The sequence below is a fragment of the Dendrobates tinctorius genome, unplaced genomic scaffold (assembly GCF_039654945.1).
Source record: "Dendrobates tinctorius isolate UK_male_01 unplaced genomic scaffold, ASM3965494v1 ptg000071l, whole genome shotgun sequence".
Classification (NCBI taxonomy): Eukaryota; Metazoa; Chordata; class Amphibia; order Anura; family Dendrobatidae; genus Dendrobates; species Dendrobates tinctorius.
The window spans coordinates 23892054-23964142 of record NW_027361739.1 but is presented as its reverse complement, the minus strand read 5'-3'; the positions used below and the strand labels follow the sequence as shown (position 1 = coordinate 23964142).

Here is a 72089-nt window from a genome sequence, read left to right as displayed (position 1 = left end):
CGTGCACATGCTGCGGAATCCGCTGCGTATTAATCCGCACGGATTTTGCAAAAACCGCAGATAATCCGCAGGTCCAAAGACCTGCGGATTATCTGCGGTTTTGCCTGCGGTTTGGTCCTGCGGATTCACTATCTCCACAATGGTGGAGATAGGAATCCGCAGCGGTTTCCGCAGAAAGAATTGACATGCAATTCTTTCTGCGGATTCAAAACCGCAGCAAATCCGCGCGTTTTTTTCCGCAGCGTCGGCACAGCGTTTTTTTTTCCCATTCAAATGAATGATACTGTACACCGCAGCTAAAACTGCTGCGTGTCCGCAGCGGCCAAAACCGCTGCGGAAACGCAGCGGAATCCGCAGCGTGTGCACACAGCCTAAAAGTGCAGCATGATTGGAGTTTGTATGTTAACCTGCATAATTTGAAAAAGAAAAATTCCAACATGGGATTTGAAATCATGAAACACCCCACTCTCAAGACAGCAGCCTTTCCACTGTAACACAAGGCCAAGTGATACTGTGCTTTTATTTTCTTTGCCTATGAAATCTATGTACACTCTCAATGATTTGAAAAATCATTTTGGCTTTCATATTGACATATGATATGTGACTTTCTCTACTCAAAGTGAAACATCTCTCTGAAGAGTGAAGAATGTGACATATATATATATATATATATATATATATAAAAAAACTTCACAGGACTCAAACTCACATTTTCAATTCCATAAACCAGAAATTTAACCACTCAGACATCAACTCAGTTGGCAGTGAATGGATCCTTTGTCTTCCCTTATGAAATGAACCACTCAAGTACTGTATCTGAAAAGCATTTTGATGTTTGATTTTTGATAGTAGTCAAGTGTCAGGTATCAGGTATCAAATATCAGATATCAGGTATCAGGTATCAGGTATCAGGTATCAGGTATCAGATATCAGGTATCAGGTATCAGGTGTCAGGTGTCAGGTGTCAGGTGTCAGGTGTCAGATATCAGATATCAGGTATCAGGTATCAGGTATCAGGTATCAGAGTCAGGTATCAGATAGTTGGCAGTGAATGGATCCTTTGTCTTCCCTTATGAAATGAACCACTCAAGTACTGTATCTGAAAAGCATTTTGATGTTTGATTTTTGATAGTAGTCAAGTGTCAGGTATCAGGTATCAAATATCAGATATCAGATATCAGGTATCAGGTATCAGGTATCAGATATCAGGTATCAGGTATCAGGTGTCAGGTATCAGGTGTCAAGTGTCAAGTGTCAGGTGTCAGATATCAGATATCAGATATCAGGTGTCAGGTGTCAGGTGTCAGGTGTTAGGTATCAGGTATCAGATATCAGGTATCAGAGTCAGGTATCAGATAGTTGGCAGTGAATGGATCCTTTGTCTTCCCTTATGAAATGAACCACTCAAGTACTGTATCTGAAAAGCATTTTGATGTTTGATTTTTGATAGTAGTCAAGTGTCAGGTATCAGGCATCAGATATCAGATATCAGGTATCAGGTATCAGATATCAGATATCAGGTATCAGATATCAGGTATCAGATATCAGGTATCAGATATCAGATATCAGGTATCAGATATCAGGTATCAGATATCAGGTATTTGGTATCAGGTATCTGATATCAGGTATCTGATATCAGGTATCAGATATCAGGTATCAGGTATCAGATATCAGGTATCAGATATCAGATATCAGGTATCAGGTATCAGGTATCAGGTATCAGGTATCAGATATCAGATATCAGATATCAGGTATCAGGTATCAGGTATCAAATATCAGATATCAGGTATCAGGTATCAAATATCAGATATCAGGTATCAGGTATCAGATATCAGGTATCATGTATCAGATATCAGGTCAGATATCAGGTATCAGGTATCAGAGTCAGGTATCAGGGTCAGGTATCAGATATCAGGTATCAGGTATCAGAGTCAGGTATCAGGGTCAGATATCAGGTATCAGATATCAGGTATCAGGTATCAGATATCAGGTATCAGATATCAGATATCAGGTATCAGGTATCAGGTATCAGGTATCAGATATCAGATATCAGATATCAGGTATCAGGTATCAAATATCAGATATCAGGTATCAGGTATCAAATATCAGATATCAGGTATCAGGTATCAGATATCAGGTATCATGTATCAGATATCAGGTCAGATATCAGGTATCAGGTATCAGAGTCAGGTATCAGGGTCAGGTATCAGATATCAGGTATCAGGTATCAGAGTCAGGTATCAGGGTCAGATATCAGGTATCAGGTATCAGATATCAGGTATCAGATATCAGGTATCAAGTATCAGAATCAGGTATCATATATCAGGTATAAGGTATCAGATATCAGGTATCAGATATCAAATATCAGGTATCAGGGTCAGGTATCAGGTGTCAGGTATCAGGTATCAGATATCAGATATCAGATATCAGGTATCAGATATCAGGTATCAGGTATCAGAGTCAGGTATCATGGTCAGGTATCATATATCAGATATCAGGTATAAGGTATCAGGTATCAGATATCAGATATCAGGTATCAGGGTCAGGTATCAGATATCAGGTATCAGATATCAGGTATCAGATATCAGGTATCAGGTATCAGAATCAGGTATCAGGGTCAGGTATCTGATATCAGATATCAGGTATCAGGTATCAGATATCAGGTATCAGATATCAGGTATCAGGTATCAGATATCAGGTATCAGATATCAGATATCAGGTATCAGGTATCAGATATCAGGTATCAAGTATCAGAATCAGGTATCAGATATCAGGTATCAGGTATCAGAGTCAGGTATAAGGTATCAGATATCAGGTATAAGGTATCAGATATCAGGTATAAGGTATCAGATATCAGATATCAGGTATCAGATATCAAATATCAGGTATCAGGGTCAGGTATCAGGTATCAGAGTCAGGTATCATGGTCAGGTATCATATATCAGATATCAGGTATAAGGTATCAGGTATCAGATATCAGATATCAGGTATCAGGGTCAGGTATCAGATATCAGGTATCAGATATCAGGTATCAGATATCAGGTATCAGGTATCAGAATCAGGTATCAGGGTCAGGTATCTGATATCAGATATCAGGTATCAGGTATCAGATATCAGGTATCAGATATCAGGTATCAGGTATCAGATATCAGGTATCAGATATCAGGTATCAGATATCAGATATCAGGTATCAGGTATCAGATATCAGGTATCAAGTATCAGAATCAGGTATCAGATATCAGGTATCAGGTATCAGAGTCAGGTATAAGGTATCAGATATCAGGTATAAGGTATCAGATATCAGGTATAAGGTATCAGATATCAGATATCAGGTATCATATATCAAATATCAGGTATCAGGGTCAGGTATCAGGTATCAGGTGTCAGGTATCAGGTATCAGATATCAGGTATCAGATATCAGGTATCAGGTATCAGGTATCAGGTATCAAATATCAGGCATCGGGTATCAGGTATCAGGGTCAGGTATCAGAATCAAGTATCAGGGTCAGGTATCAGGTAGTTATCAGGTATCAGGTATCAGATGTCAGGTATCAGATATCAGATATCAGGTATCAGATATCAGGTGTCAGGTATCAGATATCAGGTATCAGAGTCAGGTATCAGATAGTTGGCAGTGAATGGATCCTTTGTCTTCCCTTATGAAATGAACCACTCAAGTACTGTATCTGAAAAGCATTTTGATGTTTGATTTTTGATAGTAGTCAAGTGTCAGGTATCAGGTATCAGGTATCAAATATCAGATATCAGGTATCAGGTATCAGATATCAGGTATCATGTATCAGATATCAGGTCAGATATCAGGTATCAGGTATCAGAGTCAGGTATCAGGGTCAGGTATCAGATATCAGGTATCAGGTATCAGGTATCAGATATCAGGTATCAGATATCAGATATCAGATATCAGGTATCAGAGTCAGGTATCAGGGTCAGGTATCTGATATCAGATATCAGGTATCAGGTATCAGATATCAGGTATCAGGTATCAGATATCATGTATCAAGTATCAGAATCAGGTATCAGATATCAGGTATCAGGTATCAGAGTCAGGTATAAGGTATCAGATATCAGGTATAAGGTATCAGATATCAGATATCAGGTATCAGATATCAAATATCAGGGTCAGGTATCAGGTATCAGGTATCAAATATCAGGCATCAGGTATCAGGTATCAGAGTCAGGTATCAGGGTCAGGTATCAGGGTCAGGTATCAGAATCAAGTATCAGGGTCAGGTATCAGGTATCAGATATCAGGTATCAGATATCAGGTATCAGGTATCAGATGTCAGGTATCAGGGTCAGGTATCAGAGTCAGGTATCAGGGTCAGGTATCAGATAGTTATCAGGTATCAGATGTCAGGTATCAGAATCAGGTATCAGACAGAGTATTTCTGATGTTTGATTTTGATATATGATCATGTCCTAAAATGGACACTGTACACAGGGAAATCATTGGGAAAGGGGACTCCGCTCATCGACACCGACATTTACTGAGAGCCCAGACACCATTAATAGCCTCGCTCCTGCCGCCATCCTCCTTAAGCAGCGACTCTGCCTCCTCTGACCCCGCTCCATCTCAGCCACCCCCAGGTAAGCTACTGTTAAAACGAACTATAAGATGCTGCACCATTTTATTTAAAAGAAAAGTTTTTATATTTTCCACCCCGAAACTTGGTGTACGTCTTGTGGTCCGGTGCATCTTATAATCTCCAAAATACGGTACTTCATTTCCTGTAACAATTTCAAGGGTGACAACACTTTCGGCCTTAATTGTATTTATTTATTTGGCTAAACAAGCATAAAAAGCTGTAGAATACACTTGACATGAAAGGCACTAAAGGGTACAAGTTTAAAATATGTAGGGGGTTGTGAAATTAGATATCTGCAGGATAGCTATTCTATCTATTCTATCTATAGCTTCATATATGATTGCTTTATTATTTTTGACATCTAGCTTTTAAGTTTACATATGGTATGTAAAAGATGATGCTGAAAAGACATTGCATACAGATTGCATACGAATCTGAGCTGAGAAAATGAAAGCTACAATCTGAAACGGCAATAATGGGATATGCAAAAATTCTAATGAAATGCCAGTATTCAGTACAGGTGTAGGAATAGCCATAACAAATATTTAAAGCTAGTCTAAGTGCAAGTGCAGATACTGTAAATCTACATAGAAAATAGAAACAAACCAGCCAGTAAAGTACAATACATCCTAGTATAAGAATGGAATGCAATGTAAAAACTAGGGATGAGCAATTTTTTTAAATAAAAATATGCCGACTTCGCTGAGTTTTCCTCCAAAATTTCATTAGTAACAAATAAACTGGAAAGCCATTAGAGCTTACACTCTACAGTGGGGAGAGAGAGAGAGGACCCCGCTGACCATAAGAGCTTACACTCTACAGGAGAGAAAGAACCCCACTAACCATAAAAGCTTACATTCTACAGGCAAGAGAGGACCCCGATGATTATGAGACCTTATGCTGTACAGTAGAGAGGATCCTGATAACCATAAAAGCTCATTTACACATTTGAGTAAAGAGAAGACCCCGCTGACCATAAGAGCTTACACTCTACAGGAGAGAGAGGACCCTGCTGACTATATGAGCTTACACTCTACAGGAGAAAAAGGACTGGGCTGATCATAAGAATTGCACTATACAGAAAAGAGAGGACCCTGCTGACCATAAGAGCTTTCACTCTAGATGAGAGAGAGGACCCTAATGACCTTAAGAGCTTACACTCTACAGGAGAGAGAGGACCCTGCTGACCATTACACTCTACAGGAGAGACAGGACCCCGCTGACCATAAGGGCTTACACTCTACAGGAGAGAGAGGACCCTGAAAATTGGTCGCCATGACGCTGGGACACAGGAACTCTTACGGAATTGCTATTTTCTGAGGGTTTTCAGGAGTTTTCTCCAGGGGACTTGAAGATCTACAGTACAGGGAACCTCCAGGACATTTTGAAGATTTGGCAAGTACACTCTAATGTTGGCATCTATGTCTACCATGCCTCCTTTATTCGTAAGTCTCAATGCAGGTCTAGCCTCAGGCATATATGGGGTTTGGGGCTAAAAATGTCATAGGGGACCACATAATGTCTCTTAAAAGCCCAGGGAGCCTAGATTTGACTAATATTCACGGAAACTTAAGTATTTGCTATTTTCTGGGAGTTTTCAGGAGCTTTCTTCAAAGACCTTGAAGACCTACATAGAACCGCCTGGACATTTTAAAGATGTAGCAGGTATGCGCAGGTAAGAAACACAAGTTCAGCTACACCAGCGTTTGCCAAGGTTTCTGTTACACACACACACACACACACACACATACACACACACACACATATACACACACACACACACACACACACACACACACATCTTGAGATCCCAATAATATTGTTGTTTGAACACAGCAATGTGCCATTTAAGGCAGAACAATGTTTAAAAAAGGCAGCGGGAGGCAATGTACTACTCGTCTGTCTTCCATACCCCCCATATAGTGTAATTCTAAGCTCAGCAATAGCTAGATCAATTTTCGTATATCAGCAAAATCTATAGCCGATGCTGTTCTCTCTCACTCTCCAGTTTGCTGTGTCACCGTGATTATAAAAGAGACGAAAATGGCAATGATTTCTCAAACAACAATTAAAACAGCCGTAATCTCTGCAAGGCGCCTTGTTTAACTCACATGGAGGAAGCAGTAATGAATGACGATGCCAGTGCCTCGCTCTCCTGTGGAAAGTTTATATTTTTGCTTCTGTTTCAATAACTCCCTGTATGCCCTCCATCTGACAATGAGATTACTATAATAATACTTGGAAACTTCATTATAAAATTTGTATTAAGCTGAGTTTACCCAGGGATGTTGAGTGCGGTTGAGTAATGCGCCTACTATTGCATAAAAAATGTACTAAACTAGAGCGCACGGAGATGAGCAGTTTTTGTCGCATTGCTGGAATGATTTCTAATAAAAAGCTGAAAGCTATTACTGTATATTGAATGCTGCAAAATCGCACGGTCTGCTACCGCACAGCAGTGCCATACCTTCTTATACAGCAACCCTTTAATCCCTTCACTCCGAAGCCTGTTTTCACCTTCCTAACCAGGCCATTTTTTTACAATTCTGACCACTGTCGCTTTATGAGGTTATACTGTAGCTCTGGAAGTTCTGGAACGCTGCAATGGATCCCAATGATTCTGGGAATGTTTTCTCATGACATATTGTACTTCATGATAGTGGTAACATTTATTCGATATGACTTGCGTTTATTTGTAAAGAAAAAAAAAAGATTGGAAATTTTGTGAAAATTTGGCAATTTTCTAACTCTGAATTCTTATGCCCTTAAATCAGAGAGTGGTGTCACACAAAATAGTTAATAAATAACATTTCCCACATGTCTACTTTACATCAGCACAATTTTGGAAACATATGTTTTTTGTTAAGAAGTTATAAGAGTTAAAATTTGACTAGCAATTTCTCATTTTTACAACAAAATATGCAAAACCTTTTTTTAGGGACAACATCATATTTGAAGTAACCACCCAGGGCAGGTGGTCATTCAGGGGGTCAATCTGGATGTCTTTCCCCTTTGTAGACCCTAAATCTGTGGGTGTACTCTAGATACTCTTGCACAGCTTGTACAGTTTAATTTTGCACCTGGCCTTCTTAATGGGCAGTTATTGTCAGAATTTTAGCCTCCCAGAACCAGAGATCCATCTATAGCAATGTCCCTCTGGGGCGTGTATGCCTAAGTAAATTTTCTGCTGAAGTGTTCAACTACTGGCCGAATTTTGTATAGATGATCAAAGATGGGATCATCTCAGGGGGGAACGTGCGTATTATCATTATAATGCTAAAATATTTGGATCGCTTCAGCTCGTGTCCTTGTCATGGCCATGTGGAATACTGGTGTTCGCTAGAGAAAATCAGTACTCTAGTATTGCCGAATCTCTGGTTTTCTGACTAGGTCCGTATGCAGCACAATTCCCCAAAATGTCATCATCTCTGTTTCATTACAGGGGTCCATTTGGCGTTTGATGACGTGGGATTTTGTGTTAAAAATTGATGGGCAAACAAGTTTGCCTGCGTCACCATAACATTTATTATTTCCTCACCAGAGGCGTAGCTACGGTTTTGGTTCAGGGGGTGGAGGCGAAACTTCTGAGTGGGCCCCTAACCAGGTAACCTTGATTACAACTCAGTAATGTGCCCTAATAGTGGATGTAGGAGATGACTGTGATGTTACCGAAAATAATCTCTATAAAAAGACCAATAAGGATATTACCACCATATGATGAGTGGTAATTACCAGTCCTACAAAACATATAAGTGATTACTGCACAGTTATAGTTGGTGATTTACCACTGACGTTCTTTCTGATGGAATTGTTCTTTTTTCACGTCTTTTCCATCTGTCCCAGACGGACATGACTTCTTCAAGCCAAGACTCGGCTGAAGAGATTACAAGAAAGACACATTTAACTTCTCATTTTCCAGCCCCATAACCATCTATCCCCAACCTGCACAAACTCCTTATCCTACTGATACCCCAATACTGAGTCGCTGCTGCCGTATGTGTCCCTATTACTGCACCTGCTGTTTGGTACTGTGTGCCCTTTAAATTCTAAAACAACCCTCTAGAATATAGTAATGCCAGGTGCAAGTGCCCTAGAAAGCAATGCCCATATTGTGTCCCCTAATAATGCCCTCTGTGTGTCCCTTTGACAGTCACGGTAACCTGAGTTCCCCTATAACATTAAGTGCCCACTATTTAATATTTTCCCGAGTCTCCCCCCATGTACATCTCCCTTATACACAGTATGATGCTCTCTTATACACAGTATAATGCCCCCTCACTGTATATATGCTGACCCCTTAGTATCCCCCAAACTGTTTGATGGCTCCAACACTGTATGATGGCCCCTTTACTGTAATATCCACTGTATGATGGCCCCTAGATAGCCTCCATATAGTATAATGCACCAGATAGTTCTCAATATAGTATAATGCAGCCCCCATAGGCAGACTCTCTATAGTATAATGCATCCCCCCATAGGCAGACTCTACAGTATAATGCAGACCCACATAGCCAAACTATAGTATAATGCAGCCCCCCATAAGCAGACTGTAATGTAAGGCAGCTCCCATAGGTAGACTGTAATATAATGCAGCCCCCAATAGGCAGACTGTAATATAACACAGCCCTCCCATAGGCAGACTGTAATATAATGAAGCCCCCATAGCCAGACTGTAATATAATGCAGCCTCTCATAGGCAGACTCTAATATAAGGCAGCCCCTCATAGGCAGACTGTAATATAATGCACCCCCAGGCAGACTCTAATATAAAGCAGTCCCCCATAGGCAGACTGTAATATAATGCACCCCCAGGCAGACTCTATTATAATGGAGCCCCCATAGGTAAACTGTAATGTAAGGCAGCACCCCCTCATAGCCAGAATGTAATGTAAGGCAGCACCCCCCATAGGCAGAATGTAATGTAAGGCACCCCCATAGGCAGGCAGTAAGGTATGCACCCCCTATAGGCAGACTGTAATATAATGCACCCTCATAAAAATAAATACTGTATATACTCGTGTATAAGCCGATCTGTGTATAAGCTGACCCCCCTAATTTTGCCACAAAAAACTGGGAAAACTTACTGACTCGCGTATAAGCCTAGGGTGGAAAATCCAGCAGCTACTGGTAAATTTCAAAAATAAAAATAGATACCAATAAAAGTAAAATTAATTGAGACATCACTAGGTTAAATCTTTTTGAATATCCATATTGAATCAAGAGCCCCATGTAATGCTCCATACAGTTCATGATGGGCCCCATAAGATGCTCCATACAAAATACATCCCATATAATGCTGCTCAAAGGTTAATAATGCCAACATAAGAGATGCTCCACAGAATAATATTCCCCATATAATGCTCCATAAAGGTTATGGCTCCATAAGATGCTCCATAGATTATGCCCCATAAGATGCTCCATAGATTATGCCCCCATAAGATGCTCCATAGATTATGCCCCCATAAGATGCTCCATAGATTATGCCCCCATAAAATGCTCCATAGTTTATGCCCCCATAAGATGCTCCATAGATTATGCCCCCATAAGATGCTCCATATATTATGCCCCCATAAAATGCTCCATAGATTATGCCCCCATAAAATGCTCCATAGATTATGCCCCAATAAGATACCCCATAGATTATGCCCCATATGATGCTTCATAGATTATGCCCTCAAATGCTGCCCCATAGAATATGCCCCATATGCTGCTCCATAGACTATGCCCCCATATGTTGCTCCATAGAATATGCCCCCATATGCTGCTCCACAGAATATGCCCCCATATGCTGCTCCATAGACTATACCCCCATTTGCTGCCCCCATATGCTGCTCCATAGAATATGCCCCTATATGCTGCCCCATAGACTATGCCCCCATATGCTGCCCCATAGAATATGCCCCATATGCTGCTCCATAGACTATGCCCTCATATGCTGCCCCATATAATATGCCCCCACATGCTGCCCCATAAAAAATGCCCCCATATGCTGCCCCATATAATATGCCCCATATGCTGCTCCATAGAATATGCCCTCATATGTTGCTCCATAGACTATGCCCCCCATATGCTTACCCCATATGCTGCTCCATAGAATTTGCCCCATATGCTGTTTCATAGAATATACCCCCATATTCTACCACATAGAAAATGCCCCCATATGCTGCTCCACAGAATATGCCCCCATATGCTGCTCCATAGAATATGCCCCATATGCTTCTCCATAGACTATGCCCCCATATGCTGCTCCATAGACTATGCCCCCATATGCTGCCCCCATATGCTGCTCCACAGAATATGCCCCCATATGCTGCTCCATAGACTATGCCCCCATATGCAGCCCCCATATGCTGCTCCATAGAATATGCCCCCATATGCTGCTCCATAGACTATGCCCCCATATGCAGCCCCCATATGCTGCTCCATAGAATATGCCCCCATATGCTGCTCCATAGAATATACTCCCATATGCTGCCCCCATAGGCTGCTCATAGAAAATGCCCACATATGCTGCTCCATAGACTATGCCCCCATATGCTGCCCCATAAAATATGCCCCCATATGCTGCCCCATAAAATATGCCCCATATGCTGCCCCATATAATATGCCCCCATATGCTGCTCCATAGCCTATGCCCCCATATGCTTACCCAATATGCTGCTCCATAGAATATGCCCCCATATGCTGCCCCATATGATGCTCCATATATTATGCCCCCATATGCTGCTGCAAAAAAATGCTATACTCACCTCTCCTGCTCAGGACCCGGCACCTGAGATATTCATCTGTCCCCCGGTCCATCGCTGCTCACCCCTGTCTGCCACGTCATCTGTCAGTGACGTTCAGGCAGCAGAGGGCATGGCACGCACTAACCATGTCACCGCGCCCTCTGCTGGCTAAACGTCACAGACAGAGGATGCAGCAGAGAGCGGTGAGCAGCGATGGACCGGGGGACAGGTGAATATTGCTCTACTTACCCCCTTCTGGTGCGGTCTCTACAGCCCCATTTCTCCACGGTCTTCCTTCCTGCCTTCAGCTGTCACGTGATACCGTTCATTACATTCATGAATATGCGCATATTCATGAGTTTAATGAGCAGTACCACGTGACCGCTGAAAGCAGGAAGGAAGCGGGGGGGGCTGCAGAAACTGCGCCGGGGGGTAAGTATGATCTGTGACACCCGCTCCCCCTTTGACCCCCAGGTATATGACTCATCTATAAGCCGAGAGGGGGACTTTCAGCCCAAAAAATGGGCTGAAAATCTCGGCTTATGCACGAGTATATACGGTAAATACTCACCTATCTTCCTGGCTCCTGTGCTGCTCTGAGCTCCCACTCATCTCCTGACAGCGGGCGCCAGGTAGTGACATCATCACGCCAGTGTAAGGGAGGGCCAGGACTTTAACCGTGACCTGTATTCCAGTGGCAGCTGTGCTCAGCCCTTCTCCTACATGAAACAATACTATGCTCCTCGACATACCTGCATCTCCAGATTCATCTTCACCTGGGCACTTCCCAGGCCATAACGGTCCCTCTTCTAGGCGACCCCCATCAATGGAGACACATTCCACGACAACTTTAACACTTTCTTTACTTAGGATTTGCACGTTACATCCACAGTTGGTAAATCATAACATTTGCTTGCTTCCTGATCTTTCCCTTGTTTGCTGTCACTTCTGTGTAGTACACGCCCGGACCGGTCTGTACTAGACTGCTTCCCAGTTCCTTCCTGGCCTGACCTCACTACAATGATATTTCCTTCAGCCTGTTTTGCCCCAGACATGAATTCATCGATCACTACGTTTGGTGGCCCCTGGTGAAGCATCCGGCCGGTCTGTACCGATCTTGTCAAAGTTCCAACTCCTTTCATCTCCCTAGTCCCGCCAACTTCTGCCCTAAGAGCATTGGCCCAGGTGGTAAGGCGCCACATCTTCCTTTTCCTGTTCTGACCCACTGCTAAGACCTGCAGTGGCTGTGGGTAACATGGGCAATAATGACTTAACGTTATGTGACTGCCAAGCTGTCCTGGCTTATAGCCCATGTAAACTCTTGGGCGAACCTGGCCCCGTCTGACTAAACCAACCTTCAGCACTAACCTTAACTCTCAGCAGCCCTTCCTACAATTAACCCTCTATGAACATCCTATCAGGCCCCACTAGTATACCCCCATCTAGTGGCCCGCAGCATAATTACAACTACCCAGTCTATGGAGGAACTATGTACTAAGAGTGCCCTCCTCTAATGTCCCAAGAAGGATGCACTAACTTTCCCTGACTTGTACATACACAAATGACACATAAAATACATGCAATATTATCATACAGGAACATGAGGCAAAATATATACAGTTGTCTAAATAATGGTAACACATTCAAGTGGCAATACCATAAGCAATGAGTGGTAATACATAATTACAAATGTAGCAGTACCGCAGTACATTAAAGGGAATCTGTCACCCCATTTTTCGAGTTCCTTCTAAGAACTGGAAGACAATCTGGGGGGAAGGGAGGCATGAGAGACATCATATCTTACCCTCTTACACCCGCTGTCAGTGTCTGCATAGACGCTGAGAGGGGGATGATGGGAGAAGTAGCGCTCGCTTCTTCTTTCATCAATGTAGTCACTACTGGCACCGGGCCCCCCCGCCAGCTCAGGGGCCCATAGCGGCCGGCGGCAGTGCAGGGAGATCGATTCTCCCTGCTCTGCCGCAGAATGTAACTGTATGGGTGCGCTGTGCATGCTGATACAGTTACAGTAGCGTAGCTCTGGGTGGGCCCCCTCACAGCGGGGGGGCCCTGGGTGACCGCCCCACTGCCCCCTGGTAGCTACGCTACTGTTCCTCACTGAAAAAGATGTTGAGGAAGTCAATTTAAGTGAGGCCAGTGGTGTCAGGCTGATAATTTTCGAGGGGTGCAATCCATATGGGAATGATTGCTGCACGGGTTGCCTGGGTCCTAGGGCTCCTTGCTGGGGGTCCTTCCTCACTAGATGAGGAGGAGGAAAAGGAGGATTAGATGAATGTGGGATCTTCCTCACTGGCTGAATCCGTGTCGGAGGCAAGGAAAATGTATGCTCCTCTGGTGAATAACGGCTTCTTGACGAATGGGCCATTTTTTATTTTATTTTTCAAAAGCCCCTGGGATGTTTGTGTAGGTGGTGCTTTTACATGTGTAATGTGTAAGGCTTGTGTATAGGGTACTATTTACGGTATAAAATGTAGAGAGAAAAAGAAACACTTTGAAGAAAAAAATGAAAAGAAAAATCTGATGTAAAATAAAAAGTTTTAGATGCTCACTATACTAATGCCCTCCCTATAAATTTACCCAGCACTAACTATTCTTTTTTTTGTTGCAAAAGAGAAACGGACGTCACTAACACTGTGACGTACGCTCCCCTAATGCACTTCCTAAAAATTTACTCGACTCAAATAATTCTTTTTTTTTTTTTACAAAAGAAAAACTGACATCAGTAACATTGCAACATACGCTCCCCTAATGCACTAGAAATTACCCAGCAATAACAATTTTTTTATACAAAAGAAAGACTCTGCCACCCTACCTATACAGATACTGAGTATGATTTCTTCTCTCTAAAACAAAATCGGATGTCACCAAACACTATAATGTCGCTACCTATGAAACTACACTGTACTAGCTACTATTTTTTTTCCTAAAAAAAAATAATCGAACGTGATTTACACTGCAATGTCAACTACACTAACTTAAAAAAAAGTCCCTTGGCGCAGTCTCTGATCAACAGTGATACTGATCAGAGCACTGCGGCCACAGAAAGAGCACGAATGCTCAGCACAGGATGCCACACACATAAAAAAGCAGAAAAAAATGCCATAAAAATTCACTTGGGAAGGGAGAAGGGATGGGGGAGGGACAGGAACAGGGATGGGGGACTGGAACAGGGATTTGGGATTTGCTGCTGCTGTGATCACAGAACGGTCACACAGCGCAGGAGACAGATCACAGGAAGATCTCAGCACAGGAGGATGCAGCACCAGGAGGCAGGATATCGCAGGGTGGATTGCACTGGACACCATTGAATCTTTATCCCAGGTTTCACAACCACTCTGCACGTCAACTGTGAGGTAAACGTGGCGCACGGAGTGGGGATCGCTATTTTAGATTAACCCCTTTGGCGCTGATTGGCCAGAAACTATTGTTCAGCCAATCAGTGTCAAAGGGTTAATCAGGTGAGGTGACGTTGCGATCACCCCACCCATTGTGATGGCTGTGATTGGTGCTGTGTCACACAGCACCGATCCCAACATGTCTTTTTATTTTTCCAACCTTATCGACACATTGCTGTGATTAGCTGGTTAGGCCGACATGCAGCGATGGCTTTCTGTTAGAGACAGCAGCCATCTTAATTATGTCACTGCGGAAATAGGGGCGCCGTATATATACAATTCATGTTAACAAAGTTGAGTGTGGATGAGCCGCAAAAGCACTAATGGCACTTTCCCATGTATGTTACTGTGCCTCAATAAGTTGTGCTCCAAACCTCATGGTCTGATTTCATGAATTATACAATTTAAATCATGCAATCTCCATCAGTTCCACTTGGTACTGTATTAAGATATCGTTCTTTTCATACCATGATTAAGGCTTCTAGCTGAAATGCGATGGTTATGTATTGTGGACTTGTAACAAAGTGCCACAGGGTGGTAGTCGCAGGGGAGTCCACTACAGCAAAGTCAGTCCACACCCCGACCCCTTGCACATAATGTCAGTTCTAATCCCAGCCTGGGTCACAGTGGGTTACCTCAGTCCTGCAGCTGTTCTCCACCATGGGACGACGTCCTCCGGAAGAACCACGCTTCACACTGTATAGGGTCCAACAGTGGCAACTTGTATTTTAATAATAATAAAGATGTAGAAATAAACAGGTGATGGATGATTCCTATTCTGTCCCTAGACACAGCAACGGCTGCAGCAGTAAAGTCAATGACTCTCAGTAAGCTCTGTGGAGCCAAAGTCTCTGGTGGGGCACATATCCAGTCCTTTTGCCCAACAGTCCTGGCAGTTTATGTCCTCCCCAGCCAGGGGTCGGTTTCGTCCCAGACGGGGACACACATCCCTCAGACTAGCGATCTCGCTAGTGAGATTGCTGCTGAGTAACAAGTTTTGTGACGCAACAGCGATCTCACCAGCGAGATCGCTGTGTTTGACACTTACCAGCGACCGGCCCCCCTGCCGGAGATCACTGATCGTCCTGGAAAGGCCAGGACATTTTTTTGATCGCTGGTCTCCCGCTGGCCAGCACGCATCGCTGCGTGTGGCAGGCGGGAGACCAGCGATCAGCGAGCTGCCGCTGGTAACTAAGGTAAACATCGGGTTAGAAACCCGATGTGTACCTTAGTTTCTAGCGCGCTGGTGCAGGGAGCTGGTAACCAAGGTACACATCGGGTTTCTAAGTGCTGCGCGCCGCTTAGAAACCCGATGTGTACCTTGGTTACCAGCTCCCTGCACCAGCGTGCTGGTAACTAAGGTACACAGCGGGTAACTAAGCGACGTGCGTCGCTTGATACCCGCGAGTCGCTGATGATGATCGCTGGTGAAGTTGCCTGTTTGGCAGCTCACCAGCGATCATGTAGTGACACACCAGCGATCCTGTAAGGTCATATCGTTGTCGGGATCGCTGGTGCGTCGCTATGTGTGACGGGGCCCTTAGGCAGTTATGCCTGGGCTCTGAACCAGGAAGCAGGAGCTTTCTGCTTCCAAGAGCCGCAAGTCCAGCCCACAGACTAACCCTTTGCTGTCCCTAATCTACGAACAGACAGCAGTTAACATAATGAACACATGACAATACACATGGACATTTTACAGTAAGACATTAACATATAGGTACACCATCCGGGTACAGGATAAAATGCATGGGGCCAACACATAGGAGAGAGGGGAAGCAATGGGGTTCTCCACCACCTCCTTACAGACTTTCATGGTGATGAGAGTGTTTTTTCCTTTTTTACTACTTTAAAAAAGAAGCTTTTTTTTTGCAAAAAATAAAGGTAACCAGCTCACCTGCTTTCTTGGCTAGTAGTGGTGCATGGAAGCTCGGATATTTCGTGAAACCACATGTGGAGTAAATGAATAATGAAATCGTTTCCAGCTTCCAAATATACAAAAATGTATTCAAGGCATAAGAACAAGGATAAACGGACATGCCCCATCATAGCGGAAAGACACAGCAACGCGTATCGAACAATATGTTCTTTTTTAACCTGCAGCTTGAAAAAGAACATATTGTTCGATACGCGTTGCTGTGTCTTTCCGCTATGATGGGGCATGTCCGTTTATCCTTGCTCTTATGCCTTGAATACATTTTTGTATATTTGGAAGCTGGAAACTTTTTCATTATTGAAGCTTTTTTTTTCACTTCAAAAAATGTTCCTGTGCTGAGATAATCTTATAAATGTGCCCCTGCTGTGTCCTGTATAATGGTTTTGTCTGACCATGCAGGAATACGAAAGTCTGTAGTTGCTCTAGTTCAGGGTTCCCCAACTCCAGTCCTCAAGGCCCACCAACAGATCATGTTTTCAGGATTTCCTTTGTATTGCACAGGTGAAGCAATTATCACCTGAGCAATACTAAGGAAATCCTGAAAACATGATCTGTTGGTGGGCCTTGAGGACTGGAGTTGGGGAACCCTGGTCTAGTTGACTGCAGACTCTTGAATTTTCACAGTGTGCTCCCTGCATGCTGTCAGGATTCTCTAGTGCTGGCAGTGATAGCAGGAGGTTTTGAAACTACAAGTATGTCAAGGGATGATGTAATCAGAAAATGACACATTACTTAAATCTAGTTTTTGTGTAAAATGTATTTTTTAAAAAATGTCTTTTTTCAATTTTTATCAAAAAATAAAAATTAGAAATTTTGCAATTTTAACATTTGCTACTATATTTATTTTTAGATTTTAACTTTTTGTTGTTTCAGGAAACACTACCTGTAGATAAGCCACAATGAACAGACTCTGATTGTTTATATCTTTTATAATGAAGCATCTAATAAGCGTGTGCAAAAGTCATTGTGAGAGGAGGGGAACCAGGGTCAGCTGTGACCAGGCTCGGACTTGCCCACAGGGAAGCAGATGAATCTTCTGGTGGGCTATTGTGCAGGAGAGCACCCTATATGAGAAGTAATTAGCACAATGCACTTGATTCACTATGTACAGAGAGAGACAGCATTTTCATATTCATTTACCAAACTACCTAGTTTACTTATCTATAAAAACATAGGTAAATTTGTGAATGGTTAATGTAATATTTGCATGTAGCAGAACAGTTGGCCCTCATAGTCAATGTTACAGCTGGATCTTTGATATCTCAGTCTGACATCGGCTGTGACATCACCTATTGTGATTGGTGGATCCTGTGTCATCAGCTGTATATAGAGGTTTCACCTGTCATTGTAATGCCTCTCTGCTATGTATAGTACAAGCAATCATATGATCGCAACTTAACATTCTCTAAAGGGAATAACAAATACAGTGAACAAAATTTTTTTAAAAATATGAAAAAAATATAAAACTTCAAATCACCATTTGCACCATTAAAAATATAGCTACTAAAAAATAGATGTTTAGTATCGCTGTGTTCATAAAAGTCTGATCTATCAAAATGTAAAATCAATCTGATCTTTAAACGGCGTAATGAGAAAAAAAATTGAAAAGCCAGAATTATATTTTTTGGCCGCACCAACAATGCAATAAATAAAATGCATTAAGAGGTACTGAAAATATTGTATCTACCCCCAAAATGGTATCAGTGAAAATATCAGCTCAGGGACCAAAAATAATGCATTGCACAGCCCCATATCCTGAAAAATGTAAATGTTATGGTTCTTGAAGAATGTTGACACAAGCACAATTTTTTTCAAATTTCCAATTTTTTTTCACCACTTACATAAAAAAACTATACATCTTTGGTATTTGTGTAGTCATATTGCCAGGTCGGTTTTACCAAATAGTGAATATGGTAAGTAAAAAAACATAAAAAATTTTTTTTTTGCAACTTCAACTCATTTGGAATTTTCTCCCCCACTGTCCTGTGCATCATATAATAAAATGAATAGTGTAATTCAAAAGTACAATTTGTCCTGCAAAAAACAAGCCCCCATTCTGCCATATTGACAGAAAAATAAAAAAAAATTGTGGCTCTTGGAAGAAGGGGAGCAAAAAGCAAAAATGAAAATTAACTACGGCGGGAAGGTGTTAAATAATAGGACTTTTTCAGACTCCACATTCCCTTTAAAAGAGTTTTCCCATGAGCAAAGTTAATTTTAAAGTTTATTTTAGACACTACATCTTGGAATAATAATATGTTCCATAATTGGACGCATTTGAAAAAAATGTTCCTGTGCTGAGATAATTTTATACATGTGCCCCTGCTGTGTGCTGTGTAATGGCAATGTTGGACCGTGCAGGGACATGGTCTCATCATACCACAGCTCCTGGGCAGGGGAGGAAGCAAAAGAGGACTCAGTCAGGCCAGCATGGGATCACAGCTGATTATTTCTGTGAGGTAAAACATTTCTCTGCCTGTATTTAAAAATTTTTTTTACCTCAAAGAAGCATTTATGATCCCGTGCTGCAATGTCTGTATGCTCACTTTTGCTTCCTCTCCTGGCCAGGAGCTGTGGTATGTGTAAGGAAGAGGACCGAGCTGTGGGTACCTCTGAGATGCCGGGTACGGAACTGCTGAGGCTACGTCCAGTGTTGCAGAGGGAAGGAAAGAGGTGACGGAAAGATCCTGTGACCTGAAAGGAGGGGCCATGGAAAGCGAGGGGAGATGGCAGGGTTTAGCATGGGAAAAGGGAGAAAGTTCCCTCAGAAGAAGAGAGAGAGCAAGGACCGGCTGCGCGCTGCAGAGCGAGTTGAAGCGCAGAGCAGAGACCCAGGACGGGGTCAGTGAGGACTCCTGGGTCCTGTTGGGCGCACAGAGAGACAGGCATCGAGTAAAGCAGCGCCATGCAGGTGTCCAGGTATCGGCGGGTGTGGTGCATGCATCCAGTTGTTGGCAGGTGCGCAGGGGAGCACACACTGATGAGAGACTTTTGCAGAGCTTCACAATTTGGCTCTGCTGTTCAATAGACTAGGGGCTCAGCGGGCAAAACCGGAGACCGCCCGCTGCCACCAGAAGCGTGAATGTGTTTTGGGCAGAAAAGCTTGAAGATGCAGTGTCAGCTCCCGCCGGCATTACATCATCTACTGGAGTACAGGTGACTGAAAGACAGCGGAGTCACGATAAGTTAAAGTTTATAGAGAGACTGTTGCATTGAACCACATTTATACTGTTTAACCTGTCTTCTCCTTGCTTGTTATCTCCCTGCAAGGAGTTCATTATATAATCAAACCGCACTCCTGTTAATGTGACACCCCAGAGTCTGGTTGTCTCAGTGACATTACCTCCCTCTAATGGGTAAGATCATGCTTGGAGGCAGAAAGGGACCCCAGGTAATAAATTAAATCACAATTCCTGCTGCAGGTCAGAAAAGGGAGATGCCTTATAAATTCTGGCCAGCAGAGGGGGTTGGTGAGTCAGCTAGAAATCAGTTGAGGGGGTTGTCATGAAAGCGAAGCAGCTGTGAGGAAAAGATGACAGTTAAACGTGAGGATGTGAGGTAAAAGGATCTTTCTGGAATATCCTGTCAGTTCAAGACAGGCAGCTGATCTGACAAGAGGAAAAGGACACGAGCAGAGACTGAGAGACTCTAGGGAAGCTAAAATACTGCATATAGCAGACCCCTGAGTGAAGCGCTAATAAAGAGAAAAGGGACAACAGAGTCCTAGGCTGAGAGGAACTGTACGCCCTGATAGCCGAATCTGAAAGTACAGGGGATTGTAAATTCCTGTGCACATTAATCACCTGAGGGCACGGCAGCGGATAAGGAGCCCGGGGCCAACGGTGAAGAGAACGGTACCCGTGGAATAGGCTCACGCTGACAGCTGTACAGGTTAGTGAAACCATCACGAATAGAGGGTCGCAGCATAGTTATATAAAGCGGAGACCCACACACACAGCGCAGAAAGGAAGGTCCTAAATCCCCACCTGGCAAGGTGGATCCCCTGAATGCCTCCAGGCGAGCCAGACTCATTCCATCACCTGTATGTGGTACTCCGGACTGCAACCTATTACCAGTATCCATTCCAGAGAAGCAACACCGCAGCGCTGGTCACCTCTGACCAGAATACCACAGGTGGTGTCACGTATTTCACCATCTAATAACTTTGTTTTCATTTTTACCATATAAATACCACACAACTTTCCCCTATTTTATTGCTGGACGCCTCTGGGCCACGGACAGGGACGCCGCCGCCGTGACACCGTCCCCCATTGAAGTTGACGGGCCCGGTACCGAGTACCCCCAGGCCCCACGGGGCGCTCCAACTGGCGTCACGAACAGGATTTAGCGAGCCTAGCAAAGTTGGGTACAAGGAGCCTGGCAAAGCTGGGTATTGTGCGCCATAGACTTTATTAAATTGAGTGCTAAAGACTTTACTGAGCTTTCAAATAACCGCCATAACTGCATCACGCAGTGCGTGCAAGCAGAGAGGGGCGTGCCAGTGAAGCTGGAGCTGCGCTCTGTTGTGAGCAAGTGAAAAACAGGAAGAAAAATGCCCAACTCGGGTGAAGATTCAGCGGTGGTCGCAGCTGCAGCCTCAATAATGCCGCTATCAATGCCATATATACCAGGAGCGGCCAGGTTACCATAGTACTCAGGGGAGTCGCACACCCTGAGCAATTTTAAAGAAAGTCTATGTAGTTTGTTCAAAGTGTACCCCCTGTCAGAAAGCCAAAAAGTCAGTATCCTCATTGGCCAGTTAACTGGTGCGGCTCAGAGGAAAGTAAAGTCCTGGCCGGACACTGATAGAAGAACTGTCAAACAAATCTTAGCCAGACTGAAAGACACTTTTGATACCCGCACTGCAACAGAGATAAAAATGAGATTCTTTGGGTGCAAACAGAGAGTGCAGGACAGTATACGGGACTATGCCCTTAATCTTCAGGAAGCACTACAGGCTGTAAAGCAGGTTGATCCTGAGAGCGTGCAAGATGAAGATATATTAATAACAGAGCAGTTCATAGAGGGACTGCAGTCTAACAACCAAAGGACACAGCTGCACATAATGGCCCTACAAAATCCTGAATTGGACTTTGCACACTTTAAGGATAGAACCATCAGAGTGCTGCGTGAACCGAACCCTACCAGCACAGAGCACTCTAAGCATCCTGCAATTGCATACCAGCAGGAGACAGCATCCTTTCCAAAGACCTCTATTGAGACTGAAAAGCCGTCCCAAGATGATGATTCTGCTGCAGACTTATGTCTCCAAGTCAAGGAACTAACTAAAAGTGTGGCTACACTCACAAAAACTGTGCAGTCACTGCAAGTCATTCCAAAGAAGAAGATCCAGCTGGTCTCCAGTCCAGAAGACGTCCCATGGTGACAGCAGAAGAGGATCCCACCGACCAGAGGGAGAGACAGCAATCGTTACGACGAGGACAGACAGCCCATCTGTCGCCGCTGCAACAAGGCAGGACACCTAGCAAGATACTGTCATTTAAATAAGCAACCCCTGGGGCAAAGGGCCAACCCCCAGGAGTAAGACGACCAGGACCACCAAATTGGCGATACAAGTACGTAGGAAGACGACCAGTCTTGCCTGTCATGATTGACGGTTTTCCGATGAACGCTTTACTGGACATTGGTTCCCAGGTGATAACGATACCATGTGTTCTTTTTAAGCAGTACTGGGCAGATTCAGACATTACTCACAGCCTAGATAAAGACCTTGCCATCATTGCCATCAATGGTCAGCCCTTGCCTCAGATGGGATATAAAGAGGTGACCGTCAAAATTGGCCGCGTAGAATTGCAATCGCAAGGTTTGATAATAATTGATATTGACAAACGAGAATGCCATCCTATGATCACTTTAGGCACTAATGTAATTGAAAATTGTCTTGGAGAAATTATTGCTTTGTTACAACAGGTAGCCGAGACCGCCAGCTCCAGTCAACAACGGGTCCTGTAAAAGGAGATCAGAGCCCTGATGCAGAGACAACAGGTAGAACTGTCTGGTGGAGAAGTCGGCAGTGTCAGAGTAAGTGATCCTCTCCCCATTGCAGTACCTCCCTGAAGTGAAATGTTAATTTGGTGTCGGGCAGCAATAGGCCTAAGGGGTCAAGATTACCAAGCCTTGGTAGAACCCATGTATTCTGATAGTAGGCCCACTATCCTGACAGCCAGAGGGGTAGTTGATGTCTGCAAGGGGACAGTAGCAATACGCATCTAAATTGTGGGGAGATAGAGGTCCAGTTACCCCGGTATGCCACCCTTGCTAAATTGTTCACCGTCAGTAACAATGTAATCGAGACACTAGAACCCTTGCTTCCGTCTGACAAGGTGAAAGAGAATGGCTCTGAAGGGCAACAGGAGGGTTGGTGTCAGCAGCTACATGTAGGCACTGACTCCACCCCTTCAAACCAAAAGCATGGGGCTTACCGGGTGGCTCGACAATTTGAACGGGTCTTCAGCAAGCATCCTCTAGATTTTGGGCAGGCAAAAGGGGTTCAACATCATATCCCCACCGGAGATCATCCACCCATTAAAGAGAGATACCGGCCTGTACCCCCAGCACACTACCAATGTGCCAAAAGTATGTTACGAGAGATGAAGGAGGCTGGGGTAATCGGAGACAGTTGTAGCCCCTGGGCAGCTCCTTTAGTCCTCGTTAAGAAGAAAGACGGTACTATGAGAATGTGTGTAGACTACAGGCGGATTGACAGCATTACACATAAAGATGCGTACCCATTGCCTAGAACTGAGGAATCACTAGCTGCACTGAGAACTGCTAATTATTTCTCTACCTTAGTTCTCACCAGTGGGTATTGGCAGTTTCCAGTGGCGGAGGCAGACAAAGAGAAGACAGTGTTTACAACACCAATGGGCCTCTGCGAGTTAAACTACATGCCGTTCGGGCTTAACAATGCACCAGGAACATTTCAGCGGTTAATGGAATGCTGCCTTGGACATAAAAACTTTGAAACCATTCTGCTGTACCTGGATGACATCATCGTCTTCTCCAAAACCTACGAAGACCATTTGAAGCATCTAGCCGAGGTATTCAAAGCCTGGTCAAACTTTGGCCTGAAAATAAAACTGTCCAAATGTCACCTTTTGAAACCCAAGGTGCAGTACCTAGGCCATGTGGTGAGCACGGAAGGTGTGGCACCCGATCCTGACAAAGTCACCGTTATCCGGGACTGGAACAGACCCAGCACTATCCATGAAGTGAGGCAATTTCTTGGGTTAGTAGGCTACTACAGAAGATTTATCAAGAACTTCACCAAGATAGCAGCACCGCTGCAAGATCTTCTAAGTGGGCCAATCCAAGAAGGCCAAGAACAAAAATCTTCCGTTCGAGTGGAACAAAAGGATAGAAAAGTCCTTCACCAAGTTGAAATTGGCCCTCACAGGAGATGAGGTCCTGGCCTACCCTGACTATGACCAACCATTTGTACTTTACACTGACGCCAGCAACGTGGGATTGGGAGCAGTGCTGTCACAAGTGCAGAAAGGCAGAGAGAGAGTGATTGCCTACGCCAGCAGGAAGCTTTGTCCCACTGAGAGGAACCCCGACAACTACAGTTCCTTTAAGCTGGAGTTCCTCGCCATAGTCTGGGCAGTAGCAGAGTGCTTCAAGCACTACTTGGCTTCCGCAAAATTCACCATCTACATGGACAATAATCCGCTAACCCACCTTGAAACGGCAAAGCTCAGGGCACTTGAGCAGCGATGGATGGCCCGGCTGTCCAACTACAAGTTCACCATCAAGTACCGAGCAGGACATAAGAACGCTAATGCAGATGCGTTGTCCCGGATGCCTAATTCACCAGACGGGGGAGAAGATCCAAAAGAACTCGAAGAAATCGAGCTACCAGTTTTCCACAGTCCAATTGCAGCCCAGCAAGTGAGGAATAAGCGCTTTGTCGTACGAGAGGTAACATTGAACCCATTGCCCCATCATGAGAGGCAAGCTGTTCATCTACGAGGGTAAACTGTGTCGGAGGAACATCAACTCACACACACATGAACTGGTCTGGCAGGTGGTAGTCCCGAAGAGGGATGTGCCAATGGTCTTAGAGGCGTACCACCACAATGGAGCAGGACACTTCGGTTGGAAGAGGTTGGAAATCCTACTTTGTGAAAGATTCTACTGGGTTGGCATGAGGAATTCCATTGAGAAGTGGTGCCGAGAATGTGACCCATGCAACCTGCGCAGGAAAGACTGAAACAGGCAGCGAACCCCATTACAACCGATCATTACAAAACAGCCGCTTGAACTGGTAGCCTTGGATTAGGTGAAGTTAACTCCGAGTAGGAATGGCTACACCTATGCATTGACCATCGTTGACCATTACTCAAGGTTTTTGGTAGTTGTACCTGTTAAAGACCAAACAGCGAAGACAGCAGCCAAGGCATTTCAGCAACACTTTTGTCAACCGCACGTATACCCTGAACAAGTGCTCACTGAACAAGGTCCAGCTTTTGAGGCAGAAGTGTTCCAGGAGTTCTGTAACATGTATGGTTGCAAGAAAATCAGAACGACGCCTTACCATCCACAGACAAATGGCATGTGTGAGAAGACGAACCAAGTGGTCATTGACTTATTGAAGACCTTACCTCTGGAAGAACGAAACCAGTGGCCAGAGAAGTTGCCAGATCTGGTAGATCTATATAATCATATACCGGTAAATTCCACCAATTTCACTCCAGCCTACCTGATGAGAGCAAGACCTGGCAAGTTACCTATTGATTTAGACATGAGAGTCTTAGCACCTGAGACAACATCACCAGATGCAGACTGGGATACAGAGTGGCAGCAACAATACCGCAAAGTGCAAGAATGTGTGGAGAAAAGTTTGTCCCAAGCAAGACAGAGGCAGGAAAGAAATTACAATCAACACGCCCCTGCAGTTCCCTTGGCACCAGGAGAACAAGTACTTAAAAGAAAAAGAAGAGTTCACAAACTAGATGACCAGTGGGAAGCAGAGCCATACACAATGATACCTTCAGACTTTAATAATACCAAAGTATGTATCATCAGCAAAGATGGAGGAGAAACCTTCGAAGCAGTCTCAAGAGATCATCTAAAGATGTGCCCTGATCAATTGAAGGACAAGAAAGAAGTCCAAGACACTCCACGTCCCATAGTAGAGGTGGAAGAAAAGATTCAAACTATACTTGGAGAATTTCCTCGGACGTAGACACAAGTAAATTAGGCAATAGTAGTGCCAGTACTAACCTTTCATCAGCCTACTGCACCAGATGAAGAAGAGACTCTAAATGAAATAGCTCCAGTAACAGATACCACATTTGCAGAGGAATGCGGATATCTGTCCTCTGCTAACAGCAAATCTGACAATCTCATGGTGAGTCTAGGAGTAGAGAGAAGGCAGTCTAGAATACCTATCTTACACAAGTCTACTTATAGCGTAGTGACTAATGCACCAACAGTAGACATCAGAGAACAGGTCAGGTCATCAGAAATACCTATACTGCGTAGATCCACTCATAGTACTAGAGGTCAAATCCCTGCCCGTTACAGAGATTACGTAATGTAAATAAAGTAATAAGAATGTATAGTAGTAACCGTTAAGCATGAGAGCTTACAGAGACCTCCTGTATGAACCTTTTTTAAAGTATTCACAATAACCAGTTAAAGGACAATTGGGCCACAGGACTATGTGTGGTCAGAACTGTATTTGTAAATAGTTACTCCAAAAAGGCCTTTGAAATAAGCCGCCGGCGTGGCAGAAAAACAGGCCCATCTACAGAGTGCCCTGTAGCCACACCCAGGGATGACACACAAAGTGGGTTAAGGCGGTTCCCACCAACCAAACTCCAGGTACAAGCACAAAGACAATTCCTGGACAGCAGCGTAAGGACTGGTCGCTGCAGTAACTGTGCTATTGTTTTCTTTTTCTTGTCTGGTTTTTGTTAATTTTTACATTTTTAAGACTTTGTAGATTTGCATTAATTGTTGTTGTTAACAATTCTTGTTATATTTTTCCTCAGTCCAGGAGTACTGAACTTAACTGAGGGGGAATATGACACCCCAGAGTCCGGTTGTCACAGTGACATTACCTCCCTCTAATGGGTAAGGTCATGCTTGGAGGCAGAAAGGGACCCCCATGTCAGGTAATAAATTAAATCACAATTCCTGCTGCAGGTCAAAAAAGGGAGATGCCTTATAAATTCTGGCCAGCAGAGGGGGTTGGTGAGTCAGCTAGAAATCAGCTGAGGGGGTTGTCATGGAAATGAAGCAGCTGTGAGGAAAAGATGACAGATAAATGTGAGGATGTGAGGTAAAAGGATATTTCTGGAAGATCCTGTCAGTTCAAGACAGGCAGCTGATCTGACAAGAGGAAAAGGACACGAGCAGAGACTGAGAGACTCTAGGGAAGCTAAAATACTGCATTTAGCAGACCCCTGAGTGAAGCGCTAATAAAGAGAAAAGGGACATCAGAGTCCTAGGCTAACAGGAACTGTACACCTTGATAGCCGAATCTGAAAGTACAGGGGATTGTAAATTCCTGTGCACATTAATCACCTGAGGGCACGGCAGTGGATAAGGAGCCCGGGGCCGATGGTGAAGAGAACGGTACCCGTGAAATAGGCTCACGCTGACAGCTGTACAGGTTAGTGAAACAATCACGAATAGAGGGTCGCAGCATAGCTATATACAGTGGAGACCCACGCACATAACGCAGAAAGGAAGGTCCTAAATCCCCACCTGGCAAGGTGGATCCCCTGAAAGCCTCCAAGCGAGCCGGACTCATTCCATCACCTGTATGTGGTACTCCGGACTGCAACCTATTACCAGTAAAAGGTGAAGAAACTGCACCTCTCTGTGTCTTTCTCTCATTTATCTGCACCCCAACGTTTACAGCCATTTTTACTATTTATTTAACATCTTTGCCCTGGGACTACAGCCCTACCTGTGGAGGGCTACAACATCATAGCTGCGCCCAACATCCATCCCAGAGAAGCAACACCGCAGCGCTGGTCACCTCTGACCAGAATACCACAGGTGGCGTCACGTATTTCACCATCTAATAACTTTATTTTCATTTTTACCACATAAATACCACACAACTTTCCCCTATTTTATTACTGGACGCCTTTGGGCCACGGACCGGGTCGCCGCCGCTGTGACACCGTCCCCCATTGAAGTCAACGGACCCGGTACCGAGTACCCCCAGGCCCCACGGGGCGCTCCATTAACCCTTGCTCTTCACCTCCAGCTTTACATATGATCAGATCATGCTCCTGTATGGCCAGATTATCTCAGCACAGGAACATTTTTTTTTAATACATCCAATTGGAGAAATTATTATTATTCCAAGATCTATTGATTAAAGTCAACTTTGTTCATGGAACAACCCCTTTAAGTTCCATATGTAACTTTTTGTGTGCAACTTCAACCTCGAAGATTTATTATTAAAGATATAGCTCACACTAGAATAGTAGCAGTGTTTGTTGGTCCTTATGACGGGGTCCCTTTTAAGTTTTGCATTGGAACCCTGTAATTACAAGGTTCGCCCCTGAACCCAGTAGTAGTAGGAATATTCTTGCCAATTCAGCACAGTTGATTCTGTCACTTACTACTTCTTTTTGAAATATTGTGAATTGTCACCCATTGCCTGTGGTTTTCTATTAGACTGTATAAGAACAATTGTGTATTTTTTAATTTTTTTTTTTTTTGCAAAAAGATGCAATCTAATGACAAGATGAACTCTGCAACACTTGCATGGGGCCATTCTCATATGTGGAGCTTATAAAGGATAAGTATAATTGCTCACATGTACAATTTCTTACTGGATATAAATGCTTTTGATTTTTTTTTCTATAGAATACATCTAGCAAATCCCTTATTGCTGTGTCCATAAGGACATTGTATAATTGCGACTCTTTAGTTTGTGTCTGCAGCCTGGCTGTGAACCATTTACATATGTCCTTTGGATAAACTCTTTATAATATCCGTGAATGTTGAGGGAAAAGAAACAAAGAAGAATTTCTTGAAGCTCATTTGTAGCCTATCCCTCCTCCTTTTGGGAGAAACAATGAAGAGTATTATTAGCCATGACAAAAATCAGAAGTTTGTCGCTTGTCTTCTTTGGATGGAGGAGCTCGGCATTATTTGTCACATGACATCAGAAGACATTTGGCAGATACCTGTCTAATGAAGTGTATGAGAAATGCAACACACAGAAGCCTCAGGGTATGGACTAAGATTCTGCCAGGATATTAGAATTTCCTTCCATCCATCTCTCTACCCCTCTGTCTGTACCTCTATTAATCTGCATAACTGTTTGTCTATTTGTGTACTCATCAGCCTGTCACTATGTTGAGTAATTTCAGCAAGAAACCTAGGTGTAACTAATCTTATTTGCAAAATCCGTAACTGTTCCACCAACTAGAGTGCACATTGGAGGCAGAAGAGCAATTGGGTCCTCTAATGGGTCATGGTATTACTAGAAATGAGCCGATCTCTTAAAATTCATATTTGACAATTTCACTGAATTTCACCCAAAAAAATTTCAACACTGGAAAACTTGCTCATAGTGCATTCAGAATCTCTACAGTCATTCCACAGAAATTTGTTTTGTTCAACATCGAGAAGGGGCCCCTTCTGTATGGAGCATTATTTTGGGTCCATTATTCTGTTTGGAGCATTATATGAGGCCCCTTATTCTGTATGGTACATTATATGGGGTTCATTGTACTGTATGGAGCATTATATGAGGCCTATTATCCTATTATTCTGCATGGAGCATTACATGGAGCCCAGTATTCTGTAAGGAGCAATATATGGGGTCCATTATTCTGTATAATTGGTCTATTATTCTGTATAGAGAGCTATGTGGCCCATTATTCTGCATGGAGCAATATATGGGGCTCATTATACTGTATGGAGCAATATATGGGGCCCATTATAATGAATTGAGCAATATATGGGTTGTTTATTCTGTATGGAGGACTCTGTGGTTCCAATAATACTTTATGGAAGACTATGTGGTGCTCATAATACTTTATGGAGGACTATGTGGTGCCCATAATACTGTATGGCGGACTATGTGATGCTCACAATACTGTATGGAGGACCATGTGGTACCCATAATACTGTATGGAGGACTCTATGGTTTGCATAATACTGTATGGAAGACTTTGTGGTGCTCATAATACTTTATGGAGGACTATGTGGTGCTCATAATACTGTATGGTGGATTATGTGATTCTCATAATACTGTATGCAGCACTATGTGGTGCCCATAATACTGTATGGAGGACTATACTGTCTGGTCTAAAATCAAAAGTCTGCTGTCTCTCTATGTGACTGTAGACTTTTGAATCCCCCCCAGCGCATTCGCTGTGCACTGCAAGGATTTGCCAGTTTCTGAGCTATTGTAGAATTTACAATAGATGTCACTCAGTGAAATTTTTGGCATTGTACTAGACCTATATTTCTCTGCCTTAACTGTGCATCATGAATTGCGGTATGTGTTCAAGGGATTTACTGAGACTCTTTCACCCTGGGCCCACAAAAACCTTGAGCCGGCCCTGTGTGGTGGTATTTGTTCCTTGTATGTCACTATGTAGGAGGATGGATCGGGCTAGGGCAGCTTCTTGCGTGCCCGGGCTGGAACTATCGGGGCTGTCACCAGTGTTGCCGGTGAAAGGGCTTCGTGTAGGACATTCTGACCAACGCAGACCTTTGCACCTGACTATTGGGGGCGGGGTGGATATAAAAGGAGCGGAGCGCATGAAAACGGGGCTTCTGGCAGGTAGACAGTACACGCTGAAGGAGAAGGTTAACACCGTCTCTGCTGCTTCTGACCAACCAGCAGGCTTACCCTGCAACCTGCCCCTGTGTGCACTACTTGTGTACCTACAATACTGAGCACTTTGCAGACTCCGGCAACCGAGAGCCCTGACTGGTCAGCACCCCTGACGACTACTGACATGCAATTCCGTGCCCACCCTACAGTGCATGCCTGTATACGGGGTCCTGCTGTGGCCTCCACCCCAGGACTCTGTTTCACACTCGCTGAGCCAATTCCTATCCGTCACATAACACCGTGTTCCAGGACTGAGGGATTACCTTGGGACGAGACAGGCCACGCTGTTGCGGTACAGAGACAATGCTTTAACTTCATCCGGGATTGCTTCAGAGATGTCTCGCGGCACCTGCATCGCCATCATGGGATCTCTCAACCTCGACCGTCCAGAAGCTACAGACTGATAAGTTGAATCATTTCGTGCTATTTGCTGTTAAGATTGTTTTATCCACTGTTCCTCTTCCTGCATCCGTACTGTATCAGTACTGCAAACTCCTTGCATGGAGTGTTGACTGTACACTACTTTGCATAAAGTGCCCATTAACTCTTGCTCTGCCTCCTGCTCGACACTGCATCCCGCGTTCCTGCTAGCATCTAACAACTATGTGGTGGGAATATGTGATCTGGTCATGGTGTGGCAGTATTTGTTCCTTGTACATGTTATTATTCAGTCACTATGTTATGATAATATGTGGTCTGGTCATAGTGTGATAGTATTTGTTCCTTGTACATGGTAGTATTCAGTCACTATGTGGTCCGGCCATGGTGTGACAGTATTTATTCCTTGTACGTGGTATTATTTGGTCACTATGTGGTAGTAATCATATTATACAGCACCATGTACTTACAATTGCTCATTTTGCCCTTCTACCCAGCTAATTCTTCTCTTCTCTATTAGGACTATGACATCACGTGATTGAAAACTAAATGAATCCTTCTAAGCTCTATGTAGAAACAGGAGGAGGTCAGTTTTCCTTCTATGACTCATCAGTCACTGCAAAGTCCCTGGCAGGGGGAGGAGTGGAGCAGCTGGGTCAGGACTCGAGGGGAATGATAAATGCAAGGAAAATAAATTTTGTGTTTCTACACAGAGTGGAGAAAGAGAAGAATTATCATATTTTTCGGACTATAAGATGCACTGGACCATAAGACACACTCCTATTTTTCAGAAGGAAAATGGGGAAAAAAATTAATGCGTCAAGTGGGGGTCCGTCTTACAGTCCTCAATTCATCTTACCCAGGCTGATCGGCAGCCCTGGTGGCAGCAGGAGTCAGGCGGTGGTAATAGGCTGCAGGGCGATGATCTCGCTCCCATCCCAGCCTGGTGCGGCGACATGGTGTGGCAATTTCGGCGGTGCTTGTTGCTGCAGTCGGCTCTGGCAACATGTTGTGCCAGTTTCAGCAGTGCAAAGTGCTGTGGGGGGCTCCGGGGACATTATGTGAAAGTCCAAAGCCCCTACAGTTCTATTGCCTTGATGCTGTGGCCTCCGGGAAAATGGCCATTGGAGGCAGTGCATGCACAGACTGAGATCTCGGCAACAAGATCTTGCCCCAAGATCTCGGGAGACAAGATCTCAGAGCCGAGATCTCAATCTGCGCATGTGCCGCCTCCAGTGGCCATTTTCGCTGAGGCCAGATTGATTCCCCAGGCGCAGATTGAGATCTCGGCAATGAGATCTCATCCCGAGATCTTGGGAGTTGATATCTCGGAACCGAGTTCTCAATTTGCACATGTGCTGCCTCCGGTGGCCATTTTCCCGGAGGCCACAGCATCGATGCAATAGAACTGCGGGAGGCTTCGGGCTTTCACATAATGTCGCCGAAGCCCCCCGCAGCACTTTGCACCGCCGAAACTGCCGCACCATGTCGCCGAAGCCCCCCGCAGCACCGAGCACTGCCGAAACTACCGCACCATGTCTCTGAAGCCCACCGCAGCACAGAGCACTGCTGAAACTGTCGTACCAGGTCTGAATGGGAGCGAGATCATCACCCTGCAACATCGGACCACCAGTAGAATTGCCCGACTCCTGCTTCCACCACGCTAACTGTAAGTACATTCTGACTATAAGACGCACCCCCATTTTCCCCAAAATTTTTTTGGGAAAAAGTGCGTCTTATAGTCCGAAGAATACGGTAGCTGAGTGGAAATGCAAAATTGACAGTACACAGTGCTTTATTATAATGATTGCAATATATTAAGAGGATAAAAGCTTTGATGGGAGGAGTGCTTCTTTAAATAATGTCTTCCAGAAGTAATGGACCTTTGTGGCCTGTCTCTGCTTCTACTGGTGGTGCCGACAATTTTATTGCTACTTGTGCTACAGCCTCCGACATTCTTAAAGGGAACCTGTCACCAGTTTTTTGGCCTATCAACTAAAAATATAATCTAATTGAGTGTGAGCTATACATTCCCCAACTACTTGTGAAACCCCCTGACTCCCCATGAATCCCCCATAAAAACCTTTTATATTGCTCCAGCGCTGTATGTAAATATCCTTGGTCCGGTCTGATGGGCGTTGGGTCTGGTCCATCTCTCCACCCCAAATTGGCGTGCTGTACTCATTCCATTCTGTGAATAGCGTTATTCGCGTACAGGTCCCGCACATGAACATTCAAATTGCCTCGCAGTATGCTTTGCCCAACTGCGGGCAAAGCCGAAAAGAATTGGTGCGCATGCGCTGGTAAACTATGCTCCGGTAAACAGCTAAATACTTCCGGGACATAGTACTTCCGGCAATATAAAAGGTTTTTTTATGGGGGATTCATGGGGAGTCAGGGGGTTTCACAAGTAGTTGGGGAATGTATAGCTCACACTCTATTAGATGATATTTTTAGCTGATAGGCCAAAAAACTGGTGACAGGTTCCCTTTCAACTATGAATGTCTTTTTCAGGTGAATATGCTCCGTAACCCACCTGAAAGAGCACTTAATAAATGTTGCATAGAATGAACATCTGCATTGTAAAAATTACTTGCTGGACATATGTTCAGTCTGTTGATCGTCTTTTGACCCCTTCACGTTTGTAAAGTTGTGAAGTGGTTGAAATAAATGATAAGTCCATTCTTCAGGCAGTTTCCTTTTGGAAGCCGCTCACTAGTTGATACACACAAGCTTCCCCACTCCCCAAAAAAGTTTTGACGCTAATAATGACAGGAAGGATGCCAAAGATGATGTTTTATAAAAAAAAATATTGCTGACGTTTTCTTGAAACATCTTCCTGTGGCAAAACTCGGTGGGTATGCCGGAGTCTAAAAGACTTGTGCACAAGCTGTTACTGGTAGATGAAGTTTTACGAGTGTTTCCTTTTACATTACCCCTTTACCTATCACCCTGTCTCTTACCATACATTTTTAAATGAGGCACCACTGAGCCTGTACTGCTTACTGAGTACGGGACCTCACTAAATTATCACACACTGAGCTAGAATAAGCAGTGGTGTAATACTTAAATGCTGTTTGGCAGAAAATACAATATTGGAGGTGGCAAAATCAGACATTGAAAAGGTGCAAAAAAGAGTGGTATGCCCCCCTAAATTGTCACAGATTGAACCAGATTAATCAATGGAGTGATGTTTAACCCTGCTATTCTGTTGGAGTCAAAATAATCTTTATTTTTTTTATATAGCGCTAACATATTCCGCAGTGCTTTACAGTTTGCACACATTTTCATCACTGTCCCGGATGGGGCTCACAATCTAAATTCCCTATCAGTATGTCTTTGGAGTGTGGGAGGAAACCAGAGAACCCGGTGGAAACTCCTTGCAGATGTTGTCCTTGGTGGGATTCGAACCCAGGGCTGCAGCGCTAACCACTGAGCCACCGTGCTGCCCCCGACCAGAAATGAAATTTCAGACCCTGCAGATTTTTTATTATTCGGATCTGAAACTTGTGATTAATTGACTTTTCCTCATTTGAGGGGTTCTTACTATGTGTGTTTTTTTTTGTTTACTTTTTGCTACACGCTGATTGTTACACTTGTACTGTTCGGGTCAATATGACCCGATAACATTAACTAATTTTTTCTGCCTGCAAAATGTATTTGTTTTCCTGTGTATTTCATCTCATTATTCAAAAGGGTGGAGGTTTCACTGATCTTTCAATTCTGTGAAATAGGACACTGAGCTGTGAATACAAATCTTTACCGGTATGTAGCATATAAGGTATGCTTTTCTTCTCAGATTATTCAATTCTGTTCTTTAGATTGCATATTGTAAAGCCATATTTTGATTACTGTGTCATGATGCAAGCTTCATTTTTCATTTGTTTATGATCAGCCATGTTCACATACAGTTTAATAATGAAATAGGTATTCAAATAAAACACTTACAGTAGCTAAAATCAACCTTTTTAATTGGTTGGGTCATATTGACCCGAAACAGTACAAGTGTATAGTAAATGTGATCAGTACAGCAGGGTTAAATGCTAGTAGTTCGACAAAGAAAGTAAAGCAGTATTGGGGTTTAGAAAAAGCAGACACTAGACAGGTACAAAAATGGGTGAGATACAAGAGCAGACTGATTTAGTTTCTTGCAGCACTGATAGAATCAGCTTGTACAGCATCATTAACTCCTATCCCAATTTCTGCCTATCAATTTATTGTAATTAAATATATCTATTCTCTTTTCTTCATTTGCTAATCCTCACAATTTTGCTATGTAGTTCTGACTGAGCTTTGAGGTCCTCTCTCCTATTCACCTTTCCAATAGCAGCATCATCTCCTGTTTGGGCTTATATAGTGGCTAGAATTTATCAAAGACCTAATCTAGCCTGTCACGACTGACTGTGTTATAGGATGGGGTAACTGCAATGCATTCAAAGAAGACTGCCAGGTTTCTGTGCATGTGTTCATGTAATCATTTAGGTGTTTCATCTGAAATTAATTGAACTATACTTAAAAAATTGGACTGAACTCAGTTCTTGAAGAATAATTTTGCTAATCTTTAGCACCTACACATCACACCTACAGGAGCTTCTATCACATCTTATTCTAAATCCATGTACATTGATATGGAGTTGGTGCCCCCTTTGCAGTAAAATAGCTTCCATTCTTCTGCAAAGGCTTTCTACAAGATTTTGGAGGTGTTGGTCGGACTTTTTGGCCATTCATCTAGAAGTGCATTTATGAGGTCAGACACTTATGTTGGAAGAAAGGGCCTGACATACAGATTCTGTTTTTGTTTATCCGCAAGGTATTTGATGCGGTTGTGGTCAAATTCATCCATCAGGTAGAGAACATTAATTAATTATTCTATGGAACAGGTTCCACTACTCCATAGTCCGGGGGTGGCCATTTTACTCCACTCCATCCAAAGCCTTTTATTGTGCTTGGCGATTTAAGGCTTGCTTGCAACTGCTTGGCAAAGGAAATCCATGCGATGAAACTTTTGTGTTGATGTTAATGCCAGAGGAGGTATGAACTCTGCAGTTATGGAGTCAGCAGAGCTTTGGAGACTTTTATGTCCTAGAGTCCTCACCACTTGACTACCCCATTCTATAACTTTCCATGGTCTTCACTTTGTGTTCAAGTTCTGTTTTTTCCCAAACTCTTCCACTATTCAATAATGCCACTCTCAGTTCACCAGGGAATATTTAGGAAAGAAATTTCACAAACTGTTACACTTGTAATTCCTATTACATGACCACGCTGGTATCAGTGAGTTCTTTAGAGCTGTTATGAGAAGTTCAAGAGGCTCAATGGGTGAGGTGGATCTTCAAAGCCCAAGGTCCAGGTGGGTACTTGGGACATGGGTGTGGGTGTAGCAACTTGGTGAGTAGAAGAACTGGAAAGCTATAGGTAGACAGGTGGAGTCCAGGAAACCGCAGGCAGGTGCTGGACATTAGGAAACCGCAGGTAGGTAGTGGAATGCTGGAAACTGCAAGCAGGTAGGTGGAGTGCAGGAAACTGCAAGCAGGCAGAGGACATCAGGAAACCTCAGGCTGGCAGTGCAATACTGGAAACCACAGGTAGGTAGCAGATAACACTCTGGAGTAACAAGAATGTGAGCAATCAAGGAAGCTGCATACAACCAGGAAGAGGTTCTCACAACCACAGGCGGACACAGAGAAGAGGTCCAGGAGACCCTTGAACAGGTAGCCGACAGAACTCCGGAATCACAACAAGCTGAAGACAGGTAGGTAGAAGCAGTAGAATCCTCTGGTCTACAGGACATGACCTGCTGCCCACAGTCAGGTTGCTGTGCACTGTGATGCAGTGACCCCTGTGACAGCAAGGGGGCACTGTATGAGACATGCATGCAGGCGTTCCTTCATTGTAATAGGGAAAATGGTGACTGGCAGGGTTGTGAATGGCTGATATATGTATCACAAGTGGGGGTGCCTTCTGATGGAAGCTGGAACATGTGTTGTTCAGCAGAGGTACTGCTGAGGGTTTGCTGCAGTGTATCAGGGAAAGCTTCCAGGTGACTTGGTGAGATGGGTGGGACCAGTCACCTACAAACCCACCCAGGGGCATGTTTCTGAATGTCCAATGTAAAGCCTGTATGTGTGTGGCTGTGTGTGGAATAGGACCTGTAGTGAGGTCATGATCATGTGATCCATACCTCACCTATTGGTTATGTACCATATAATGTGCCTGAGGTCTGGTCACATGGGGAGAGAGTGTGTACCTGAATGGATCAGGGTGGAAGGTCCTGGAAGGTCTAGGTGTTGGAAGGTGTGCTGCCTTCCTGAATAGCACCTGCTGCGACCTTGGACCTGGTGAGGCCAGTGTGTTGGGAGTTCCTGGGAGTAGGGACGGATCCCTGAATAGCACCCGGTGAGGCGTGAGTGTTGGACAGTCTCAGGAGAGGACGAACATCCTGAATAGCACCCGCTGAGGCCCTGGACCTGGTGAGGCCAGTGTGTTGAGAGACCCAAAAAGTAGGGTCGGATCCCTGAACAGCACCCGGATCGGCCACGTGTGTGAGCAGAGTCTGTGACGGCCTGCGTTTGGGGAAGCCACTGCCCGGCTGTGGTTCTGGAACCATGGGGCGGCTTAGTGAATAAGGCACTGTCTGGATCAGTGAGCCCAGTGTGGCCGCTTCCCCGGGAGAAAGGACTAACCAAGAGTCGGCATCTGGAGCAGGAGCTCCTAAGAGGTAACCCCGGACAGGGGGAAATAACTGTGTTGAGGCAATAGAGCCTGTTACTGGACATGGCACATCCTGTGTGGCCACAGGTCTGAGAGAGCAAAGCTCTACTACGGACATTAAGGATTAATCTCTCTGATGCAAGACTGTTTTCATTGTGTTGCCTAACATGGTTTATGCTGTTTAATAAACCACAAAGACTGTTTAACGGAAAGTGTTCCTGTGTGGCGTGAATCCGCTGCCAAGTGAGTGTTCCCCAATACACTCGGTGAGCGCTGCCTTATATATGGTGGAGAATGCTAAGGGCACTTTTGTAGCCTTGTTGCTAGGGGCAACAGACAAGGTCTACAAACTCGGTTGCTAAGGGTAATGGTCCAGGAAGCACGCGTGAAGTGTTTTGCTGTGACTCGGTGGGGTCACAAAGTGTTTTCTCTTCAAGTCAGCTTGCTGTGACTCGGTGGGGTCATGAAGTGTTTCTTTTTTTCACTTTCTCAAGTCAGCTTGCTGTGGCTCAGTGGGGTCACGAAGATGACAAGTGGCTGGCTGTAACTCGGCGGGGTTACGAAGGTTGCTGTGGATCGGCGGGTTCACGAAAATGGCGCAGCGGAAGTATGCACGGACTTGTGGCAGAGGGAGCTGCAGTTGCAAATTGCAGCAAGAGGTTCTGCAGCAGCAGGAGCCGCAGTGACACCAGCAGCTGCTTGTGAGCGGCAGCCAGAGGTGCCGGCGATTGTGGCTACAGCAGGAGCTGTGGCAGTGCCAGCCGAAGCTGCTGGGGTGTCATAGAGACGTCAGAGGTACAGACTGTTCAACCTCTTAAAGGGCCAGTACCAGCCCAGAAAGACATAAGGAACGGTGTGAACTCAGTCCTGAGACTGCCGTGGGTTAGTCCACGGAGTGTACCCAGAGAGGGGTGGTGTCCCAAAACGGGGCGGTAACCCGAAATAGTGATGGGTGCCTGAAAAGGGGTGGAGTCCAAGAAGGGGGCGGTATCCCAAAAGGGGTGGAGTCACAAAATGGAGTAGCTTCCCAAATGGGGGTGGAGTCCCAGGGAATAGGGGCGGAGCATCTCAAAGATAAAGGGGTGGTGTAGACAGACAGTTATCAGGGGCAATGCTACTATGTGAGTCCAGTCTGCTATATAAACTACCCACCCGGCAAGAGGCTATGTGGGTGTGCCCTGCAGATGAACGAGGAGGAAATGTGCGGACTAGTCGATTCTGGGAGTTCAGTGTCTAGTGAGGACTATCTAAGGACTATCCAGTGGCCAGGGTGATCCTTGAGATGATCTGGGACAGTACAGGACAGGATGTCGCTATAGTCCCGAATATATCTTGCCCGATAATCATAGGCCAGGACTCTAAGATGTTCTCAGACATGTGGGAGAAGGGAATTCCTCTACAGCAGGAGGATGGGGGACTCACTCCTGATGGAGCTGCATACATGAAGGCAGTAACACATCCCAACATTGACGGGTCAGACGTCTGGGTGACCAGAGGGAAGGGTGAGTCTGCCCAACTTACGGAAATGATGTCACCTGACGGGTACCACAGTGTGACTGATGATGATGTAGTAGAAAAAGAGAATGGAGCTGACACCCGAACAGAGAGCTACGTGAGTGTTTTCCAGACAGTGGGGTGTGACACAGACACCGGGGGTGACATGTTATTGCCGTTAGCAACCACTAGGGCTGAGGACAATGTTGTGCAGACAGAAGCTCAGACCCAGTGTGATGACAGTGCTCCACAAGGCATAAAGGATGAACAGTTGGGTGGTGGTGACTTCCATTCAGACGGTGACGACAGTGAAAAGGAGAACGGTAAGACTGACTCAGGACTAAGTGGCAAGCCTTCATCCCGTCGCCGGAGGGGTAAAGGCCGGAAAGGGCCTGAACAAATTGCACCCTCTGAGAAGCTAGAGAAAGAGGAGAAGCTCTCCCATTTAACCACTATCACCCGACAACTAGAGGGTCAAATAGACAAACTGACCACGGAAATGTGCACGTGGAAAGAGCGAGCTGACAGTTTGTACCAGGTAGAAGCGCACATACGAAACTTGGAGAGGGGGCATGAAGAGATATGTCAACAGCTGGCGAAGGACAGTTTGAAGGTGGCGAGTATGGAAGTTGCCAACGCCGTGCAGTTGGAGCGGCTGCGCCACCTAGAGTCCGGGCTCTCAGCAGTTAAGGCCCTGAGACAAACGGCTGAGCACAGAGTGGGAGAGCTGGAGAAGGAAGTCTCTGAGCTCAGAGGTCACCTGACAACGTGGCAAGGTGTGAATAAGACCCTAAGGGAAGAGGTGGAAGTGCTCAGAGGAGCAGTAAGAGGTCTCCTGCAGGAGGAGCAGTTGGTGGTCAAAGACGTACAGCAGCCGTGCCGAGTGATAACAAGTCGGAGCTGCAAATGCCCATCTTGGCAAGGTGTCCTTAAGAGGGTAAATCTCAGGAAGAGTGTGAGCTAAGAGCTGAACAAGTCACCCGGTCGTGGCAGATGTCGTGAGGGAAGTGTCCAAGGTAAACCTTGAGCCGTCTGCCCATGAAGAGAGTGAGCCCTCGATCTTCAAATGCGTGATTGACGTACCCGAAGACGTGCATGAAGCCTCTACCGGTGAGGATGTGCATGAGGCTTTTAATAAGGTGGTCAAAGCATGTGGGGTGCACTGGGAACCTGAGACTCAGCAGTTGGTGGTACTGTCAACAAGGGAAGACACAGTGAAGCGGGTGGCTGTCCTAACGGATATGCATCTGCAATGCCTCCACGCTAAACAGATAATCATGCGGAGTAATGTGAAAGCCACTCGTCATCTGGAGCTTGTGAGGGAAACTAAGAATCGGCTGGGCTTGGTGGAAGACGTAATTCCGGTACTCAAACATCTGGTGGGGAGAGTTGTTGGAAGACTCAGGAAAGTGATGCAAAATCTTGTGAATAGATCCAGTGTGGTGATGGTGAAGTCCAGGTATCTGGTGAAGAATGCATGATTCCAATCACTGTTATTGGCTACATGGAAAGCCTTAGGAACTTCCGAATGCTCCTAGAATATCAGGTAATGTACCTGCAGGAGATAGAGCAGTTAAGGTTGAACTGACTGCAGATTAAGAAACAGATGCAGACCATCAGGTGGCGGCTGCCTTCATCCCGGGGTATAAGGATCCGTAGGTACCCTCCAAATAATGAGATGGCTGGTAACCAAAGACTTTCAGCGAGGCAAGAGCATTGCAAATCTGCAAGTGGCAGTTCTACTCACAGTATGAGGCTGAGAAACCCGGAAAGTAGCTCCTTTGATGTACTAGATGGGTCAGACCAGACAGTGGGCTCGACTCTAAGTAGGACTTACGACCGCACCAACCGGGAAAGCCGGTCATGGAGAGAAAAGTCGAGTGACGGAGCATACAGGGAAAGTATGGAGACTAAAAAAGGTCTGCAGACGGACTTTGACTGGAAGGTCAAAGCTCAAGGCCGATATACTGACCGCTGGGGGCGGGGTAGGCTTAACATAAATATGATGCCAAATGACGCCCGAAACAGACTGAGATGGTCCTCTCAACTTGTGGGGCAAGGTGAAAGTGGGTACCCGGTCTCGAGGCACCTAGTGTGTGACAAGTGTTCAACCCCAAAAGTTTGAACATAGGAGGGGGTATGTGATGCAGTGACCCCTGTGACAGCTATGGGGCGCTGTATAGGACATGCATGCAGGTGTTCCTTCATTGTAATAGGGAAAATGGTGACCGGCAGGGTTGTGAATGGCCAATATGTATCACAAGTGTGGGTGCCTTGTGATGGAAGCTGGAACATGTGTTGATCAGGTTGATCAGCAGAGGTACTGCTGAGGGTTTGCTGCAGAATATCAGGGAAAGCTTCAAGGTGTCTGAACGCCCAATGTAAAGCCTGTATGTGTGTGGCTGTGTGTGGAATAGGACCTGTAGTGAGGTCATGACCATGTGATCCATACCTCATCTGTGGGTGTGGTTATGTACCATATAATGTGCCTGAGGTCTGGCTACATGGGGAGAGAGTGTGTACCTGAATGGTTCAGGGTGGGAGGTCCTGGAAGGTCTAGGTGTTGGAAGGTGTGCTGCCTTCCTGAATAGCACCTGCTGCGACCTTGGACCTGGTGAGGCCGGTGTGTTGGGAGTCCCTGGGAATGGGGACGGATCCCTGAATAGCACCCGGTGAGGCGTGAGTGTTGGACGGTCTCAGGAGGGGACAGACGTCCTGAATAGCACCTGGTGAGGCCGGTGTGTTGGGAGACCCAAGGAGTAGGGTCGGATCCCTGAACAGCACCCGGACCGGTAACGTGTGTGAGCAGGGTCTGTGATGGCCTACGTTTGGGGAAGCCACTGCCCGGCTGTGGTTCTGGAACCGTGGGGTGGCCTAGTGAATAAGGCACTGTCCAGATCGGTGAGCCCAGTGTGGCCGCTTCCCCGGGAGTAAGGACTAACCAAGAGTCGGCATCTGGAGCAGGAGCTCCTAAGAGGTAACCCCGGACAGGGGGAAATAACTGTGTTGAGGCAATAGAGCCTGTTACTGGACATGGCACATCCTGTGTGGCCACAGGTCTGAGAGAGCAAAGCTCTACTACGGACATTAAGGATTAGACTGTTTTCTTTGTGTTGCCTAACATGGTTTATGCTGTTTACTAAACCACATAGACTGTTTAACGGAAAGTGTTCCTGTGTGACGTGAATCCGCTACCAAGTGTGTGTTCCCCAATACACTCGGTGAGCGCTGCCTTACAGCACACACAAACCGCAATTCAGACACAGATTCAACACCAAGGCCCCGATGTGTGTCTTAAAAGCTCTTAAATAGGCCCAGGCAGTTAATCACACGAAAGCACCCCAGGCCACCTGAAAAGCCCTGCAAAGTTCAACGGACTGGGGCCATTGGAGCAATGCCCAGACCAGGGACAGGTGTATAATAGTCATTCTTTTACAAATGTTAGTAAAGGCAGGCGACATGGCGAGGGACCAGATGTTATCCACCGGGGAAATCAAACTAATGAAAAACTTGAATTCAATGATTTATACAGTTGTGGCCAAAAGTATTGACACCCCTGCAATTCTGTCAGATAATACTCCGTTTCTTCCTGAAAATGATTGCAAACACAAATTCTTTGGTATTATTATCTTCATTTAATTTGTCTTAAATGAAAAAACACAAAAAGAATTGTCCTAAAGCCAAATTGGATATAATTCCACACCAAACATAAAAAAGAGGGTGGACAAAAGTATTGGCACTGGTCGAAAAATCATGTGATGCTTCTCTAATTTGTGTAATTAACAGCACCTGTAACTTACCTGTGGCACCTAACAGGTGTTGGCAATAACTAAATCACACTTGCAGCCAGTTGACATGGATTAAAGTTTACTCAACCTCTGTCCTGTGTCTTTGTGTGTACCATATTGAGCATGGAGAAAAGAAAGAAGACCAAAGAACTGTCTGAGGAGTTGAGAAACCAAATTGTGAGGAAGCATGAGCAATCTCAAGGCTACAAGTCCATCTCCAAAGACCTGAATGTTCCTGTGTCTACCGTGCGCAGTGTCATCAAGAAGTTTAAAGCCCATGGCACTGTGGCTAACCTCCCTAGATGTGGGCAGAAAAGAAAAATTGACAAGAGATTTCAACGCAAGATTGTGCGGATGTTGGATAAAGAACCTCGACTAGCATCCAAACAAGTTCAAGCTGCCCTGCAGTCCGAGGGTACAACAGTGTCAACCCATACTATCCGTCGGCGTCTGAATGAAAAGGGACTGTATGGTAGGAGACCCAGGAAGACCCCACTTCTTACCCCAAGACATAAAAAAGCCAGGCTGGAGTTTGCCAAAACTTACCTGAAAAAGCCTAAAACGTTTTGGAAGAATGTTCTCTGGTCAGATGAGACAAAAGTAGAGCTTTATGGGCAAAGGCATCAACATAGAGTTTACAGGAGAAAAAAAGAGGCATTCAAAGAAAAGAACATGATCCCTACAGTCAAACATGGCGGAAGTTCCCTGATGTTTTGGGGTTGCTTTGCTGCCTCTAGCACTGGACTGCTTGACCGTGTGCATGGCATTATGAAGTCAGAAGACTACCAACAAATGTTGCAGCATAATTTAGGGCCCAGTGTGAGAAAGCTGGGTCTCCCTCAGAGGTCATGGGTCTTCTAGCAGGACAATGACCCAAAACACACTTCAAAAAGCACTAGAAAATGGTTTGAGAGAAAGCACTGGAGACTTCTAAGGTGGCCAGCAATGAGTCCAGACCTGAATCCCATAGAACACCTGTGGAGAGATCTAAAAATGGCAGTTTGGAGAAGGCACCCTTCAAATATCAGGGACCTGGAGCAGTTTGCCAAAGAAGAATGGTCTAAAATTCCAGCAGAGCATTGCAAGAAACTCATTGATGGTTACCGGAAGCGATTGGTCGCAGTTATTTTGGCTAAAGGTTGTGCAACCAAGTATTAGGCTGAGGGTGCCAATACTTTTGTGTGGCCCATTTTTGGAGTTTTGTGTGAAATGATCAATGTTTTGCTTTTTGCTTCATTCTCTTTTGTTTTTTTTTTCATTTAAGACAAATTAAATGAAGATAATAATACCAAAGAATTTGTGTTTGCAATCATTTTCAGGAAGAAACTAAGTATTATCTGACAGAATTGCAGGGGTGTCAATACTTTTGGCCACAACTGTAGGTGTGTCACAATACCTTTGTCCATATACTGTAGTTTATTGTAGCTGGGAAGTGCTTCATGACTATTGGATCAGATTTTCTTGTTAAAGATTTATTGTATAGGGAAGAGAATGGGGACAAAATTTAATAAATCCGTCTTCATGGAACCCATTTTATTTTTGCTTTGTGTGTTTGATGGAAAACTGTCTGTCTGCATTTTTTCCTTGTGAATGATTTTTTTATTCATCCTTCATGACATTGTTTTACATGATGTAGATTTTGTCGAAACCCTGTCACCTTTGACAGTCTGAGCGAGCGGCAAATTCATGCACAATAGTGTCCCTTCCTTAGAATACGATAATCAACATTTCCATGTCTAATCTTAGCAGGTAACAGAGTCTTCCTTTATCTATGAAGCATTAATATTTACAATGAGACAATGTTGTACTAGAGGAAAGGTTTCTTTTTCAAACAGAAGTTTCTGGGTCACATTCCACCGCCAGTGAAAGTAAAAAAAAAAAAAAAATAAAAGAATAAAAAATAAATATATCTCTATATATAAAAGGGTGGAGGAATAAGAGACGTAACCAGTGAACCGTTCTTAGAAGACCTGAAAGCGAAATGAGTGCATCTCGGAGGTCTAATTTATACCAAGCAACTTTAAACTTTCCACAGATTCTTTAAATAATGAAAAACAACATCGTCAGATCTCTCCAGGAGACAGATTTCATGAACTGTACATGAAAGTCACGCCAGCTCGGAAACTTCTCTCTGTAACATTCCACCTAGAAAAGAGAAAATACGAGAAAAGAAAAAAAAAAAATCAAAAAGATAATGAGGGAAAAAAAAGCTTGAAGGAAACAAATAACCTCAAGTTCAATTAAATTAATTTTTGATGACATAACTCTGGCTCTATTAAAAACAATCCAAGGCATTACTCTTGTTTCCAAAGACAAAACATTATTCCGTAAAAAGCTCCAGGGGGGAATTTGGAAACTGGAAACATATGAAGCGGGAGCGATATTATGCTAAAATGAGTCAATTACAAATGACAGTAGGAGCACAAAAAATTATTACACTACCTTAACCCTCTCCGTGCCTGAAAAGACCACAGTAGGCTTCTTAAACAAGGCGTCTGATGGCGCCTGGGCGTATTAGAGGTTACTGTTTTCGATTACAATCTCACCAGGCTGATGGAATGAGGTAAGGATTCTACAATTAAGAGCAAATAGGAGACATTCAATAATTTAATCACTAGAGTGTTTTTCGAAAAAAGAGCAATGCCGACCAACTTCATTAGTATAGCAATAGTTCAGGCTCAACCACAAAATCGTCGTAGAAATTCACATTTTGTAATTATAGACTTAGGAACAAAAATTATAATCAAACGCAATGTAAGACATGTCTTAAAGGGATGTGCAGCTAGAAAAAAACAACCTAATTGCTATATCCCGGGTCATAGTACCACACCTGTCTTCAGGTTGTATGTCTCATGATGTACTGGTCTGAAATAAGGGAGAGGGGCCTGCCACTATCCCTGGAGCTGGGACCTTCACTATCCCTGTCCCAGAGATACTCTTAAAGGTAGAGAGGCCTGAGTTGACAACCTTACTATACTCCTGAATGCACACTGAAACTATTCCCTCACCCACCCCGGGAACTATGGGACAGATGTGAAACGGATGGCACAAATGAGATGGAAATGAAAGGAAACTGAAATCACACAAATATGCTCAAGAAACAACAAAGTAGAGAACAAGAGAACAGTAGCAGCGACCAACCTAATGGGAGAGGATAAGGAAATACTCACCTAACCAAAACCAAACAGATAACTCCTAGCGTTAACACCAAATAACAGCCACAAATAAGGCTTTGACCAATGTCATGACACAGCTATTGGGTGACTTGGGACCAGGGGCTCCTTCCCTGTCCCTAACACTAGGCACCCTAGCTCACCCTACTCCCCGGGATACTTCCAAAGGTGAAGATGTTGGGGCTTCTGCCCTTACCTTATCTCCTGAGTTAGCTCTCCATCTGTTCACTTCCCCCACACAAGGAAGAGGGGCGCTACTGTGCACCATAGTACACCAACCCAACAAATAAGGCAACACAAGCAAGAGTTAACAGAAAACTCCAGCCATACAAAGTATTCACTCACATATAACAGAGCAATGCATTGGGGTGTGAAGGTAGAGGTATAAACCAAAATAGAAAAGGATAAGGAATTACCAAAGGGAAGCCTTTCTGGCGAAAGTTTGTCCTCGGTGCAGCTCCCTGACTGACCTGGAGCAAGTGGTGGTGCCAGAGAGCCGAGCCCTGCAGATCCTTCTCTCCCCTTCCCCGAGGTGAGCGAAGTAGAGGCCCCCCTTCCCTTGTGAGATCCCTCATAAACTCCTCTCCCTCCATTAGCCATGCAGCAAATGCTTTATCTGACAAGGATTTGTAACAGCCCAGATTATAAAGGGAAAAGAAGTGGCTAACCAAGCTCAGCTGTGAGCACAGGGATTTCCAACATGGCCGATAAACCCCTGTTCTGCCAGAAGAAATAAACACATTTAAAATGAAGGAGAAGTGATTCTTCTGAGCTCCGGAGTAGGAGCAATCAGAAACTGCGGTTTTCTGCCTCCACACTGTTGCAGTAACCCCATAACAATGGCATTATTATTTTTTAAAGCACCAGAATTTTTTTTATTTCAGCGCTGGAGTGGTGCTACTAATGTAAGTTCCCCGACCCTAGTATTACACTTACCAGCCGCCATCTTCCTCTCTAGCTGGCACCTCTCTGCTACGCCATCTTGTGATCACAACTTCTGACCGGCTGGAAGACAGAGTTGACAGTCTTCTATTCATTGTTTGTGATAATGTTGATCGTAGTAGAATAAGCTATCATCATCTTGGATAGGGGTTTCTATATGGGTTATAATACCAATATCACTATAAACAGCACCATAGAAGGTATGGATGGGGCAGTGTCCAGCATGATGGTGACAATAATGGTGCTACAGTAGTAGTCAAAGTGCCCCGGTAAAAATGGCAGTTATAGCCTTCCAGTAACAGTGAAAGTGACTGTATATTTCATAATGACCCCATATCATTACCAATCACAGTGCTCCCATAACAGAGTCAACTACACTGCCATATAAGCGTGCCATCCATGTATCCCCATATCAGTTACAACCACAATGCTCCATGACATGCTCCTCACAATGCCGATGGCAGTGACAACCACAGTGAATTCCATAAAAGTGTAAACCACAGTGCCTCATAATGCCAATCACAGTGTCCTCATAACTGTACTAATCACAGTGCTACTCATAAATGTAAGGCGCGGGGCACACATCTATATAACACTGTGTGTAGTTGAACTGAGTGGTCAGTCAGTGCACTCTGATGGTGCTCAGGTCACATAAAGACTATACGTACTTTTAGTTGGGTATCAGTCATTCGGATTTGGGAAATGAGGCACCAAAAGCCACATTAAAATCATTCTATCTACAAGGTAGATAAGCTACATTGTTGGGACCTTCCAGTAGACAGTGGCGAAGATCTGCGAGGAAGGTTCAGGACATTTTTATATATTCCTGAATTGGAGAGAAATTTTCTTCACATTTCAGCAGTGGTTATTGAGCCGTTGTAAATGCTCAAGCATCATAAACATTTCAAGCAATTTTGCATTTTTCCTGTTTCTTTTCAATATCCCCCATTGCGCTCAAGAGTGTTTGGAATTACAGAGAGACGAAGACAATGAAGAAGCAGGGAGAGCCGTGCCCACACGCTGTCTTTCTAAATGTATTGTCCACATTACAGCCATCGTCTGATATATCTATAAGAGCTGCGGAAGCTTCCGAAAAGATTTGCTGCAGGCACCAAAGCTTGTTTCTTCTCCTGTTATTGCTCTCTGTTTTTTTCCTACTGAAGAATGCTCTTTTCTTTCCACAAATGATGAAATCTGAATTCAGGTAAAGATGGAAAATCTAGAGTGCAAACTAAAGTAGCAAATTTAAAGTATTTATATCTGTTTGATTTATTTATTATTTCCCATTTAAATTATATTTTCTATTTATCCATCCATCCATCTATCTAGCTATCCCTCCATCTATTTCCTCTATCTGTCTGTCTATTATGTATATATACACAGGTGCTTCTCACAAAATTAGAATATCATCAAAAAGTTAATTTACTTCAGTTATTCAATACAAAAAGTGAAACTAATATATTGAGTCATTACATACAGAGTGATCTATTTCAAGTGTTTATTTCTGTTAATGTTGATGAATATGGCTTACAGCCAATGAAAACCCAAAAGTCATTATCTCAGTAAATTAGAATAATTAACAAAAAAACTGCAAAGGCTTCCTATGTGTTTAAAATGGTCCCTTAGTCTGTTTCAGTAGGCTCCACAATCAAGGGGAAGACTGCTGACTTGACAGATGTCCAGAACGCAGTCATTGACACATTCCACAAGTAGGGTAAGCCACAAAAGGTCATTGCTAAAGAAACTGGCTGTTCACAGAGTGCTCTATCCAAGCATATTAATGGAAAGTTGAGTGGAAGGAAAAAGTGTGGTAGAAAAAATGTGCACGAGCAATTGGGATAACCACATCTTTGAAAGGATTGTTAAGAAAAGGACATTCAAAAATTTGGGGGAGATTCCCAAGGAGTGGACTGCTGCTGGAGTCATTGCTTCAAGAGCCACCACACACAGACATAGCCAGGACATGGGCTACAAGTGTCATATGTCTTGTATCAAGCCACTCATGAGCATTAGACAACGCCAGAAGCGTCTTACCTGGGCAAAGGAGAAAAAGAACTGGACTGTTGCTCAGTGACCCCAGGTGTTGTTTTCAAATGAAAGTAAATTTTGCATTTCATTTGGAAATCAAGGTCCCAGAGTCTGGAGGAAGAGTGGAGAGGCCACAATCCAAGCTTCTTCAGGTCTAGTGTGAAGTGTCCACAATCAGTGATGCCTTGGGGGGCCATGTCATCTGCTGGTGTAGATCCACTATGTTTTATCAAGACCAAAGTCAGCACAGCCATCTACCAGGAAATTTTATAGGACTTCATGCTTCCCTCTGCCGACAAGCTTTATGGAGAAAGAAATTTCATTCTCCAGCAGGACTTGTCACCTGTCCACCTGCTATCAGTACCAATACCTGGTATAAAAACAGTATCACTGTGCTTGATTGGCCAGCAAACTCATCTGACCTTAACCGGTATTGTCAAGAGGAAGATGAGAGACACCAGACCCAACAATGCAGATGAGCTGAAGGCTGCTATCAAAGCAACCTGGGCTTCCATAACCCCTCAGCAGTGCCACAGGCTGATCGCCTCTATGCCAAGCTGCATTAATGCAGTAATTGATGCAAAAGGAGTCCCAACCAAGTATTGAGTGCATTTACTGAACATACATGTCAGTAGGCCAACATTTTAAAATCATTTTTCAAGTTGGTGTTATAAAGTATTCCAATTTACTGAGATAATAACTTTTGGGTTTTCATTGGCTGTAAGTCATAATCATCAACATTATCAGAAATAAACACCTGAAATAGATCACTCTATTTGTAATGACTCTATATAATATATGAGTTTCACTTTTTGTATTGAAGAATTTAAATAAATTAACTGTTTGATGATATTCTAATTTTGTGAGAAGCACCTGTATATCTATTGCTCATATCAATCTGTCTGCCTGTTTATCCATCCATTCGTCCATCTATCTATCTATCTATCTATCTATCTATCTATCTATCTTTCTCTAATATTTGTATAATTCAAGAAAACTTTAAAGTAATGAGGGATTTTAACAAATTCTGAGTTGGAATAGGCATGACATATCATCCTTTCAGTGTATGGCACGCACTAACACTTTGTGCTGCTATGACGTGTCTTCTTTAGCCAGTAGGTTGCATAGTTTCTCTCCCTCCAGGGAGTTCGGGAAAAGCTCAGAGAGTGAATGTTCTGCATTGTTGAGAATTTTGGGCATCATAGCAGGAAGAGGGCCTCATCCTACAGGATACTGTCCTCTCTCCATGGTTTTATAGGTATGTTAGTGCTATCCTAGTTCAGTGACCAAACTGTGGACTCTTAGTCATTACAGGTTCTGTGGTTCTTCTAGATTTGGGACAGTTCATATTCTCTGCTTATTTCAGTAGTTTCCATGATGTTCTTATCCTCCAGGCACTGATATTTTCATCTTGCTGATTTTGGCTCTATTGATTTTGGCTTATGCTGGGCTGTGCTTATTGATGTTTTGGTCAGGAAGAGATTGGTAAATTGTCTCAGGGTGTGGGGGGATTCCTGGAGAAGCAAAACTTGTAATAGTAGGAACTTGGACAGCAATCATGTTGGTGGACCCAGGATGATGAGACCTCGTCTGAATTTTGATTTGAAGTGCAGTGGTAATCTATTTTACAGTATACCAAAGATATAATGAACATGGACATTATAGCAAAAAGCTCACAGGGGTCACTGTAAGGAGGTGGTGGGGGACCCTCACTTGCCTCCTCTCCCCTGGACACTTTTCATGTATCACGTATGGCACCTTGACGTTTATATATGTTCACTGATGTTTGTGTACTGTAAATGTAAATGTATTTGTCATGTACTGTGCGTAGGCTTAGGGATAGATTAGGAAATAGTATAGGACCCTAGGGGATTAGAATAGAGGGGGACATCATAAAGAATAGAACGGAATAGATAAGAGTGTTAGCTAGGTACTAAGAGGCAATTTGCATATTAAATTTCCCAGAAGAGCGAATATGCCTCCTTACCTTGACAATCCAGAGCTGGTATGTCACTCTCCACAAGGAGGAACCTTACCCTTAGACCTTAGTTAGGTACAGGCAGCATAGGGGATTTCCAGTGGGGAGGAGTCAGGAGCAGGCTAGTGCAGAGCCAGGGATATAGGAGAAGGAGTTCCTGTATAGGCAGCAGAGCCCAGCAGAGACGACCTTAATGGACATGGTGGCCTCAGTTGGGCCTCGGGAGCAGGAGGCTCCGGGTACGCTGAATCTGCCGCTGGTGGAGGGAAGGAGCAGTGGAGAGACCTCCTCCAGCAGGGCTTCGGGCGACACATTTATTATTGCTTGGGGACAGAATGCGGCCCACTACGCTGGCTACCGGCCCTTTATTGATTGAAGTGACCCTTTCAGTGTGTTGTGCTAGTTGCACTGGAGAAAAATATCTGACACTGTTCCACGTCTCCAGAAGGGCAGGAAGCCCTAGACGGCACCAGGACTAAGTGTCGGTAGGTGACCAGTGCGGTCACAGTTAAAGTGACTGTGTTTTGTTTCCCCCCCATCATCCAAGTTTTACATGTGCCCGTTGCGCACCCCCTGCTGGATTATGGGACCGAGGCCCTGAAGAAGTTAATCAACCTTGAGAAGAAAATGGACTGTGCGTGTGCGGCTGCTTTAAGAACTGAACTGTTTTAGCCCTGCATTTTACCTGTTTTAGCCCTGAATTTTACCCACTATAACTCTGGACTGTTGCCCCTTAACAAAAGCAGCGCACTTGTATTAATGGGCCCGTACTCTACTCCAGGAGGGAGATGGAAAAAAATTTGAGCAGGAGGACCTGAGGAGTGAGCCGGGTCAGGACTACATGGGCCATTGCTAAGTTGGCCGTCGAGCCAGTGTGTTGTTTACGGATCCTAGGAGCTAAGGGACGAGGGTCAGTCAGACCCACACTATAAGAAATTGAACTCTTTTGCTTCGGGGCTCCAATCGAGTGGACCCGGGGTCAAGGTTGAACCACAAAAGTCATCAGATAAAGACTGTATTAATTGTAAATATGTTTTTTTTTAAATTTCTAACAGTTTTGAACTTGCAGGTGCCGCCATGGTCGGGGACGACCATATTTTAGGAGGGAAAAGTGTAAGGAGGTGGCAGGGGACCTTCACTTGCCTCCTCTCCACTGAACACTGTTCATATATCACATGTGGCACCTTGACGTTTATATATGTTTACTGATGTTTGTGTACTGTAATGTAAATGTATTTGTCATGTACTGTGCATAGGCTTAGGGATAGATTCACCTCACTTCTCCACACTGGTAGCTCCTTTGGTTGCTCTCACAAAGAAAGGAGCTAATCCTAATGCTTGGTCTGAACAGGTCTCCAAGGCCTTCTCGTCTCTAAAATTCCATTCTGCTGGCGCTCCCATCTTACACCGTCCCGATGTGGATAAACCATTTATCCTGGTGGTGGATGCCCCTTCCGTTGGTGCAGCAGCAGTCCTTTTCCAGAAGGATGCTCAAGGTCGGAAGCATCCCTGCTTCTTTTCTAAGACCTTCTCACCGGCGGAGAAAAATTACTCCATCGGGGACAGGGATCTGCTAGCAATGAAGTTGGCCTTTTCTGAGTGGAGACATCTCCTGGAAGGAGCCCGGTTTCCCTTCCAGGTGTATACGGACCATAAAAATCTGGTCTATTTACAAATGGCTCAGCGCTTGAACTCTTGTCAAGCTAGGTGGTCGCTCTTCTTCTCCCGCTTCACCTTGCACTATCTCTCTGGAGAGACGAACGTCCGTGCGGATGATCTCTCGCGCTCGGTGGTCTCAGCAGAGGAAGGGGAGGCTGAGCCACGGCTAATTCTCCCTCTGGAGAGCTTTACGACCGTGGCTCCAGTTGCTCTCGAGTCAGTGCCACCGGGCAAGACCTTTGTGCCTTCTCAGGTACGGTCGGAGGTTCTCGCCTGGGCGCACGCGTCCAGGGTGGGTGGTCACTTTGGCAATAAGCAGACCACAGAACTCCTGGCAAGGTCGCATTGGTGGCGCACATGGCTTGAGACACTAAGGAATACATACAAGCATGTGTCTCGTGTGCACGGAACAGGTCCTCTAGACAGAGGCCAGCTGGGTTATTGTACCCTTTGCCGGTGGCAGATAGACCTTGGGAGATGGTTGGTATGGATTTTGTGGTTGGCCTGCCTAAGCCTGGTAGCAGTACGGTCATCTGGGTGGTCACCGACCATTTTTCTAAAATGGTGCATCTGGTGCCACTCACGCGGTTGCCTTCCACTCGTGGTCTTGCCACACTGTTCATAAAACATGTATTCCGTCTACATGGCATGCCGGACAAAATTGTCAGTGATCGAGGTCCCCAGTTCGCCTACCGGTTTTGGAGGGAGCTCTGCAGCCTACTCAGCCTTGAGCTAAACCTGTCCTCCGCTTACCATCCCGAGACGAACGGCTTGGTTGAGAGAGTCTCTGCCAGGCAGGATGACTGGGCATCCTTGCTACCATGGGCTGAATTTGCCCTGAATAATGCAGTGGCTGATTCCACTGGTCAGATGCCGTTCCTTCTAAATTACGGCCAGCATCCGCGCATCCCTGTCCCGATGCCAGTGTCCTCCGCTGACTCCAGGGTGGCAGACTGGGCAGTGGAGGCTTGCGACATTTGGGATCGCACTCAGGATGCTATTCATGCCTCTAAAGAAAGAATGAGGGCATCCGCTGACACACATCGGCAACCCGCTCCAACCTTTTCCCCTGGCGACTTGGTGTGGCTCTCTGCTCGAAACATCAAGCTGCACGCCGCGATACATCGGACCTTTTAAGGATCTCGAGCGAATCAGCTCGGTGGTCTACCGCCTGGCTCTTCCTCCACATTTAGCCATTTCTGATGTTTTCCATGTGTCCCTTCTTAAACCTGTTCACATGGCCCGATTCTCTGAGTCATCTACCAAGTCATCAGACTTGTCTTCGGACGAGTTTGAGGTTAACGCCATTGTGGGATGCAGGATTGTGCGTGGCAAAAAGTTTTATTTGGTGGACTGGAAGGGTCATGGTCCAGAGGCCCGGACCTGGGAGCCAGTGGAGAACATCCACGCTCCGCTCCTGATCGCGGCCTTTGAGCGTAGCAAGGCTCAGAGGGGGGGCCTAGGAGGGGGGTAGTGTTAGGCATCAGATTCCTGCAGCTGCACAGCAGGAATCCAGAGCCATACATCCAGTGGTCTCCGATTCCTTTCCGACCACTCAGGGACCTGCACAGCAATCTCGGTAATCCAGGTGCCCTGCTCAGACCAGCTCTCTGGGTCTGGATGTTGCTGCCACCTCTGGACCAGCAATGGTAGCGCAACCTGCTTTGCAGGAAACCACTCCAGAGGCTAAGTCCTCTCGCCGTGCTACTGGGCATGCCCACAAGACGATCTCCCAGTGGAGATCGGGGGTCACATGCTCAGGTCCTTGTCCTGATCTGATTGGCCCATCTCAGAGGTCTGGAAGGTCCCGGAAGCGCATGGCTATAAAAGGCCCGCATGGCTGCTCGCCCATGCACTAGTATAGACTATACTTGCTATGTGTGAATGGTGACGGATGTATGATTCTGGTGACTGACTCATTTGAAACCCCTTCCCTCGGATGTTACGCATGTGGATAGGGAACTAGAGAGATAGTCAATGCCAGTCAGTGGCAAGCTATAGGCCACAGTGCATACCGCACCTCTGCAGTAGCATCCGATGGTGTCACGCCTCACGGCACTATCGTATAGCGGCAGTAGTTACCGCTGCGCTGCAGTTAGCAGCACTTACCGGAATCCACGGTAGCAACGCCGCACGCACGCACGGTAGGTCAAGACGGACACCGACTTCTGTCTTGGGCCGTGTCCTGTGACCATATACCGTGTGTGCATGCCAGCTGAGACCTGTGAAGCTAACAGGCTCGGCATTTATGCTTTTGGGCCTCTGTGAGTTTAACAGAGTCCGCTCTGCGCACGCCGGGTGACGTTTAACCCGAGCGCAGTATATCGCCATATAGCAAGTCCGCCATTACTCAGCAGCGGTTGTTACACCTACTGCACGGTGGACCCCGGGCGGCGAATGCACTTCCTATTATTTATATTTAGTGCGTTCCGCCGTCCCTAACAAGTAAGTATCGAGAAGCTGCAGTTATTTCAATGGACAAGAATTAACATCTATATACTCTCTTCACAAAGGTACAACCTCTGCTTTCTGTCATCAGCTGGTTATCATCCTGCAACATTTCTTTTAATGGTACAACCTCTGCTTGCTGTCATCTGCTGCTTATCATCCTGCAACATTTATTGTAATGGCACAACCTCTGCTTGCTGTTACCTGCTGTTTATCATCCTGCAACATTTCTTTTAATGGTATATGGTGGTGCCTGATGAATTTTTGCTAAATTAATTTGTTGCATTTTACTCAATACTCACTACTGTATATCCATGGTTGGCATCACTAGAGATGTTATATGGTCCTAGGTGTTATACATATAGATGTAGCCAGGCTCAGTGCCTTTGATCATTATCTATTATCTATCATCTATCGTTCCCTGGTGTGCTAGCCAACTTTATCCAAAGCCAGCTCCCACAATCCCTCTCACCTGATCCTCTACTCAGTCCTATATATTTAGTAGCATCCTAAGGGGTGCACACATGTGGTGTCTGGCATGCGTTCCCCTGCAGCAAAGTATCACTGCAGCTAAGTATCGAGAAGCTGCGGTTATTTCAACGGCAGTTAGTCACGGCAGGAGTCAGGACCCCACACTACGTATCTGTCTCTTATGGGTATGTCTGCCGAATAAGCACTTCTTATAACTTGGGCCTAGCTTTTCTATTAACCCATCTTACTCCTTCACCATGTTTACATATGCCCTTACAGTGTTTGCTCCATTAATCCTCAATCTCCTTCACTATTCCCAAACCCCAACACCCTCTAACCAATAATTGTCTCCCCTTCCCTCCCCACCTGACCTACTCTGCTGACCTGCTCCTCAACCTCAGATCTCTCCTAAAAAAAACATAAAACAAGCTGGCCACTCTCCTTCTTCCACCTGCTTTCCCTCTCTCTGCTCCTCCTTACTGCTGGTGACAAATCTCCCAATCCTGCACCCCACAGCTCCTACTTCCCATTACTACCCCCTCCTACCGCTCCTTATCTAAAATGATCTACCGCAATCTTTCCAATGTAAAACCCATGCCCTTGACTCCCACCCCCTGCTCCCTCTCTAGAGCACTCTGGAATGTCCACTCCATCTGCAGTAAACTTCATGTGATTCATTACCTCTTTCTCTCTTGCAATCTTGCCTTCCTCGCCCTCACAGAAACGTGGCTGACACCATCCGACACAGTCTCCCCTGCTGCACTGTGTTATGGCAGCCTCCACTTCACCCACACTCCTTGCCCCGGCAACAGACATGGTGGAGGAGTGGGTCTTCTCCTTTCCACTAATTGCAACTTCAGCCCAAACCCACCTCTACCCTCCCTTATCCTCCCCTCTTTTGAAGTCCACTCGGTCCACATCTACTCTCCCTCCAATCTCCAAGTGGCCGTCATTTACTGACCTCCGGGCCCGGCCAATGCCTTTAATAACCAATTCTCTACCTGGCTTCCTCACTTTCTTTCCACTGACATTCCCACTATCTTCTTGGGTGACTTCAACATCCCCTCTGATACTCTTCAGTCAACAGCCTCCAAACTTCTGTCCCTTACATTATCTTTTGGAGTTACTCAGTGGTCCTCCGCAGCCATCCACACAGACATACATTAGACCTGGTCTTCACCCGCCTCTACTTTCTATCTAATTTCACCACCTTCCCTCTCCCTCTATCCGACTACCATCTATTCACTTTCATATCCCTGTCTTCCTCACCTGTCACCCATATCCAGCAACATGTGCAGCTCCGCAGAAACCTCGCACACCTAGACACCCACAAGCTCTCTGACTATTCTACCACTGGCATCCATATCCTCACTCCACGACACAGTGCCACTGCTTTCCACAATGCCACTCTCACATCAGCTATTGACACGGTCGCCCCTCTCGGTCATGGCAGAATGCGACGTATCAATAGACAACCCTGGCACAATAACATCACTAAAGTTCTGGTAAGTGTTCAGGGTTGCAGAGCGACATTGGAAGAAATCAAATTTGCAAGATGATTTCACTGCATTCAATCAGGCAACACTCGCTTTCAAATCTGCCCTCACCTCTGCTAAACAGGCCTACTTCACAACCCTTGTATCTTTCCTATCCTACAACCTCAAACAGTTATTCAAAACATTTAACTCCCTCCTGCACCCACCACTTCCACCTCCAACCTCCCTCATCTCTGCTGAGGACTTTGCCACACACTTCAAAAATAAGATCAACCAAACAAGACAAGTCTTTATTGTTCAACCATCACAACCTCTTTGTATACCAGACCAATGCCCAAACCCCATAACCTCCCTCTCCAACATCACTGAAGGTGAGCTTAATTGTCTCCTCTCCAAATCACACCTCACCACTTGTGCACTAGACCTCATCCCATCCCACCTCCTCCCCAACCTCACCGCCACACTTATCCCATCCCTAACCCACCTCTTCAACCTATCACTAACTTCTGGTACCTTCCCTTCTGCTTTCAAACATGCCCCAATCACGCCTATCCTTAAAAAGCCAACCCTCGACCCAACCACTGTGTCCAGCTATTGGCCAATATTGCTGCTCCCCTTCCGCTTCCAAACGCCTGGAGCAGCACGTCCACACTGATCTTTTCACCCACCTGTCATATAACTTGCTCTTTGACAATCTACAATCTGGTTTCTGTCCCCATCATTCCACTGAGAGTGCACTGACCAAAATTACTAATGACCTACTTATAGCCAAAGCTAATGGACAATACTCTATACTCCTTCTTCTAGACCTGTCCTCTGCTTTCAACACATTTGACTACTGCCTCCTACTACAGATCCTTTCCTCCTTTGGCATCAAAGACCTCACCCTATCCTGGATCTCCTCATACCTTTCCAACCACACATTCAGCGTCTCCCATTCCCATACTACCTCCTCATTCAACCCTCTCTGTGTTTGAGTCCCCCAAGGCTCTGTTCTAGGACCCCTTCTCTTGTCAATCTATACATTTGACCTGGGACAACTTATACAGTCCCATGGACTCCAGTACCACCTGTATGCTGATGACACTCAGATCTACCTTTCTGGCCCAGACATCACCTCTCTACTGTCCAGAATCCCGGAGTGTCTATCAGCCATACCCTCCTTCTTATCCTCTCGCTTCCTCAAACTCAAGGTGGACAAATCTGAACTCATCATCTTTCCTCTATCTCACAGATCTTCCTTACCTGATCTATCTACCACAATTAATGACATCACGCTTTCCCCCGTACCGGAGGTCTGCTGCCTCGGAGTAACCCTTGACTCTGCCCTGTCCTTCAAATCACACATCTAAGCTCTTTCCACCTCCTGTCGCCTCCAGCTCAAAAATATATCCAGAATCTGTCCTTTCCTTAACCTTCAATCTATTAAAATGCTTGTGCATGCCCTCATCATCTCCCACCTTGACTACTGCAACATTCTTTTCTGTGGCCTCCATGCTAACACTCTCGCACCTCTCCAGTCCATCCTTAACTCTACTAATTCATCTCTCTCCTCGCTACTCCTCCGCTTCTCCTCCCTGCAAATCTATTCACTGGCTCCCATTTCCTCAGCGTATCCAGTTCAAATTACTAATACTGACCCACAAAGCCATCCATACACTGTCTCCTCCATATATCTCTGAACTAATCTCCCAATGTCTTCCCTCACGTAATCTCTGGTCCTCCCAAGACCTCATTCTCTCCTCCACACTTATTCACTCCTCACCTAATCACCTCCAATACTTATCCCTAGTATCCCCCGTCCTCTGGAATTCTGTGCCCCAACACGTCCGACTATCAATCTCATTTGGATCCTTCAGATGGGAACCTGAAAACCCACCTCTTCAAGAAAGCTTACAGCCTGCAATGACCCCGCTGCCTCCTTATCACTAATGGAGCTACTGCCTCACCAACACTGGAGCTTTCGCAACCCCCCAACCTACTGTCTCCTTCCCCATCATCCTGTAGAATGTAAGCCCACAAGGGCAGGGTCCTCTCCCCTCTGTGTCAGTCTGTTATTGTTAGTTTGTTTACTGTAAGTGATATCTGCAATTTGTATGTAACACCTTCTCATGTACAGCACCATGGAATCAATGGTGCTATATAAATAATGATAAAAAGGCTTTCAGCTGTTACAGGGCCATTTTTCTAATGGTTTACTTCATTTATTATCATATATAGATAGTATGGTTACAGTGTTTGTTCTACTTTGCTGCCATCTACGTGCCATTGTTATTATGTTTTCATGTTCTGAAGCTGTAATTCCCACAATACCTCTTTCTGTAACTCCTCCTATCTTCCTCACATTTTTCTTGTGGTTAGTACCATCTTTGTAGCACATGCATCAGGACTGAAGAGAGTATTCTCCTGTTATCTCTATCTTCCATGTTCTACTTCATCTTAATCCCTTCATCTTCCCTGACATCTTACTTTCATCTTATCAAGGTACTGTGAATAAAACCTTTTAAAGTTCATCACTGCATCATCCTTCCAGGATAAATGACATGCAGTTGGTCAAACATAAGGGAGAGGTTAGCGAGTAACACTATCTGCTGTTGCTTGCACAGAGATCAATTCTCACATCCCTCAGACACATCTCACATACATGCATCGGTGACAATGAAATACATATAGTTTATTACAACATTTCACAAAGCAATCTACTGCATAAATCAATGTTTTGGTCAATTATTAGTCCTTCATCAGAATGTATTGGAAAAGAAAAGGTGCAGGCAAAGATAATAAGCAAAGTATTTAGCAGCACTGAGATGAAAGTTACACCTCAGTATCATGGTTCTCATAAAGGCCTAATAATTGGCCGAAATGTCGATTTATACATATAGATTATTCTATTATGAAACAGAATAAACTACATGTATTTGTTGCATTATTTTTGGAGTGCCAAGTTCTAATAAAGCATTGAAAAGTCGCACAATTTAACATCTCAAAGTTGTGCCTATATTTTGCAACTTTTGGTGTCTTTCTGCCGGTTTCTCCAAGCTCAGCTGGGTAGGGCAAAACTGGAATGCGACTGGGGGGGGGGGGGGGAGTAGGGGGATGCAGCAGTGGTGGGACACCTAGTGTAATTCATGATGAGCTGTGGCGTTTCTAACACCAAAAATCTCACTCTACTAACTGATTTTTTTTTTTTTTTTTTGCACGTGTTATATGCTGGTAAGGCTTTATCTTCCTGTCTATCTGATATATGTGTCTGATCTATCTATCCCATAGCTATCTATCTATCTATCTATCTATCTATCTATCTCATATATATCTATCTAGCTCATAAACTGTATCTATCTATCTAATCTACTTATCATTTTACCATAGTACTGGCTATGTGTCACGTCACCGCCAGACTCAGGGCCTGCTGTCCCGGCCTCGGCCAGTAGGAGGCACCGGACTATCACATCGCCGTCAGACTCAGGGCCTGCTGTCCCGACCTCGACCACTAGGAGGCGCCGGACTGTCCTATCACCGTCTGACCTGTGGCCTGCAGTCCCGGCCTTGGTCTCTGGGAGGCGCTGTGCTTCAACCCCGAGTGGTGGCGGCGATAGTCATGAGGCTCCTGCGCAGGCGTCCGCTGGACGCAGGCTTCGCTCCTCGGTCAGTCATGAAGGGGCTGGTGCATCACCATCCAGCCTGGTCCTGGGGGCGGTCCGGATGACATCATCAGCCCACAGGCCTGTGAGGGATGAACCTGATCCCTCAAATACCTTGGGACTGCTCTTGCAGGCCGCCGGATATATTCTTGGTTCCCCTGTGTGTATTACTGTTGACTGACTCTGACTTTTGCCTGGACTTCTGACCCTTCTTCTGCCTAACGATTCTGTACCTCTGCGACTCTCCTGGTTTATGACACTGACTTCGGCCTGGATTCTGACTCTGCTTCTGCCTAACGATTCTGTACCTCTGCGACTCCCCTGGTTTATGACTCTGGCTTCGACCTGGTATCTGTCTTTGCTGCTGTCTACCGTTTTTATACCTTTTCTGCCTGACTGGTTTAGTCTCGGATATCATTGCCTTTGTGTCCTGTGTTGGAACACCTATCTGGCGACCGTCCTGCTCTGGTTATTGCTCCTATTCAGACAGCACCTCCTGGGCTCTGCTATAAATCCAGATCCCTGTATAGGGGTAAAGGGTATCAGTGTTTCTCGGGGTGTTGTCTGGCTGCAGCCCAGACCGCAGGCAGACGTCACATTATATCCGGCCCAAAAAATAAAACTGCTTTTTGTGTCTACACTTAACACATATAAAAGCAGTTTTCCTCACCTTTTTTTTTCCTTCCTCCTGACTGAGCTGATTTTTGGCTAAAAACACCTGTTACATTGCACAGCCTGGAAGGTTACTCTCAGGCTCAAGCATGCTGCAGCCTGGAAGCTTCAAGGAAAATGCTGGCTCTTGGAAATCCACACTCCGGGATCATCACCCCCTGGACAGCTTTGGGGGTCAGGTATTGCCCGCAAATGCGGCCAAACTGTTGTTACCAGTTTCCCTTTCTTTTGCTAAGAAACGTCTGTGTGTGAAGGCTTTTGTAGATTGTGGGGCTGCTGGCAACCTTATGGATTTTTTATTTGCTAAGAGCCTTGGTGTACCTCTGTCAAGGCTTAAAGCGCCTATTCAGACTACTGCGATTAATGGTACATCTATATTCCAAGGAGGCGTGGAATTCGTTACTGACGAAATTTCTATGTCAGTGGAGACATTACATAACGAACAAATGTCATTTCTTGTTATATACAATTTATCAGATCCAGTTGTGTTAGGCATGCCATGGTTGCACCAACATAATCCGGTTATTGACTGGCGCATAAGTGACGTTGTGCGCTGGAGTCCATGGTGTCAGAGAAACTGTATGTCTTTTTCAGTAAACCAGATTAAAATTAAAACACCTTCTATTCCCTATGCGTTTAGGGATTATGAAGATGTTTTCTCTATAGTGGAGTCTGAGAAACTACCTCCTCACAGAGAATACGATTGTCCTATTGAATTGGTCCCTGGTGCCCGTCTCCCTAAGGGGAGAATATTCAACCTCTCTGGTCCTGAGCGTGTAGCCATGAAGGAATACATAGCAGACAGCGTTCGAAAGGGCTTCATTAGACCTTCCACCTCACCTGTAGGAGCTGGGTTTTTCTTTGTAGAGAAAAAAGATGGTGGACTCAGACCATGCATTGACTACCGTGAGCTGAACGCCATAACCGTAAAAAATCAATACCCACTGCCACTCATTCCTGATCTGTTTAATCAGTTACTGGGAGCTCGCTGGTTTACTAAGCTTGACCTCCGGGGGGCATATAACCTGGTCCGCATAAGAGATGGGGACGAATGGAAAACGGCCTTTAATACACCCCTTGGCCATTTTGAGTACCTGGTAATGCCCTTCGGACTCAGTAACGCTCCTGCAGTATTTCAGCACTTCGTCAATGATATTTTCAGAGATATTTGTGGGGAGTATGTCGTCGTATATCTGGACGACATTTTGATTTATTCTGCTGACCCTGTGACACATGCTCAACACGTCCGTTCAGTACTGCAAAGACTGCGCGAAAACTCTTTGTTCGCGAAATATGAAAAATGTGTTTTTTTTTTTTTTTTGTTTTTTTTTGCCGAAGAGGTGCAGTTCTTAGGATACATGGTCTCAGGCAAGGGGTTCCGCATGGATCCTGCCAAGATTCAACCCATCAAGGATTGGGTACAACCCAAATCGCTGAAAGCACTGCAGCGATTTTTGGGATTTGCGAATTATTATCGCAAATTCATCAGGGGATTCTCAGAGATTGCCAAGCCACTCACGGACCTTACCCGGAAAGGGGCGGACGTGACTAATTGGAATCCTGAGGCAACCCAGGCTTTTTCTACACTAAAGGAGTGCTTTGTGGCCAACCCGGTGTTGATTCAACCAAACTTGGACCACCCGTTTATTGTGGAAGTAGATGCCTCCGAAGTCGGAGTGGGAGCAGTGCTCTCACAAGGCACTGCATCCCTCACTCAGCTTCGTCTATGTGCCTTTTTCTCCCACAAATTCTCTGCCACGGAGAGAAACTATGACATCGGCAACCGAGAACTATTGGCAATCAAGTGGGCCTTCGAGGAATGGCGCCACTTCCTCGAAGGCACCAAACACAAAGTTACTGTTATTACCGATCACAAAAACCTAACCTACCTAGAGTCGGCTAAAAGACTAAACCCTAGGCAGGCCAGGTGGGCCTTGTTTTTCTCCAGGTTTGATTTCTTAATCACCTTTCGCCCCGGAACCAAAAATGTGAGGGCAGATGCCCTCTCCCGCAGCTTTTGACCCACACACACCGAGGACTATGAACCAGGTCCCATATTGGCTAATGGCATTGTCGTGTCGGCAGTATCTCTGGACCTTCTGGAGGAGATCCGTAGGTCATCAGAACGAGCTCCTGACACTACGCCCCCTCAAAAATTATTCGTTCCAGCTACCTTTCGCTTACGAGTGTTAAAAGAATCTCACGACTTCGTCCTGGCAGGCCACCCGGGTCTCAATAATACCACTAGGCTGGTAACCAGGAACTTTTGGTGGCCAACGGTGGCCAAGGACTGTAAGGAGTACGTCTCAGCGGGTGAAGTCTGTGCTCGCGCCAAGTCCCCCCATAACCGTCCTACCGGCTGGCTTCAGTCCTTGCCCACCCCTGACAGTCCATGGACCCACATCTCCATGGACTTCATTACAGACCTGCCACCCTCCGAGGGGAAAACTTGTATTTGGGTGGTGGTGGACAGGTTCAGTAAACAGTCTCACTTTGTTCCCCTGTCCGGCTTACCCAACTCTGAAACCTTAAGCAAGTTGTTTGTTCTTCACGTTGTACGTTTGCACGGCGTTCCGGCAAATATCGTATCCGACAGGGGTACCCAGTTCGTCTCGAAGTTCTGGAGGGCATTCTGTAGACGTATTGGTGTTGAGTTGTCCTTTTCCTCGGCATACCATCCCGAGACGAATGGCCAAACTGAGCGTGCCAACCAAACGCTGGAGCAATACCTCCGCTGCTATGTCTCAGCACATCAGTCAGATTGGGTGGAACATTTGCCATTGGCAGAGTTCGCGATCAATAATAGATACCAAGACTCCATCAAAACTACCCCCTTCTTCTGTAACCTTGGACTATATCCGCGCTTTGGATCATTTTCGGCCAAGATGTTGGAAATCCCAGGGGTTGAGCAAAATATACATCGTCTGAAGACTATTTGGTCCGAAGTAAACTCTAATTTAAAAGGGGCTCAAATTAGACAGACTTCGGCGGCTAATAGACGACGATCCCAGGGGCCGCACCTGGGAATTGGTGACAAGGTTTGGCTCTCTACAAGAAACATCAAACTTAAGGTACCGTTGGCCAAACTGGGTCCCAGGTTCATCGGCCCATATGAAATATTAGAGGTAATTAACCCGGTAGCGTTTCGGTTAAAGCTCCCGCAGTCGTTTAAAATTCCTAACGTTTTTCATAAGTCCCTCCTCAAGGTATACCGTTCCCCAATTCGTCCCGTCCAGTCCCCTCCTCCTCCAGTTTTGGTCAAGGGCGCCTTGGAGTACGAGGTCCAAGGCATACTTGATTCCCGTCTAGTGAGAAACTCGGTACAATATTTGGTGCATTGGAAGGGCTATGGCCCAGAGGAGAGGTCCTGGGTCCCCGCTAATGACATTCGCGCTAAGCGGTTGATTAGAAGGTTTCATCTCCTCCACCCTGACAAACCGGGTTTTGAGGGTCCAGAGGCCCCTCTTAGAGGGGGGGGGGTACTGTCACATCGCCGCCAGACTCAGGGCCTGCTGTCCCGGCCTCGGCCAGTAGGAGGCGCCGGACTATCACATCGCCGTCTGACCCGTGGCCTGCAGTCCCGGCCTTGGTCTCTGGGAGGCGCTGTGCTTCAACCCCGAGTGGTGGCGGCGATAGTCATGAGGCTCCTGCGCAGGCGTCCGCTGGACGCAGGCTTCGCTCCTCGGTCAGTCATGAAGGGGCTGGTGCATCACCATCCAGCCTGGTCCTGGGGGCGGTCCGGATGACATCATCAGCCCACGGGCCTGTGAGGGATGACCTGATCCCTCAAATACCTTGGGACTGCTCTTGCAGGCCGCCGGATATATTCTTGGTTCCCCTGCGTGTTACTGTGTGTATTACTGTTGACTGACTCAGACTTTTGCCTGGACTTCTGACCCTTCTTCTGCCTAACGATTCTGTACCTCTGCGACTCCCCTGGTTTATGACTCTGGCTTCGACCTGGTATCTGTCTTTGCTGCTGTCTACCGTTTTTATACCTTTTCTGCCTGACTGGTTTAGTCTCGGATATCATTGCCTTTGTGTCCTGTGTTGGAACACCTATCTGGCGACCGTCCTGCTCTGGTCATTGCTCCTATTCAGACAGCACCTCCTGGGCTCTGCTATAAATCCAGATCCCTGTATAGGGTATCAGTAGAGTTGAGCGACTTTTGGTTTTTTAGGGTCGCGTTTCGTTTCGTGAAACCCGACTTTTCCAAAAGTAGGGTCGAGCAAGATCGTCCGATTATAGGGAAAAGTCGGGGTCGTCCCGAAACACGAAACCCAATGTAAGTCAATGGGGAATAAAAGTCGGCAGTGAGAGGAGGACAGGAAACACACCTACAGTGCCCATTTGAATGCCAAAAGCATCAATTCTTCTTACTTAAGCTTGTCAACCTTAATTAACTTCATAATACAAGTTACGCACTGAAAAATGGGGGTTATTTGGCTACAAACTGTGGGGGGGGGGAGGGCTGGCTGCAGGTTTTCATGTGCCCTGGGCGAAAGAGCGCCCCTTTAACACATACCACAACTCATCAATGATCATGCTCCGATACGGCAGAGAAATAGCGGTATAGTACAATGAAAAATACCTCACTTTTTACATCTCATGACGAGGCCCATCTATTTCTCCATACAGAATCATTGGTCCCATTTAATATTTGAAACAGTATATGATGAGCTCCACATAATGCTACAGTATATGTTGGTCCCCATGGATGAAGCTCCACTGTCTTATGGGCCCAAATAATGCTCCAAACATAATGGGCCCCATTTCTAATGCTCTAGTGTATAATGGGCCCTGTAAATGCTGCTCCAGTGTCTGATGTCCACCTTTGGAATGTTCCAGTGTATGGTGGGCCCCATCTATCATTCTCCAGAGTAACGTGCTCCCCAAAAATTGCTGTCCCAACATTGAAAACAATCAAATAAGTCTCCTCGCTAGGGAATCCCTGTACTAGTCTGGACTCCTCGTCGTCCCCATCTTCCATCTCACTGCACAGTATTTCAACCTTGCAAGTGCTGTGATCCTGAGCAAGCAGGGGGGGCCCACTCGTTGGCGACGGCACTGGCACAGGGCCCCTGATAGTACGGTGGTGTGTCTGATGGCGGGTGGGCCGAACCTGCACTTTCATCTGCAGCTTCCTCTTTGTCACCGTGTAAGATGGAACTGTATATGGGAAGGGTAACCTGAGTTTCATCAGGGTCAGATTCAGGCCGTGTAGCGTGCGAGGGGAATGTAGTGGTCTGGGTCAATGTACCAGCAGATTCATTGAGCAGTGGCTGGGCATCAGTGCACTTGTGTCGCCCCAAGGAGTACGGTCGCCACAGTGGCATTACCTTCTTCCTAGGGAGTGTGATGTCATGCTTGGGAGCAACGAAGGATCTCTCTAGCAGGTTAACTGATTGGGCGGCGTTATTCCCACGAGTCATGACCCTCCAAACAGCGTTCATGAAGGCAAAGTGTTTGTTTTACGTGGGCAGTATGGTTGCAAAGCGAACCTTAAAGGAATGTCCAGAAGGGCACCACCAGGAGTGGAGCCTACGGTTAAATTCGACTCCACCTGGGAAACCTCAACCATGCCAGCTACAGAACAGATGCACACATTGCAAGCTTAATTCCGTTAACGAACGAGACTCCGTCATGCCCCGCGGTCCGAGTCCGGCTTACTAGAGGGACACGTGAGGCTCTGGAACATGAGATTGGCCAATAACTGGTGTGTCATGCCCTTACATGTCCGTGACTGCATGTGCGCTACACTGAAAAGGCCAGCGTTTGTCGCTTACAGGTGCAGATAACCCGCTGAACAAAGTTAGTGATGGGGATCACTGATTACAATTATTACCCGCGAACAATGATTTCCCAGTAAGTGCAGGTCAACTGCAGTTCCGGAATTGGGCCTAACCGTCATTCCTGAAAAAATGAAAAACTTACGTGTGCAAACCACAGGTGCTGTAGCTTGCTTAACAGCTCACCAGCCATTCTCACGCCCAGTATGGATTACAAGTGATTGCACAAAGGTTAGAAAGGGTACCGTATCCCCAGATAACATGTATGGATAGCGTACACATTCAAAATATGTCTCAGGAGGCAGGCTCAGACGGTGTTAGGCCCAGTATGGATTGCACGTGATTGCACAAAGGTTAGAAAGGGTACCGTATCCCCGGATAACATGTATGGATAGCGAACACATTCAAAATATGTCTCAGGAGGCAGGCTCAGACGGTGTTAGGCCCAGTATGGATTGCACGTGATTGCACAAAGGTTAGAAAGGGTACCGTATCCCCGGATAACATGTATGGATAGCGTACACATTCAAAATATGTCTCAGGAGGCAGGCTCAGACGGTGTTAGGCACAGTATGGATTGCACGTGATTGCACAAAGGTTAGAAAGGGTACCGTATCCCCAGATAACATGTATGGATAGCGTACACATTCAAAATATGTCTCAGGAGGCAGGCTCAGACGGTGTTAGGCCCAGTATGGATTGCACGTGATTGCACAAAGGTTAGAAAGGGTACCGTATCCCCGGATAACATTTATGGATAGCGTACACATTCAAAATATATGTCTCAGGAGGCAGGCTCAGACGGTGTCAGGCACAGTATGGATTTGACGGCCCAGATTACACAGCGGAGGAGCAGGGAGAGGTAAAGATTGCAAATGCTGGGGCCCTGCCCAAGCAAGGGGGGCCCACTCGTGGGCGTCGGTACTGGCACTGGGCCCCTCATAGTACAGCGGTGTGTCTGACGGCGGGTGTGCACCACCACCATCAGAGACACTTGATTGCACTATGAGGGACCCTGTGCCAGTGCCCGCGCCCAAGAGTCGGCCTACCCACCTGTCCAGGGCAACGGCACTCGCACGGTGTCGTGCGCTAGGTGGTGACCCCGGCCATGGGGGGGGGGAGGCAGCACAGTTAGGGAGTTTTAGAAAGTGGCATATGTTGATGTTGGACATTCAGCTGATGCAAAAGGTGAAATAGGTCAAGTCCCAGGAAGAGGTGGACCAAAGCAAGCCATTTTTCTGTCACCCTATGTGTCATCAGGGGAAGGTGGGACACAATCCTTGGAAACCCATGCATGGTTCATTTTAATGAAGGTTAGATCATCCACATTTTGGGTTGACAGACGGGTCCTTTTTTCTGTCAGGATTGAACCAGCTGCACTGAAGACTCTTTCCGATAGCACACTTGCAGCTGGGCAAGCGAGCTCCTGTAAGGCATATTGTGCCAATTCAGGCCAGGTGTCCAGTTTAGCGGCCCAATAGTCAAAGGGGAATGACCTGTGTGGGAGAACATCGATATGGGAGGAAAAGTAGTTTGTAACCATGGTTGACAACTGCTGTCTCCTGTCACTTTCCATTGATGCAGTATTACCAGTTGTGTGAGCGGTACTTGAAAAATCAGTCCACAACATTGTCATGAAACCCCTGTCTCCAACGCCACTTCTGCTGTGTGCACCACGAACACCTCTGCCAAGCTGCCCCCGGCCCGTACGGCTCGTGTGAGAACCATCACCGCTGCTGTGTGCTGGGAATGCCTCAAGCAACCGATTTACCAGAGTTGCTTGTTTATTAGCCAATATTAGGTCAAGGTTCTCCTGTGGCATGATGTTTTGTAATTTGCCTTTATAGCGTGGATCCAGGATGCTGGCCAACCAGTAGTCGTCATCGTTCATCATTTTGGCAATGCGGGGGTCCCTTTTTAGGATCCGCAAGGCATAATCTGACATGTGGGCCAATGTTCCCGGTGTCAATGATGCACTGCGAGTGCTGGTTGGAGGAGCACTTTCTGGCAAATCCACATCCCTCCAGTCACGCACAAACCCTGTACCAGACCTTGCCACGCCAACATTTTCACTTGCCCCATGAGATGCATCCTCCTCCCCTAAGTAATCATCCCCATCATCATCCTCCTCCTCCTCCTCTTCTTCCTCCACCTCGTCCAGGAGAGGTCCCTGAGCAGACAATGGCTGAATGTCATCAAGGATTCCCTCCTCCTCTTACTCCTCGTCAACATTGGCTGCAGACGCCTGCTCCTTAAGGTGCGTCAAAGTTTGCATGAGCAGACGCATAAGTGGGATGCTCATGCTTAGGATGGCGTCGTCTGCGCTTACCAGCCGTGTGCATTCCTCAAAACACTGAAGGACTTTACAAAGGTCTTTCAGCTTCGACCACTGCACACCTGTCAACTCCATGTCTGCTCTCAAAGTGCCTGGCCGTGTATCCTCCCACAAATGCATTATGGCCTGCCTCTGCTCGCACAGCCGCTCCACCATGTGCAGGGTGGAGTTCCACCTTGTTGCAATGTCGATAATGAGGCGGTGGTTGGGAAGGTGGAACAATCGCTGCAGCTTCTGCATACGAACGGAGTGTACAGGCGACCGGCGGATGTGCGCGCACAGTCTTCGCACCTTCTGGAGCAGGGCTGTTAACTCCGGATAATTTTTGAGGAAGCACTGCACCACCAGGTTCAAGGTGTGAGCCAAGCAAGGTATGTGGCTGAGTTTTGAAAGGGCTATGGCTGCCACAAAATTACGGCCGTTATCACTAACTACCTTGCCTGCCTCAAGATGTACACTGCCCAGCCATGACTCAGTTTGTCGCTTCAAGTACTCGGCCAGCACCTCAGCGGTGTGTCTGTCGGTGTGTTTGTTGCCCAAACACATCATCTGCAACACAGTCTGCTGACGCTTTCCACTAGGTGCTCGATAGGGGGACACATCGTGTGCAACAGTGGCAGCTGCAGATGGAGTGCTCGTACGACTGCGCTCTGTGGACGAGCTTTCGCTTCTGGAGGAGGAGGAGGAGGAGGAGGGTGGAACGCCTACAGCCAACTGTTTCCTGTACCGTGGGCTAGGCAGCACTGTCCCACCACCGCTGTCCCCTGTGGACCCTGCATCCACCACATTACCCCAGTGCGCAGTGATGGACACGTAACGGCCCTGGCCATGCCGACTGGACCATGCATCAGTTGTGAGGTGCACCTTTCCGCTCACTGACTGCTTGAGTGCATGGACAATGCGGTCTTTCACATGATGGTGGAGGGCTGGGATGGCTTTGCGAGAGAAGAAGTGGCGACTGGGTAGGTCATAGCGTGGTACTGCATAGGCCATGAGTTCGCGGAAAGCTGTGCTTTCCACCAACCAAAAGGGCATCATCTCAAACGAGATTAGTTTGGCAATGTGGGCGTTCAAACCCAGTGTACGCGGATGAGAGACTGAGTACTTTCTTGACCTACTCATAGTGTCTGGGAGGGTGAGCTGGACTTGAGAGCTGCATATGGTGGAAGTAGCGGTGGACAGGGCGGACTGAGAGAGGGTTGATGATGGTGATGGAGTTGGTGTTCTTTCTGATGGCCTAGAATCAGTCTTTCGTTGATATAACAGTGGGATTCCCTGACTGCTGTGGCCTTGCAACGACACCTCAACATTTGCTGCTGTGCTAACCGGTGGGCTTACAGTGGGGGAAACAATGTAGCGTTGCTGACTACCTTCTTTGTGATCAGTTGCACATGTGGCACTTGAGGTTTGGTGTTGTGTCCACGCTTGCAAGTGCATGCTGGTTAAATGTCTAAGCATGCAACTGGTATTCAAATTTTTCAGATTTTTCCCTCGGCTAAAGGTCTTTGCGCACTTCTTACAGATAATCTTGGCCTGATCATGAGGATTTTGTTCAAAAAAGTGCCACACTGCACTCTTCCTACTTTGGCAGACATTTTGCGGCCTAGCACGCTGTGATCTTTTGACCCTCTGGACAAGCTGTCCAGCAACTCTTTTGATGTTTGGAACCTGTCTTTGGAGTGCTCCGGGCCTGCCAGATAACAGCTGTTGCGATGTCGATGTCTGCTGTGGATGCTCCTCATCTGAGCTATTGGAAGCAGCACCCTCTTCCCCCAATGGATGCCAATCTGGGTCAACAACTGGGTCATCCATCACCTCCTCTTCTATGTCATGTGCACCTTCCTGTGTCACCGTGTATGGTGGTATAGTGTGCGGGAAGGGGCACCTGAGTCTCATCAGGGTCAGAATCTGGCTCTGTACACTGCGAGGACAATGTAGTGCTCTGAGTGAATGTACCAGCAGAATCATCCATCAGCGGCTGTGCATCAGTGCACTCCATGTCAGATTCATCTTGGCCTGGGTAATTCACCATTTGACTTGATAATCCAGGCATGGTATGTGAAAACAGCTCCATGGAGTAATCAGTAGTATGGCCTGCGTCATCCTTCAATCTTGGTTGGGGTGAAGGCCACAAGGAAAGGTGTGGTTCATGAACATGAGCCTCCAATGACGACTCAGTGCTTTTACTTTTTACAACTGAAGAAGAGGAGGCGATAGAGCTGGAGGCTGAGTCAGCAATGTAAGACAAAACTTTTTCCTGATGCTCTGCCTTTAAAAGCGGTTTGCCAACTCCTAGAAAACTAAGCGTTCGAGGCCTTATGTAGCCAGACGATGACGCAGGCTCAACACCTCCTGCATTCGGTCCTATTTTGCTCTTGCCACTACCATCAGATCCACCACCAACACCATCATTACCAGCAGCCAACCCCCGCCCAATTCCACGGCCTCTTCCACCAGCCTTCCTCATTTTTGGTAGAAATGTAGACAAAATCCAACAAACTATATAGTATGTAAAACAAGGTACAAGGTGTCTACAGGACAGGGGAGATTTTGAATCTCT

At 45.7% G+C, this 72089-nt stretch overlaps 1 long non-coding RNA gene across 2 annotated transcripts; it reads right to left on the bottom strand.

Annotated features, from left to right (window-relative positions):
- Positions 1-44386: 44386 nt before the first annotated feature.
- On the bottom strand, positions 44387-60755 carry LOC141096128 (uncharacterized). 2 transcript variants are annotated; one of them, XR_012233597.1, is made up of 3 exons: positions 60617-60755; positions 47006-47164; positions 44387-45041 (listed from the first exon to the last, which is right to left on the bottom strand). It is a non-coding gene; the product is annotated as an uncharacterized lncRNA (long non-coding RNA). The 2 variants fall into 2 exon arrangements; XR_012233598.1 differs by having other exon boundaries at positions 47006-47074.
- Between the last annotated feature and the right edge of the window lie 11334 nt (positions 60756-72089).